The following is a 72,089-nucleotide window of genomic DNA, read 5'->3' on the forward strand; positions in this document are numbered from 1 at the left end:
CATCTGTTAGACCACATGGAAGCCCCACAAGTGGAGCACCACAGAATTAGGTCCCGGCTACAATTTGTGAGAGCAGAAGCAAGGTCTCTGAAGCTGAGAAGCAGCCGTTTTCCATGGCATGCTCCCCAGCTGCTGACCCTGATGTGTACTCTGACATTAGTATTGCTTCAAAGAACATTAACGTTTGCAGACTCCTTTCTGCAGCTGCAACTGTGCAGTGAAGGGAAGGAGCCAGCTAATGGTAGCCCAGCTCCTGTGCAGACTGTGCTGACAGGGGGTTTGCACCAACAGCTATGCAGAGGCACTTGGGCCTTTCCCAAATGTCCCAGTGCCCATGCAGACGTTTTGATCTGGGGGCCTATTCTGCAGGTTTAAAGAAAATTCTCTCTTTCTTCTGATGGAATGGTAGGAGATGAGGAGGAGAGTTTCCTACGTCTGCAGTAAGTACCTAAAACAAAAGGTCATAGTGGCCATCATCTCATACAAATTTTAGCAGTTGAACTGAATTTTATATCACTCAGTGCAATTTAATATGGAAAAATGCAACAGGGAAGCACCAAGGAGAGAGAAATTATTTAAGGGTTGCAGGCAGATAGGAGTAATGGGATGAATTTAGGGAACGTTAGACTCAATAAGAATGGATATTTTCTGGCAGTGTGATCTATAATATTGTGGAATTGTCTCCCAGGGTGAAGCCAATCTTGAAACATTTAAAACAGGACTGGACAAAGAACTAGGAAATACACTGTAGAGAACACTTCTATATTGGTTTTAGAGATTGACTGGATAACCTGTCAACCCTATTGACAACAGAAGCCAAAAAGCCAAGGATGGACATGCATGGAGACTGAATTGCCTTCAAACAGACTTAGAGGTGGCCCTTCCAGAAAAGAATCAAGGCACCAAGAGCCAAACTCTTCGAGGATTTGCATTCTGTGCAACTCCACTGAGTTTGATGGGGTTCTGTGGGTTGCTTAGTAGATCAAACAGAATTTGGTTCATTGGCTAAGTGGCAATGGGAAGCTTTCCTTATTTTGCTCCAAAACATGTCCACCTGCCTCATAGATAAAAGGATTTCCATAATAAACACTGAATCTGTTCTATATAAAACAATACAATTATTACATTATTATTTATTTTTTCTGTTGATTATTAGCAATCTCTTATATACACTTAATAATCTCTTATTTACACTTTTGCATCTCGTGCCTCTATTTGTCAAGTAAAATAAACTGTATGGTGAGATCTGGGGTAAATCACCAAACCTCAATGGAGCTATGCCAGTTTGCAGCAGCTCCAGATTTGGCCCTCCATATTTAATGTAATAGTCTCTACTCTTAAACAACGCATACAACATTTGTTGCTATGACCTGGAAGATTAGCAGCTATTAATTATTTCGAGTAAGATACAATATCCTGTGCAGTGCCTTTGAATTCTATAATAAAAAGCAGGAAAGTCTTTGGAGCCTTTGAAATATTTTGGGCTAGTTCTGCTGGAGTTTGGTCCACTCACTATCAGGCCAATTACTAAGACTGGTGAAGTGTGGATATCAGGATGTAAGGGGATAATTATTTGCTAGCATCATCAGTGTGATTATTATAATTATAAATTATTATTTTAAATAGAAGCAAATTACAATCAAAGATCTAGCACAGCTTTTATTTTGATTATTTTATGGGGACTGCAAAACCTGGGATCAAATCTGGACCTATCAAATCTGCCTACCTGAATCATGGAAGGAGATGAAAAATTAGGAGTTTATGTAGGCTTATAAAATTATGTTGTTGGGGGAAGGGAGGGATAAATGGTCTGATTCTGATCTTACTCTGGCTTTCCATTGCTTTAGCTCCACTGACTTCAGTGGAGTTCTTCCTATTTTATACCACTGTGAGATAAGAATCTGCTCCAATTTTTTTCTTTTTCTAGTCCTGGTTTAGACAGAAAATAGTTATGGACCTTATTTTCGCAGGGCAATCCGTTAGCACAGACCACTTCACCCATTCGGAAACCTGGGAGAAATCCAGGTCCTATTTATGTAATGGTAAAATGCCCATTGACTTCAGTGGGATCAGGATTTCTCCCACTGACATCAGTTGAACTCCTGAGCAGCACAGGGGGTTCAGTCTGACAGACTGTATTGGAGGTTTGGGAGAGTACACTTTATAATGCATTCACAAATATTTTCAGAGCTGGACCCTGCATGTTGAACAAAACCAAAATGGCTAACCGAGTTGTGTTCATCCATTTAAATATATCAATAAATAAAGAAATTTTAAAAGGCAGTGTCTGTGATACAATTATTGGAGTCATTTGGAAAACTAATTCGTCACTGCTTGGACAAAAAGGTGTGGTAGGGAAACTGCCTGTAAGTAATTAGTTGCTTATGTCAGTTCAATATCATTTGATCAACAACTTGTCTGTTTACAAGACCTGCAGGTTCTCCCAGCTTCCAATGTTTTAATCAGATACTAACTTACTCTATAAACTTTTTGCACATTGATATCCACAACATTGTAGAAAATCCCAAAGCTTCACAATCCAGAGAAAAATGAAGCTTGAACTGTTTTTTGTTGTTGTTGTTGTTGTTGTTTTGTTTTTGTTTTGTTTTGTTGGGTTTTTTTTAATTGCAAAGTGGTAAATTGGCAGTATTTGCATTTGTTGGTGGTGGTGGTGATGGTCAGGACATATCTGGTGCCCTCCACCAAAAGTCAGCTTTAATGAGATTCCTTTGAATACCTAACAATATTGTACCATTCCATTGGATGATTCCATCAGTTTAGTTATTAACACTTTGACGTAACCCCCAGGATGCCACCTGGAACCGGGGTACCACTGAGCCCCCCTGATCCACCAGCCTGGGCTCCCTTTTATGCTGTATTGCTGTGACAAGCTTCCAAGTCCTGCAGGGTTTAGCTTGCATTTTCACCAGGATACGTACAGGTAGGGATGGGGACACAGCCAGCTGGAGTTACATGCAGGCAGGCTCTCTGACCAGCCCCTGCATAGGAAGGTGACAGCTAGAGTAACAACCAGATTCTCAGGCATGCACCTCCTCTGGAGTATAATCCAAAATTATACCATCTTGCACTGCACAGGGAACAGTACAGCATAAGATCCTATAATTAGCTCCCTCCCTTAATGTGGAGAGAAATATGCAACAACCTTCTGCCACTGAGTTAGGATTCCCACACACTGGTTTAGATAATGCAAAAACAAATTAATTAACAACAAAAATAGATTTTAAGTGATTATAAGGGATAGCAAACAGATCAAAGCAGATTACCTAGCAAATAAAAAAAATGCAATCTAAGCTTAATATACAAAAGAGATCGGATATGAATAGAAGATCCTCACCCTAAGTGATGATGCAAGCAGGCTGCAGATTCTTCAGGGGCAACCTGCACTTGCTTGCAGCTTGGAATCCCCAGCTATTCTATTCACAGCCTAGAAATCCCGTTAGCCTGGGTCCAGCATTTCCCCCAGTTCAGTCTTTGTTCCTCAGGTGTTTCTAGGAGTCTTCTTGTGTGGGGAGTGCAGAACCACTGACAATGTCACTCCCTGCCTTATGTAGCTTTTGTATATGGCAGCAACCCTTTGTTTCAATGCTTAATTCCCAGACTGGTCTGTGGAAAAACTAACATCCCAAGATGGAGTCTGGAGACATATGATCTCATCACATGTCCTTGTAGAGTCATAGCAGTCATCACTCACAGGCTGTCTGTGGCATCCTCAGAAAGGCTCCCCAGCTGGGAGATAAACAACTTCTGAGGCCTATTGTTTTCCTAATGGACCATTCCCCACCCACTGTCTAGAATGAAAACATCTTGTCTAGTGGGCATTACACAGGTGTGACTACATGTGAAATGCAGATACATAGTCAATATTCATAACTTCAGATACCAAAATGATACATGTATACAAATAGGATAGTCATATTCAGCAAATCATAGCCTTTCCAATGATATCTCACATGACTTATTTTGCATAAAATACATCATAACTGTCAGAATAATATCATAATAATATCATTATGAAGAATATGTGGTGCAGTGTCACAGTGGTAATCAGGCCATATCTGGTGCCTTCCACCAAAGGTCTATTTTGATGAGATTCTTTTGAATACCTAACAATATTATATCATTATGATTACATCAGTTTAGGTATTAACAGTTTCATAAATTTGATGGTGTCCTTGCTTCCCTGACTTGCTGTTGAACCCAGAATTCTGAGGCTGCTCAGAGTTATACTAGAGGCTTTGATACTAGTGGCTTTGAGCTTTGATTTATATCTTATGTGATTGTGGCTTTCTAATGAACCTTTCTGACTACTTATCAGGGATGAAAGTTCACTCACTTCTGAGGGGCAGCACCAGGCCTATTTATGCAGTGTTGCAGAGGCCTTGGGATGGCCCTCTGCACAGCGAGTAAGACAGTACCCTTCAGATAATGATACTAAAACCCTCTTCCCTTACCCCTCCTCATCCCCACTAGTTTTAATATATGGAATGCACCCACAGATATATGGAATGCAAAGCAATCATGCCTCATGCCATACACATTTACACATACTGGAATGGAATTAGATAGAGCTCCATGAGCAACACGCCCATGCTCACAGAGCCTACTCCACACACACCTGCTCATTAAATCAGAAATTCCACTCAATTTTCTCACACATAGACAAGGCCAATGGAATATTGGGAGATCACAGACAGAATGGGAAATTCCTTGCAGAGCACATACAGAAAAATGCATGTGCTTCCTTAATGGAATGTTGGGAGATCATTAGTTAAAAAAAATAGTAACCATTATCATGTGTTAAAAATGAATGCATGTGCACAACATCTGATTTTTAAACTCTTGCAATTTTGCTAAACCTAAAATAGATTTTAGCCAAATCATATAGGCACATCTCTGACTTAAGTCAGAGATGGTTTCCATCTCAGTGCCAAAATGCAAATGTCTACCCCAAGCTGCTGAGACAATAGAACTGGTAAATAAAGGTCATAACAATATTTTTATTTAATGACAAAATTTTAATTCTCTTCATACAATACTTGATACTATTTAAAATATTTTGCTCAAAACTTTAAAGAAAAAAGATCACCCAGCTGCAGCCAAACTTTAGCCCCAAAAATACAAGTCTGAGAAAGTTATAGCAACTGAAAAAGATCCTTTATAATGGAAACACATAAGTAACGTAGATTAGCTACAGGTGTTGTCATGTGATCCACCTATAATAAAAATAAGCCAGATTCTCCAAGCAATTCAAGATTCCATGGTGAATGGGTATTAAAGAGATACATTGCTCCTCTAGCTCCCATTATAATGGTCTCTCTGCCAAACCCAAAAGATCATCTCTGATGGAAAAGCTAGGGCTACTTTTGGCTTTTGAAGTGTGAAAGGAGAGTTTTCAAGGCTCTCTGTGGATTTGTAACTTTATTTTCATTTTTTGTTGTTGTTCTTTCCCAAGCTTGCTACCAGCTTATAATTGCTCATTCCTCACTATTATGTCTCCCAATTGCATTTATTTTAGAAATGCTGAACTGTTTTCTTTCTTATAAGCATTTATGTATTTGTTCCCCCAAAATAGCTACTCTTTTTCTCTGATGTGTTCAACATGTGAAAATGTTTGGCTTTCTGCCACCTGTGGCTTTCTATCCAAGGGTCTTGTGTAATTGTGATTTGACTATGAGGGATGTAGCAGCAAGACACTCTCTGCACATTTATTCAAGGCACACATGGTCATGGATAGGTACCATCAGTGAAATAGACATATTGCTCATTACTGGAGCACTAATAGCTGGAAATGATCTTTTCCTCTTTACCTGCTGTAATGAGAAATGCAAATTAGCACAGCACAGTTTTAGATTAGGCACATTTTTCAGTGCAACAGTTGTTGCCTTGCTGGGGCAAATCAAGGACTATTCAAGAAATTACACAATCAAGCCAGCTTCCTACTAGAATAGCACATGAACGCTGTGTATTTTAAGGACATAATTTCTTATTATCAGTTGATTTTTTTCCCCCAAAACGACATCTGTTCCCACCCACCAAAAAATCAAAACCAAACCCCAAAACCAAACACGACCACCAACAAAAACTACACCCAAAAAAATAGCAGCTATGGAGCTGGTCAAAAGTTTTCAACAACTGAAAAAAATTAAATGTATACATTTTTGGAAGTTTAAAAAGGTAAGAATTTTTCTTAAAAACACCACCTGTAATTATCATTCTGTGGATAGTTGCCTGATACCAAATTTCTATGGCTCAAAATAACGCTGTGTTTTTGATAGCTTAGCATTTTAGTTGGTTTGTTAAATACTTTGCATAATGAGGATTTATTCTGATGTCCTTTTGGAATCAATGGGCTGAAGCCTCAGCCTGTAAATCATGAAGAGGACATTCTGTGCCATGGAACTTGGTAGGGTTCCTTTTATATTAAGCAGATGTTTGTGGTAGACTCCTGTTTTCCAAAGGTGTATAAACCCTGGTTTCTGTGGCACTAATACATTCTTCCTAAGCACTGAAGTTGCACAGGACAGCAGCTGGTATCTCCTTATTCTCGTCCTGCAATTCTCTTTGTGTATACAGAGCTAAAGCTATAGTGTGGCTAATACATTTCCACAGCCATAAACTGATCATTAAACAAAGCCTCTTTGAAACTAGCTATAGAGAGAACAGACATTAATTTTAAATGCCTGTGTCCTTGAAATGAGCTATAGTTTTAGATTTTTATTTTTTTTTATAAAAAAACCATGCAGCTTAGGGTCACAACATTTATCAACCTACTACATGGCTATTAATTTGTAATATGATAGTGACTAAAGGTCCAAACTGAGATCAGGACCCTATCATGCTAGGTTCTGTACAATTATATAATCAGAGATGGTCTCTGTTCTGAGTCACTCACAGTCTAAATCTGTCATGTAAGGTTTGCTGATGTCTATAGCTGGATATATTTCCCAAGTGTTTGCTTTAAATGTGTTTACGAAAATAGAATCACTGTAATTCCACTTCAAGCTAGTGCCCTGTTGTGTACCGGTCATGATAGTCAGACCTCCAGAAATATCCTGTTTTATGCCTTACAGTCTAGATATCATTCGTAAGTGTGAAATTAATCCAGATTTGAGATGCCCCCCCCCAACCAAGTGGCATTGTGACCTGGCACACTGGATTATAGCATCATTTAGGTTTGGCCCAGTGCCCCCCCTCCAAAATGATACAGACCAACACCATTCTCTGAAATTTGACCCAGCTGTCTTTCCATCACGGAAGCTTCTCCTTAATAACACAGGAAGTCTGTGGCAGACACAGGATTAGAACACATTTATACTAAACCTCAGACCTGTGCCTTAAAATAAAGGACCATCCTTCCTTTATGCATTAAAAATGTGCTGCACTCTTAAGATATCAGTTCAAACCACAACAAGTAAAAATAATCTTTTCTCAGGTAGCATTTGAATACACAAAGGAAATGTGTTGTCTTCAGCCATAGACCATTAGGAGCAAGATGGAAAACTCGACTGTCCCCTACAAGACACTCTAGCAGCTGTACTCTCAGTCTCTTTCTCTCTGGATATTTAAGGGCAATTACACCATTTATGAAGAAGGGAGTTAGTTGCTTTGCTTCCTGGAAATGATGATGATCCACATCAATAAACTGCAAGTAGCCAAGTGGCTCCATTCCATTGCAATTCTGGCTTCTTTAACAGGAGTGTCTGGTTGTTCAGAAAGGGAGAGGAACAGAGTTTTATGCCATTAGTGCCAGATCTTGTATAGGAGTCTGTTCACACCACTGTCACTCTGGTGCCCTATCAGAAAGCTGGATTTGTTGCTCTTTGCAAGACTGACATCAATGGAAATATTCAAAAATGTGCCATAGGTGATGCTCAAACTGCAGTACATATCACACACACTCTGCATATAGGATGACATTGTAATGTCTCCAGAATCCATTGTGAGCAAGAAGTTGGAGAACTCTGCTATATGTAAATATGATAAAGGGACTTGACCCTGTATGGGGATATGTGATTTAAGGTGTGTTCAGGGTGAATGCCCTGTCATTATTCTCTGGAAAAAGTGGGTGGAGGTGGCCCTCCTTTCAAGGGGAGGTGAAATGACAGTGAGAAGAGGGGGATGGAAGAGGAGGGACAGAGGCAGCAACAGAGAGTCAGGATTAACTGGAAAGAAAAAGGGTGACAGAGCAAAGGGCAACAAGAGGGACGGGGAGAAACCAGAACTGAAAGAAACCAAGAGTGAGTGAAGAGGCTGAGATTTAGCACAACAGATAGATGTTCAGGAGAGGGTCCTGTCGGTTTAAAGCTGGTTGGTCAGGTCAGTCCATGTCTGATGGCATGTTCCCGAGCATCAGATCTGATCATCCTTCAGATCTAGTGGGTCTGGTCTAATGTGCACCCCCACAGGCTGGAGTTAAATCAATCTCTACAGAAAGTCATGAGAGACGCTTGCCGCTCAAAGACTGACTTGGGCATTAGACAACACCCAGTGAGATATCTGGGGAAAGGGGAACTTTGAACTAGTAAATTATAAATAAAATAATTATAATAATATAACAACCTAAGATAATAGCCTTTGCATATAGAAATAGATATAGATTTTTTTTTATTTAGAGCGTTGTATTTAGTTAAGTACACTTAGTAGTAAGTTATAATGTGTGTGAGTGTGTGTGTCCAAATTGCTATTTTTTATAACATGTATTCTTCATGTATTTAATGTTACTATAGATAGGTGGAATCCAGTTCCATTTCTTCTGGTTTAAATAAAATCCCTGTGATTTTTTTTCCCCACAACCAGTTATATTATCTCGTCTACCATGAAATAACCTTCTATCACAATGTAATTCTGACCCCAGCTCTCACCTGACGAATAAATTATACCACCACTGTGATGGACCATTACTACAGCTTAGTCAGTGGCTTTTGGATGAGGTGACCCTCAGATGTATTTCAAATTATAACACAATAACCCAACTCTGATAGGTCAATTTACATATATGGAATCAGGTTGCCAATAAGTTATTAAGTCTCTTTTCCATTTATTTGTAAATAATCAGTAACGTTCTTGTCACGTTTGAAGCTAATGTTGGCTAGTGTGTCACAGCCCAAAAACTTTATAATCAAATTCAGGGGTAATAATCACTATCACAAAGTCTAATAAATAAGTCAATTTGCACACTGGAAACAATTATTAACAAAAAAGTAAGTGTCAGGTTTCAGACTATTTGGCAGTTTTACAATAATTGATCATCCTTGTGGTTTTGTAAACTTTTCAAATGTGCTGAATTACCTGACAAAAGCCAATACACAACAACTTCCTGATAATTGGCTTCATTATACCAAATGGCTGTTCCTAACTATCTGATAACTGACAAAACCAGTTTTTGGAACTGCTGGCTCAACAGCTCTGGAATTTACATGTCAGCTGCCACTAACTGAACTTTCCTCCTGCATGACAGAAACAGATGGCAACTTTCTTGTTTTGAAATAAGATAGCGTCAGAAATTCCTTACACACCTGCTAAGGCTTTGAAAATTCATGAATAGATGCTAATAGGCCAATGGTAAGAATTCCATGTTGGATTGTCAGCATAGAATGATTGGACATGCAGGAAACTGCCTTGTTTAAAAGAAGAGCTTTATACTTAAGGGATTTAGGTAATGGTGGTAACACACATTCATGGAAGCATTATTAGCTGGTAACTTACCAACCATATGGGGTATCACTGAAAATTAACTTTGGCCTGCCAGCATTTTTTCTATTTAGTGGCAACATGATCTGAAATAAATCACATGAAATAAATTCAGATCTCTGACTATGGTGTGATAGTGAAGCCTCTTTGAAATTGGGTGTGAACAAATCCTTCACTTCAGATCCTTGTCAAGAACACTTAAGAAGCCATGCCTAAAACAAGGCCTAGTAGGTATGTCCACACTTCAATAAGAAGAAAACAAAAAGAAGAAAGAAAGAAAGAAAGAAAGAAAGAAGAGGGTGAGGTAGCTCTAGTGGTTTGAGCATTGGCCTGCTAAACCCAGGGTTGTAAGTTCAATCCTTAAAGGGGCCATTTAGGTGTCTGGGGATTGGCCCTGCTTTGAGCAGGGGGTTGGACTAGATGACCTCCTGAGGTCCCTTCCAACCCTGACATTCTATGAAAGAAAGAAACTGAGTCTCAGAGCCCAGGTAAATGGACTTGGGTTGACTGGGCTTGGACTCTGGGGCTAAAAATCAGTCAGGCCTTGGCTACACTTGCAAATTTGCAGTGCTGCAGCAGGGTGTGAAAACACACCCTCTCCAGCGCTGCAAATTGCAGCACTGCAAAGCGCCAGTGTGGTCAAAGCCCCAGCACTGGGAGCACAGCTCCCAGCGCTGTACGTTATTCCCCACAGGGAGGTGGAGTACAGACAGCGCTGGGAGAGCTCTCTCCCAGCACTGGCGCTTTGACTACACTTAGCGCTTCAAAGCGCTGCCGCGGCAGCGCTTTGAAGTGCAAGTGTAGCCAAAGCCTCAGTGTAGACATTCGTGCTTTGGCTGCTGCCCAGGCATATGAAACTCACCCCCCTTTGTTGTTGTTTTTGTTTGTGGGCAAAAGAAGCTGTTTCCTGCTATTTGATTCCTTCTGTGTCCAGAGACACAGAACTTTGTACATTCTTTGTACATAAACAAAACTACACCAAAGAAATACCTGACTCTCACCACTTTTTCCTCCCAACTGTCACCTTCCCAAGGTCCTGAACTTTGACTAGCTGCTCGGCTTATAAAGGGGTAATATATATATATATATATACACTATATATAGCCCATTAACCACAATTTTCTGAAACATCTTTGAGTATGGCTTCACTACTGCTCCACCCCTCACAAAATATGGTGTTCTTAGACCCCCCACAAAAGCATATTTCAAAAACTGCAGTAAATTTCACCACATTGACATCAAATGTCAAAGTCAAGATCAGACCTGGAACCACAAGTGCTTGTTAGCATCACTGGACATGGGACACAGATGGAGTAAAAAATTGGGTTTTTATTTAAAGGGTCATCAAAGACAATATGATGTGGAAAAAGAATATGTGTGGACTGAACCACCCAATATTAACTTTAATTGCTTTCACTTCTTGAGCCTGAGAAAAACAGAGAGACTCCGGTGGCTTTAATTAATGTTTCCATATAATCAACAAATTGACAAGCTTTTCTTTAAAATGTAACATTTCTTGTCATGCAGCTTTTCACAGACATAATAGCTCTAGTTTTGATGCAACTCAAGCTGGCAGTTGACTAGTTATGGGGACATAAGAAGAAGCCCTGCTAAAAACACACAAAAATAACATATTGAGGTAATATAGCCTTAAAAGAAAGGTGGTTTTAATAAGGAATTCTTTTTATACTAGAGGCATTTGTTTAGATTTATATCCTGTAGACTCTGATGACAACTCAATAATGATTGCTCCAGACCCCTATATTATTAAGATTTAATATAGCAAAGTTTCCAGAAATGTGTTTTTTGAAATATTATGGGTCAGGAAACATTCTTCTGAAGCTGAATCTCATCAACAGTTTTTATGAGTTTGAATTCAAAGAATTATATGTAATATTTATTTTAAAAAAAAAACCAAGAGAGCAAATTAGTTAACTAGTCCTTATATATGGCAGATATGTATTTTCATATGTTATACATCTTTTTCTAAATCTTTTGAAGTTCCCATTTTTGGAGTTAAGATTAGAACAGAATCCATTCTGTTTGCAGATGTATTGCATTGTAATTGCCAGACGTTTTCCATTGAAGTACTAGTTATGTTAAAAAGCACTTCAGAGCTAGAAAGCTCTAAATACATCACTCCAAAGAGGTGAACAGATATGGATTCCCAATATAAAGAATTTAGCAATTCATCAATAATTTAATACATGTAACTTGTATATATTCCAGCATCAATAAATTAACCGCATGGTATTAGGATAGTTTCTTAAATACATTTTAATGTTCATTTGAGAATATTGGTCCAAGAAAGAGCATCCACAATACAATTTTATTAAACAAATATTAATTAACTGCATCCTTCATATAGATAAGCTCATTGGAGGGAGAACTCTGGAGTCAGATATTTTTATTTCTTCAATTTTTTTTAATAATGGATGTATGCATCTGACTGGTCTTTTAAAATTGATTTCCAACTCCCATTTTTCTCATAATAGTACATGCATTAAGCTCAATTCCAACCTTTAGAATCAACTAAAGTTGCAAGTGGATATACAACTTTAAAGTTCAGATGAGGGCACAATCTGGACCTTAGATTTTAAGGTAAGTTCCATGCATTTACTTATTTAAGGCCAAATCCTAGACTCCAGTTCAGCAAATATTCTACTGTTTTGCCAGAGAGGGCTGGGCCTTTAAATCTGGAAAGCACACACACACACACACACACACACTTTTCTGCAGTATTCTTATTTTGCAGCATGTGTGTGTTCTATAGCAGTGGTTCTCAAAGCTGGTTCACCACTTGTTCAGGGAAAGCTGCTGGCAGACTGGGCTGTTTATCTGCTGTGTCCGCAGGTTTGGCCAATCACGGCTCCCACTGGCTGCGGTTTGCTTCTCCAGGCCAATGCGGCTGCAGGAAGGGCAGGCAGCACATCCCTCGGCCCAAGCCGCTTCCCATAGCCCCCATTAGCCTGGAGCAGTGAACCGTGGCCAGTGGGAGCCGTGATCGGCCGAACCTGTGGATGTGGCAGGTAAACAAACTGGCCCAGCCCGTCAGGGGCTTTCCCTGAACAAGTGGTGGACCAGCTTTGAGAACCACTGTTTTGTAACTTTCATGTATATCCTGTATAGATCATTTAGAATGTTTTAGGGACAGTCCACTATGTCAGCGTGAGCAGCCACAAACCATGACACACATTGTTGAGGACTGCAGAATGACTCAACTTCCTGGAGGTTTTTGTGCCTTGACCATTCTTGATAAGAACGCTGTGGTTTGGCTTGACCAGATTGCATACACCAAATAAATACATTTACTTTTTAGAAACAACAACAACAACAACAAAAGTTTGGTCACAAAAAGGGTATAATGAAGTATGATTTTCTGATATGTTATTTGGCAAATAATTAATTATAATGGATTTTAAAAGATCTAAAGGTACGAAGAATGTGCAAGGCAAACTAACATAGTAACAAGTGTATAGCTCAATCTCCAAGTAAAAACACTTTTTATTTGGGAGCTAGTTTCTCATATATAATGATATTTACTTAAGGCTAGCAGATTGCTCAGAGCTATTCAGCCACATGAAGGAATATGAGGGACTAAAATTCCCCTGCCTCCAGGGCCGGATTGATCCATAGGTTAATAATGCTATAAACTTAGGCCCTGCTATTTTTAGGCCCTACTGTAGGCTGTCCATTCCATACTGAAGTAACAACTGAGCGACAGTAGCGGGGCCATCGGAAAAGTTTTGTCTCATTAGATATTGCTTTGTACAAATGAATCCATCAAGATTGTGAATTTATGGTGGTTGTAATTTTGTCTTTGTGGGCTAAGTGTTTGTGGCCCCAAGCAATACTGAACTTTGTACACAGTAGGCCTACACTGGACAATAGAAACCATGTTGAAGAAAGGAGGATGACAGAAATTGAAGGAGGCCAAAGAAAGATGGCAAAGACAAGATGTAGTGCTGAAAGGTACTCCTCCTCTCCTAACATTTGTTCCTCCTACTAAGTCTGGTGATGAGGAAGTCCAGGCGAATACCAGCCCAAGTGAACCAGCTGTGCCTGATGAAAAGGAGCAGCCTCCTGTGACTTCTCTAGCTGCAGTGTCACCCCACTCCTCTGAAGACTTTCCCAGTTATAGTAATACAAAAATATCCTTCTCTAATGATCAAGGCGAGTGGGACATGACTTCTCAAGAGCTCATTGCATGTTGGACTGAGAAGGGCCCACAGAAATGCCAGAATCTAGATGCTGACTTTTCATTGACAAAGCGAGAGTATACCTATCAGAATAGTTATCTATGTTTGAATATATGCAGTCTAACAAACAGATTGGCAAATGAGAATGGCTCATCTATTTGCCTTCTAAGAAGAAAGTGTACTATTTTTATTGCTGCTTGTTTTCTGATATAAAAAAGTGGGGAATGTTCTGTGAAGGCTTCAATGATTGGAAGAATACTGCATACATTACCAATTATACAATGAGTGAGCAGCATACATTGTCAGTTAGCAGTTACTGTGCCCAAAAGAAAATGAGTAGCAGAACTGATACCCAAATGGAAAACCAGTTTCTGGAAGCTCGTGCTTATTGGAAGAACGTTCTCCAATGTGTAGTTGAAACCATAGCTTTTCTTGCTGAGTGTGGTCTGCCATTCCATGGCTCAGATGAGACTGTGGGATTGAAACACAATGGCAATTACCTTGGCGTTCCAGAGCTAATCGCTAAGTTGACCCTTTCTTAGCTCAGCACATCAGTGAACGCACAAATTGTAGAAAAGGCCATACATCATATCTATCAAAGACTATTTGTGATTAATTCATTGCACTGCTAGAAAAGAAGACACTATCAGTCATTGTAGATGAGATCAAAGATATGGGATATTTTTCAGTGTCCATCAACTTAACATTGAATATGTCACATGTAAATCAGCTTGTGTTATGTGCTACCCAGAGGCCAAGCTGAGCATTTCCTGACCTTCCTAAACATCCCCAGCCACTGGGGAGAAACTTGTCTCGTAGCTACTTGATTTCCTCACCGAAAATGGGATTGGCATCCGTCTTTGTCATGGCCAAAGCTATGACAATCCAAATAATAATATGATTGTCTGCATCCCTGAATATTTGCCAAAGATAAAAGAGCACAATGCTTTGGTTGATTACATACCATGTGCTGCACACTCACTCAACCTTGTTGGCCTGTCTACTGTGGATAGTTGTGTTGAAGCACTTTCTTTTTCTGGATTTGTCCAAGAATCGTACAGTTTTTTCTCTGCATCAAACAAGTAATTGAATGATTCTTAGTGATTCACTACCAAAGGGATGCCCAGTGCCCAAATCACTATCAGGGGGACGGTGGAGTGTCAATGCTGAAGTTGTGAATGCAGTTGTTCTGGGATACCCCCAACATCCTTGAAGCACCAGAGAGCATCAAGGATCATGAATCTCAAAAAATCAGCAACAAGAAAAGATGCGAAGATCCTGAGTGATGTAATGCACACTTTGGAAACTGGTATTTTATGTGAGGTTTGGAATGATATACTTCAGCCATATATCAGGTGCAGTTTAAGCTTGCAAAGTCCTCAAATTGACCTTTCTACTGCTGTAAACCTGATGAGGAGTCTTGGAACTGTTCTTCAACAAATGCGGGATAGTTTTGATGAGTATGAAATTCAGGGGACTGCAAGGACTGCTAACCACGAAGATAAGTCAGCCAAACGCCACAAAAGACAGAAGACATGTGAAGATGCAACTGCCCACTCATTCAGTGACAAGGAAGCCTTCAGAGTTAATACTCATCAACAAACTGAAGAGTTCATTAGAACATCGGATCAAGGCTTAGAAAAATATTGACAAAACATTTAGTGTACTGACAAATTTTTCGCCTAACATTTCAAGTTCTGAAGTCAGTGAAGGTATCAAACATCTGTGTCAGAGGTACTCAGATGATCTCCCAATAGCTTTTACTTAAGAATGTGTTCAATTTGTTGAATTCACATCACTCAGATATAGAGAGAAAAGATGATGAAAACAAATCTATTTGGATGTACCAAGTTATCACTGAATCCAATGTGATAGAACGTTTCCCAAATGTTGACAATGCATTACAGCTGCATTTGTCACTAATGATTACTAACTGTAGTTGAGAACATTCCTTCTCTCTTCTAAACAGAGTCAAAAATGTCCTCCGATCCACTCTGACTCAAGAGCATCTCAGTGTTTTGTCCCTCTTGAACATTGAGAATGAAATTGTCAGGTCTTTGAAATACAATGACATCATTCATGACTTTGCCACAGATAAAGCTAGGGAAAAAAATGTTTGTTTGAAGAATTGAGTGTAGTGACAGTAGAATAAATTTGTTAATTTTACATAGGTAATATGTAAATATAATGTAAATAAAAGTTGGACTTCATATTTTTTTTCTGCAATATATAATTCATATTTAGGACTCTCATAACCTTAATCCGGCCCTGCCTGCCTCCTTCCACCATTTTGTGTCAAGTGTGGGATCAAGTGTGAGCATCCAGGTATAACGGGAGACTAAGGGTGGGGTGGGGGAGTACAGAGGTGAGGAAGCTCCATGCAACTGCTATTTCCCTGGGCATTAGGAAGTAACTAGAGAAACACCTGCAGCAGTGAGTCTCAGAGCCCAGGTTTACTGACTCAGGCTCGCGCAACAGCACAAAAACTAGCCAGGTAGACATTTCTGCTCAGGCTGGAGCTTGGTCTCTGAAACCCACCCCCTTTCCAGGTTTCAGAGCCCAAAATGTCTACACAGCTATGAGGGCTTGAAACTTTCACACTGCAAATCCAGATTTTAGAAAGTGTCTATTCCTGTCAATGCTCTGCTATGAGGCAATAGGAGTTTAGCACCAAGGAAGACAGCCCCAGGCCTTCTGGAACATTTTTTGCTCATCTTGGGGATGGGGGCATAGAGTCGAATCACATGGCTACTTTTTCAAAAATCATTGGCCCTCTCACTCTCTTATTCTCTCTTGCCTCCCTTACAACACACAAAGCCAGCATGAGCTAGGCGAGTTCTTCCTGCTTACACTCATTCACAAATAAATAAGTTTCTTCAAGCATACATATCTGTATTGACATGAATAAGATGTCCTTCCTTAGGCATTCATGCAAATAACAATAAACAACAACTGTACAAACGTTTGTGGAAAAGCTAACCAAAAGGTTGCATTGCATTGCACTGCGATTCAAAATTCTCAAACGCATCCAGGAATACTTGTTTCCACAAATTTCCCAGCTCTAATAATTACCCCCAAAGGAGTGGCAATTCCTCCTGAATATTAGCAGCAATAGCTGGACTGTAATGTGTGCTAGAATTTCTCAGCATATTTGACATATTTCTTACCAAGAAAACAAAACCAAGAACTATTCATGGTTATTAGTGTTTGTCACACTTTAAAAATAAATTTTGTTAAGATCTTATTTTAAACTGTTCATATTTACCTATGCTACTTCCATTTTTATTTGGTCTTTATTTTTTAAACATGTGGTTTATTAACATGAAGCATATTTCTTCTATGTGCCTTCTGCTCCTTATTTGTCTCCCCTCACTCATCCCATGATTTCACACAAACTAAGTAGCTCAGACATCACGTTGTCTTGGACAAGATTGCCACATGATAAATAAAAGCTTGTACACTCACAAATTGTATCAAAGTTTTCAAAGCAAGCTCAAGAAACTTAATTCAGTTCTCAGAAGCACTTGGGTTACTTTATAGAATGAGTTTTACAGAGAGCTGTTGGAGCGGGGAAAAAACCTGCCTAGTGAGAAGATGCCTTTAAAAAAAATAGCTCTCTTGTGAGTGCAGGGAGGGTTTTATTAAAAGAGTTGGCTGTTAATAATTTAAACTGTGCTACTAGCAATGTTGGGTCTATAAAAGCATTCTCCATCTGTCCTCTCCTTCTCAAGCTTAAAATCCCAATATTATCCCTGATATACATACTGGTATTGATTTATTCAAGCTAAACACAGTGAATTTCCTTTGTCTTTGCTTTCCCTAATGCAGCTCATCACCCTGATTCTCATTATTTTCTACAGTACACAGAAATATTTTATTTGGAAAGCCTGCAAACTGCCATTTCTATGCATAAATATCACCTGATGCCTGAATCAGATCAGGGAATTTGAGAGGACTTTAGTGGTGTAATTTTATTTGTCTTCCAGGTGAAGTTGGAAAATACTATGGAGTTTGCAAGTTAAGAGGTGTGGGAGAAATGAGACAACCTTTTTGCCATAATTCGAATATCTGGTAAACAACTCTCCTGAACCTTCAGCGTTCTACTAAATGCTTTATCATTTCAGACAAAGAATACATTTGGTATCGTTTTCAAATTCAGCTTTTCAAAAGCCCTTAAGAATTCTGCTCTGTGGATGCTTGTGATCGTATATCGGGAATCACTGGCAGAGGGGACAGGAGAAAGAGAAGGCCAAAGCCCAGCCTTCCTCTCCTCATTAGCCAATAGAGCTGGATGAGCACAGATGGAAGCACAGATTGCACCTGTTGCAAGTTTGGTGAAGCTGTATCTGTAGCACAGACTGTGTAGGAGCCTCTCTCTAGGAAGAATTTCAGCCAAATCAGTCAGAATTCTCTGAGGGAGCTCAGGCTGTAATATAGCTTCTCTATTCACATACCAGAGAGCACTGCAATTTAGACACAATCTGACATTACATATTATTAATTACTTAATTAATGTTTGTAAATGCATTGAAGATGTCGTGCATTATCTAATGCTAAGCACAATTTTTTTTTATAGTTGATGCTAAAGCCAGTGCTATTGTGAAGCAGATCTTAACAGCTGCCGCTACACTTCACCAAAATTAGAGCAGTCTACTTTGAACTTCATATACTTTCGATCTTATGCAGAGGTACTTTTTATTTCTAGAAATTCTGATGCAAATTGATCATTCTATTTGGGAATAAATGCAGTTTATGCAAAATGTGAGATTATTTTTGAAAATTACTCATTTTTTTAATTTGTCATCATTCCTAAATGACTTGATCTAGAAACTTCAGATTTATATTAATCTGTTATTTTCAGTGAGGATTATTCCATTTGACACTCTCTCTCTCCATGTAAAGGGCTGGATCAGAAATAGATAGTTTATATACTGGTAAAGTAGGTTGGTGGGAAAATCACACTTTTGTATCATAGACAAATATTTACAAAACCAAAATAATTTACTCTAGAGCTCTCAATCCCACTGCCAAACTATGTAAATGAAGTAGATTTAATGGATTTCATATCCATAGCCACAGACTGAACACTCCCTAAGCTTACGAGACATTTTAGTTAAAGAGATTTTAACTATGTGACAAAGTGAGTGATTGATGGGGAAAAGTTAAGGTTATTAGGGTGACCTTAGTGGTGCATTCTGATATTTTCCAATATTTGGCTTTTTTTTTAATGTAAGCTTAATTTTAATTATGAATAGCTAGGCTTTCTAACACAGATTTTCTCCAGTAAATTACAAAATTCTCTTATGGATTTTTAATGCTTAATAAATAAATATTTACAGTTTTAGCAGCTTAAAGTATTTTTAACTAGGAAATGTTAAATATCAACAAGAAATATATACTGACAGCAAATCTAGCAATGCTGAGTTCTGCATCATGTTGTCTTTTTTTCCTTATGAGACAGCACTTCAAAGCGAAGTTCACATTTTGACAGTGGAGTTACATTTACAAATATTAACTTGCATAAACTGTTTAGAAATCTGATTCTGTATTTTACGAAATCTGAATGGTGAATGTCCACCATTTTCTGATGTCCATATACTTTCATGAAGTCATTTGCACAACAGCACGAAATAATTGTTTCTTTTTATAGCAGACTTTGTTGCTGAGGTCATTGACGTGACTATGTCCTTGTGTATACTTTCCCATGGATGGGAACTAGCTGAAGTGCCTCAGAATTAGAGAACCCCATTTTACTAAATGTTCCTTCTTCCTACCAAAAAATTAGGCTGTAAAAGACTCAATTTCTGCATCACCATCCTGCATTGCTTTTGTTTGTTTAATACATTAAGAGATCAATTTGCAATCTATTTAAATCTGTCCCTCTGCACACAGCTGTGCATCATCACACCTAATCTTGTTTATATTGCCTCTGTCAACACTGTAGCTCTTATAAAGTTTAAATCCTTTTGATGCTTTTGTGCTCCCTACACTGTGCAAGCCTAAGCAATATTAGATTTTAAAATTTGTGCAATTCAGATTAGCAAAAATAGTATTATTTTTCCCTGCTCCACAGATGTGATCTTAATACAACAATTTACAAATGTTTATTTGTTCTTGGCTATAGAGAAAAAAATAACTTAAACAAGTTGCCCAGTTAATAAGATCATCAGAATAAACAATACACAATCATGCTGCTTCCTAAAGTATTAAAATAATAGACCAGCAAACAACCGTTTTTCCTCTGCATTTCAATTTCCTACACTAATTTTTACAGCATTTTATGATAATACTATTAAAAAAGTCAATTTCAGACTGATTGTTTTGATAGAAGCCCTACTGTGTCACGAGGAATTATATTTTTCTCCAAGATACAGAGTCAGACTTTAGAAGAGGGTGTCATGATTAGTAGCCTAATGAAGGGAGCTACATATGGGCTCTTTTTCTTTTACTGAGATTCAGTTACAGTTTAGATCCCAGGTGACAAATCCCCAGGATTAGTCATGAATGAGAATGTCTTGCACTGAAACTATTCAGTAAACAAGATCATCTGTAACAAGATTATCCTGCGATGAGATAAACCACTGAGGAATTCGAGTTATGATAATATGGTCCAGCAGTGCTATTACATGTGAGAAGAGCTAGTGGTAAAATTATTACATTGTCTATTTGGGCATGTATATTGCAACATGCATGCATACAGGTGATGAAAATATTGGATTAGGTCCCCTGAAGAACAGAGGTACTGTGCGATCTAAATTATTTATAGGTGCAAAGCACTTTGAGGTGCACAGACGGAAGGTGCTTCAGATGCAAAGTATTATCATTATTTCATATGCAGAAGACTATTACTCAATCTGACTGCATACATATTGGATCAGTCTAGCGATTTGGTAATCAAACTGTTTTTGAACTGGAAAGATTTGCAGTGCATCTGTTAACATAATACAAACTCCTGAGTTTGTTAGTTGTACACAAACATGCATTATTCAGAGCTCTTTAATAAAATTGCTAGGCAACACAAGTGTTTATGTCAAGTGTAAACTTTATAAAATATGGATAACAAGGTAGGGACAAATACTGCTCTCCTTACTTACTTCTCCGTAGCAATAATACTCTGCACTTTATTTTCATTAGGGTTACTTGCATGCAGAAGGTGAACAGGATTTGGCCTGTAAATGGTGCTAGGGTTGAAACTAGATTGGGAGCCTTGAGACAATAGGTGATTGAGTTTTATTTCCTTGGCAACTCTAGTCTACATACCACGCCCTCTCCCCTCCAAAAAAAAAATCCCCCAAAACTCTACATATTTTGACAATGTTGGCGGTTAATATCCAGGATAAGGATAGGGTCAAAGCAGTCTGAGTTTTGTAGGACATAAAGGTGGACTGGCAAATGCATCAGGTATTAGCATAGTATTAATGGAGGCTTGCATAGTGGTATTATTCCACTTTACCCTAATAACTAGTGCTTTAAATATTTTCAACAAATATTTCATTTATTTAAAAAAAATACAGATTAAGCAAAAAATACAGCATAAAGAAATGGAAACTGAATACGCAATCCATGCAAATGAAGTACCCCACATTTTGAATTTTCTGTTTGCACGTATATAAAATTGTATTCAATTAAATTATGGTGTTTGCATCATGTGAAGGTATGTTGGCTCTTTCTTTAAAACTGTGGCAAGAAGGTGGTTGGGAAAGCTCTAAGAGAAGCTGTAAAATGAAGTACATATAGACACACACAGAGATTAGCTTTAGGGATAGCACCACTTCTCTTATTTAAATCAAGTTCCATGTTCAGTGTTAGAAGAAAGTGACTCTGAAATTCTTTGCCATTGTCACATGAGAGGTTTCAATGGTAGCCGTGTTAGTCTGGATCAGCAAAAAAATAATTGTTAGTCTCTAAGGTGCCACAAGGACTCCTTGCTTTTGGGGTTTTTTTTGTCACATGACAATGTGTCTTCAATTGCCTCATTCCTAAGCCAGCATAAATAAGTGGCAAGAAAAAAAATAGTTCAAACTTCAGCTCTTTATCAGACTTTCAATTTAATGAGTCCATTAAGTAGACTGACCAGACGGAATGCTTTACCAGATTCCAAACCTCAGATGAAGCTTAATGCAAAGAGGAGCCAACAATAAATCAGATTATTAATGTATGCAGTAGGGAGTAAAGCTGAAATAGTACTTATAAATGAGGAAGGCAATAAAAGTAACTAACATTTGATCTTAAAAATATTGATGAGTATTAATTTTTTTTTAAAAGTAACACATAAATATGCATGCTTTTGTCACAAGCAGAGGCTCAGAGAAATCATGGAAGCTATTATCAGACCTTTATATGAATAAGCAGAGCATTATAACCTTTGGATCAGTAAAGAAAACCATGAGAGGTCATTCAGTAGTTAGGATTTTAAACAAGGCGCTCCATTAGAATAAGGAAGACAAAATGCCCAAAGCTGTCCTGTCTGCTTTACTGCAGAGCTTCCAACAGAATCTCCCTTGGCCCTCCTCTCCCTTTTGGCTTGGCTTCTTGCACATTTTTCCTTTTTAAAGGAACAGTACACAGGCTCACATCTTCCCCTGCACCCTTTACAACAGGGTTCCTTAGAGATAGATCTCCACTGGCTTCTCTCCTGAACATCTAACACCTACAGTTTACGATAAGAAGACAGATTTTGAATACAAATAGAAAGCAGAGATGCAGCCCCCTAGGACATCTGAAGAAAATTGGCTGGTGAGTTAGGAAGGATAAACAGCTTTATTTGTGACTGTTTATTTCATGTTTCTTTTGTCTATTTTGTTTACTTGACAAAATACATGAAATTCATTATGAAAGTTTAAGAAAATGTAAGCTACTACCATCTTGTCCTCACACACATGCACCCTCACTCTCTGTTAAAGGACTTTAGCTTTGAATAGATAAGTTATGGCTCCTACATTCTCCTCCTGATGTACACAAAACCCCCAAAAATACAGATGGTAGGAAAAATTGGAAAAAACAAAACAGCCACTTGAAATTGTTTTGCAAGTTTCACTTCAGACTTGTGCATGTTCTTCCCTTCCAGGGGAGCGGTATATACCCTCACAGGTTGGGCATGGCCAGCAAAACTGTCAATCAACAGAATCCCCAAAGGAAAGGAAAGGAAAGCATCACACTTCCTGGGCCATATCTGCTTTTTGCACACTACCACAGGGGTGGGCAAACTTTTTGGCCTGAGGGCCACATAAGGATTCGGAAATTTTGTGGAGGGCCAGTTAGGGGAGGTTGTGCCTCTCCAAACAGACAGGAATGGCCTGGTCCCCGCCCCCTATCCCCTCCCCCTGCTTCTCACTCCCTGATGCCCCTCCCAGGACTCCTGCCCCATCCAATGCCCCCGTTCCCTCATAGTCCCCCGGGACCTCTGTTCCATCTACACACCCCTGCTCCCTGTCCCCTGACTGTCCTCAGGGCCAAACCCCCACCTCTGCCTGCCCCCGCCACCCCATCCAACCCCTCCTCTGATTCCTGCCTGCCCCTGCCCAGTACCCCTGCCCCTTCCAAACTTCTCCCTTACCGCCCCTGGCACCCCTTCCCCTGACTGCCCCGACTGCCCCCCACTGCCCCATCCACCCCCCTCCTTCCTGACTTCCCCCCAAGACCCCTGCACACATTCAACCCTCCTGTTCCCCGCCCTCTGACTGCCCTGCCCCCTATCCACACCTCCACCCCCTGACCACCACCCAAAATTCCCCTGCCCTCCCCTTCCCCCCACCCCCGTATCGTGCAGCACAGAGCACCGGGTCAGGCCATGGATCTGCAGCTGTACTGCCGGTCGCAGAGAGCATTGCGCTGGTGGCATGTCACACTGAGACTGCAGGGGAGGGGGACCAACAGGGGAGGGCTCCAGGGGCTAGCCTCTCAGGCCAGGAGCTCAGGGGCTGGGCAGGAGGGTCCCAGGGGCTGGATGTGGCCCATGGGCCATAGTTTGCCCACCTCTGCTCTACCATGTCAACAAGAGTCTCTTAGGAACTTTTCTGCCAAAAGCAAAACCTACAAACACACACATACACACACACACCACTCCCGACTCTAAAGAGATCATGAACTATGGCGAGAGTGTAATGTGATTCTCTAGTTGTCACATGAATTCCTGAGGAAAATACTGACTCCCCTTAGGGAAGCATGTGTAAAAAATAGCTGGTTCCATCCTTACTCTCAACCATCAGTTAATTTCAGTTTACATGTTTGCCAAATTATTATGTATAAAGGTTAAAATAAGTTCTGTAAATCAAAAGGCCCTTTTGTTTTGGTAAAAGAACAAGGAGACCTCCATTTTGGGTCAGGTTCTTGTTCCTCAGTACCTAGCAAAGGCAGGAAAATGGAAAGAGCAGGAATCTGACCTTGTCCAGCAACAGCTCCCTATAAAGACCAATGAGGGGAGGGGCCAGGGATACTGGCTCTTGAGCTTTTGAGCTGTCAGAGGTTCAGGTGTCTAGCTCTCTCTCGTAGTGTGGTACAATGTTGGCACTGGCTATTGGCCTGCAATAGTTACTTACTAATTAAGTTGGGGTTGTTTGTTGTTTTGGGAAAGCAAACTTGCATACACGGACATGGTCCGATTAGTTAGATCAATTGTGCACTCAGGACGACGCAAAGTGGGTTAGGGTGGGCGTTAAGATAGGGATATGTACCTGTCTATTTAATCTGTCATCCATGGTCGGTGTTCATTGCTGGCTTCTGTTATCTGGATCCTGCAGTCCCTTCATCGCTTATGTCTGTAAAGGTAGAAGAACATCTTGAATTATAAGTGCCTGTGTGTTATTCCGAATCTCCAGAATCATTAATCCATTCCCCTTTCCCTTCCTTCCTCTCCACTTAGCAAATAAAGTGTTGTTGGTTGTTTTACATTTGTGCGTGTGTTATTCATCTGGGGTCAGCTCTGATAGATAGGCTTAAAAGGGAGACTCAGCAGGAGGTAAACTGTAAGGCTCCCCGAGGTCTTCTGATCAGATCAGCCTAGAGAGATAAAAATCCTTACACAGCCTCCCTAGCTGCATGCTACCACCTTTTGGACTATCTGTTATCTCTCCAGAGCCTTATGGGAGTGAGGGAACTTACCGAGTCATTATTTTTCCTTCTCCCTTCTGCATTCCCTACCTCAGTTCTACTCACATTTGCTTCTCTCAAGTCATCACAGTAGGAGAAGATTTCTTCATAACAAAGGAAAGGAGCTTCAGAACTTGTTTTGGGTACAATCTGTAGGTTTGGTTGCTCATGATTAAATGACTGGATTGGGATGCTATTTTGGTTAGGGATTCCATTAAGGGCGGAAGTATTTCTAGGCTGTGACCAGTGACTTTAATGATACAATGCTGTCTTCTTCACTGAAACCAAAACCATTTGGTAGCAAAAATGCAGGAGGCGAGTTCAGGAGCAAGTCCAGGATCTTTGCACTTTCATGCAAAGGAAGGAGGTGTGAAGGGGAAGGAGTGCATAACCACAGAATCAGTGGGCAGGTAGAGGATTGCATTGCTCTTGAGAACTAGTGTGGCCATTAAATTGGACCTATGGGAGTGACATACAGAAGCTACATACAGCACAACACTGGCATGGGTAGGCAGTATATGCTTCGGTTGTCAGGGTGGGTCAATGGAAGAAGAAAAAAATAACAGTCTAGAACAGGGGTCGGCAACCTATGGCATGCGTGCCAAAGACAGCACGCAAGCCGATTTTTAATGGCACACTGGGGCCTGCTGGGACTCCAGTGTGCCATTAAAAATCCTGCCGGCACGGCAAGCCGCAGGGTCCATGCTCCCGGGCCAGAGCGTCTGGCTGAGCGCAGCAAGCCATCGGCCCTCCCCCGCCTTCCTCCCGTTCCCCTGGAGCCCTGCCGCCGCACGCGCAGCGTTCTGGGGGCTGGGGCTGCGCACTCCCACGGGGCAGTGTTTGGCTCCATGGGGAGGGAAAGATGCTCCCCGCTCACCTCGAGCCCTGCTGCTGCGTGCGCAGCATTCTGAGGGGCAGAGCTGCATGCGTGGCGGCAGGGCTCCGGATGAGTGGGGAGCCTCATGGTAAGACGTCCGAGGCTGGGGGAGGGGAGTGTTGAATAAGGGGTGGGGGCAGTCAGGGGACAGGGAGCAGGGTGGGTGAGATCCCAGGGGCGTGGGGGTCTCTGGAGGAGGCAGTCAGGGGGGGTTGGATGGGGCATGGGAGTCCCGGGGCCTGTTAGGAGGTGGATAGGGGACAGGGCAATCAGAGGACAGGGAGCAAGGAGGGATCTGGGGGGGCAGTTAGGGTGGGGGGTCTCTGGAGGCGGTGATCAGGGGACAAGGAGCTGGGTAGGTTGCATGAGTCGGGAGTTCGGGGGGGCTGTCAGGAGGTAGGGGTGTGGAGAGGGGTTGGAGCAGGCAGGGAGTGGGCGGTGGGTTGTATGGGTCGGGACTTCTGGGGGTCCTGTCAGGGGGTGGGGAGCGGTTGGATAGGCATGGGAGTCCAGGGGGCTCTGTCTGGATGCGGGGGTGTGGATAAGGGTTGGGGCAATCAGGGGACAAGTAGGGGGTAGGGTCCTAGGGGGGCAGTCAGGGGACAAGGAGCAGGGAGGCTTAGATAGGAGGTGGGGTCCTGCGGGGCAGTTAGGGGTAGGGGTCCCAGGAGGGGGTAGTTGGGACAAGGAGCAGGGGGGTTGGAGGTTTGAGGGGGGCAGTCACCCAGCCCTGACCCCCCCATACACACACACCCCCCTCTGCCCTGAGCCCTGCATCCCCAGACACACCCCAGGCCCCTGCCCTGAGCCCTGTACCACCCAGTCCTCTGTTGACTCCTTCACCCCCTCCATGACCCCAGCCCTGACTCTGGTACCCCCACACACACCCAGCCCCCCTACCCTGACATCTGCACCCCCCTCACATGCCTGTAGCCCTCTGCCCTGACTCTTGCACTCCCCACATCCCATGCACCCCGCACATCCCCATCCCCACCCACACCCTGAGCACAAAAAGGGAGCTCTTGTATCCCCCACTCACATTCCCACCTGTACCCCTCACACCAAATGGGAGCTGCCCAGGTAAGTACCCAGGTAAGTGCCCCCCCCGAACCCCCTTCCTCATTCTAGCTCCTAGCCAGACCCTTCACTCCCAGCCCTGTACTCAGTGCACTCCCACCCTCAGCTCAGTGCAGAGAGAGGAGGAGAATGGGACAGAACCAGGGAGAAGGTAGGTACCCACGGTATGTGGGCAGGGCCAGGACCCCAGACCGGCAGCGGAGTGAGCGGGTCCAGCAGCCAAGATCCCAGCTGGCAGGAGCCAGCGGATGGAACCCCTGAGCAGCAGTGGGCTGAACCGCTCAGCCCACTGCTGGTCTGTGGTCCTGGCTGCCAGACCCTTCCCAGCTAGGGTCCCGGCCGCAGGCCCCGCTCAGCCCACTGCCGGCCTAGGTGAACAGAACCCCAGATCAGCAGTGGGCTGAGCGGACCGGTGGCGTAAGATCAACATTTTAATTTAATTTTAAATGAAGCTTCTTAAACATTTTGAAAACCTTGTTTAATTTTACAATACAACAGTAGTTTAGTTATATAATATATAGACTTGTAGCGAGAGACCTTCTAAAAAACATTAAAATGTATGACCAGCACGTGAAACCTTAAATTAGAGTGAATAAATGAAGACTTGGCACACCACTTCTGAAAGGTTGCCGACCCCTGGTATAGAATGAAAGCATAAGTTTAAATCCCATTGGGACAGACCTAACACACACAATAACTCACTGACTTGGGTGAAAGTTTCTGATATTTAAAGTGGAATATATATAAAAACAAACATTGCAGTCTTAAATATGGTTTTTGGTAGCACTGTTTTGAAAATTTTCTGATTCCTACTACTTACCAGGCTAGCTTTTATGACATTTCAGCAGTTTCACCATTGGCAGTACACCTTTAGGTTAAGGAAACTACTACAGAAGTACCTGAAGAAAAAATCTTTGCCACTGAAAGATCAATTTTACATATTCTGAGCTTGATTCTCTTCTTATTTACACTAGTGTAAAATCAGGAGTAACCCCATTGAACTCAAAGGAGTTACACTAGTGTAAGTGAAAGCGAATCCTGTAAAGTCACTTATTGCAAGAACAATAAATCTCATGCTAGCGTAAGGATCTTTTTAACTGTACTGAATGGAACAGTGTTATTAAGGCTGAGTAAAGCTTCAAGCTATTGTGAAAGTGTACAACTACCCGATGATGAGTCAGAAGGCTAAAGAAACCATTGAGTTACTAAGAAAGATACCATCTATAAGCCAACTTTAAATAAAACTTGCTGTTCTAAACCTGAGCCACCTGCTATAAACTCTTTATTCAGAGCACATTTAAAATTTAATCTAGGAGGCATTGTTAGTAACACCAGCTCTTCTATACCTGGTTTTGAAAACTGCTGAGTGCCCTATTTTTCTACAGTGAATTTTAAAATCTCCCTTGATATTCATTGTTTTAACATTCCATTTAGGAGATGAGATGAAAGTAGGCAGCAGTGACAAAGATTTAAAGGATTTAAAATGTAGTTTGTGAATTCCACTGGGGATCCCAAATCTCTGTGTATGTAAACAACAAAATTCATCATCTAATCCCCTTCACTGTGTGGGTTGGTGAACTCACTTGTCTGTATAACAGCTATTTAACATGGGGTGGAGATCTGGCATTCTATTCACATGTCATTTATAAGTATCCATTTTTATTTTTGTTGGCCTTCTTATTTATTCATTCCAGCCTATAAAGCAAAAAAAAACAACGTTTCAAAGAAACAGGCATTTATCTCTTTAGAAAAGATTTATATGAGTGCTTAGGTTTGCTAAAAAAAATAGCTCTGGCAATAGTCTGACTAATACCTGGGTGTGCTATGAACTTGAGTGCATGCACAGTGTAGAGCCTTTGTATGTCTGAATAGCTGCATCTCAGAGTAGCACTTTTTTGCAACTATTAATATTATTAATATTGATGCTAGGAACTTTATAAAACAAAGAAATGTTGGCCACAGCCTGATTATTTTTACAATCTAAGTCCCAAATCCTGGAAGCACTTACACATATAACTTTACACAGGTAAGTGGCTCCTACTTGGAAGAACAGGACTACGATCAGACAAAACAGAACAAGGAAGACAACAAGAGAAGGGTGGGGGTGATACTAAAAGGAAGGCTGAGGTTCAAACAAAAAGGGCCTGTAGTTATTTGGTTTAATCTGGCATGTTTCTTAAAGATTCTATTTCCTCAACAACCACAAAAATCCCTCAGACACTAAGTATTACCCAGTGATTTCAGAGTGTTTGGAGGCAGCAGGCTAGAGATAGTGGAAGGAAAACTGGGCAAGTGAGAAAGAAGCAGTGTTCATGGGAGAAAAGCTGTCAAGAGTAAGGAGAGAAGGTGAGATGGAGACAAAGTGAAGGGGAAGGAGGAAAGAGAGAGGATGATGAGATAGAAGTAGCAAGAGGAATGAGACAGGTGAGATGCATGGTGGGCGGGTGTGAATGAAGCTGAGCAGTGAAGAGGCAGGCAAGCCAGGCAGTGGCAGGATGTTAAGAACAAAAAGTGAAGCTATTCAGGGTGAAAAGAAGTCAGTGACTATTGTCTGGGTGATTTCGCAATGTGATTGGAAATCTAGGTATTGTCCTAGGTTCCAGCTTGTCGCTGATGATGATTCTGGATGTTTATTTCTTTTTATGTGTTATTTAATTTGCAGCTTATCTCAGATATTTTCCTCAAAGGATCAGAGCCCTTGGCATCAGTGCATTCAGGACTCCTGCACAACTCTTCTTCTTACTTCTTGGTTTTATCAGAGTTGAACCTAGCAAAATCACACTCATCAGTCAAGGGTGTCTCTCCCAGCCCCCACATTCATGGCAATGGTGTAAAGTGCAGAATAGTCCAGGAATATCATATATTGGCCCTCTCAGGTCTTTATAAGGGTTTCTTACCTGACTAGTCAAGACATCTGAACAGAATCTTGAGGACACCATAAACTAACTAGTTCAATCTCTCTTCCTCTCTTTCCCTCTCTCTGTCTCTCTCTCATATCCGGTGGTCCTTAAAAGCTGAGATGAATTTCTCTTCTGCAAGAGTATGGGGATGATGTACTGACAACATAAACCAGAAGTGAAGAGGGAAGCACCTGTCTCCCGTAAAGGAAATTTTAACATAATAAGCCATTAGAGAATTGTATAAATGAGTAAGTACAATGTTGTATCAATACTTACCTAGTAACTATCTTCCCTGGATCATGATGCCCTTATCACGCTGTCTGGAGTGGCTCATGACCATGAGTGCCTACCTTAGGGCAGACTATCAAAAACAAGGCAGATACCCCAAATTATTAGTATGTTCTATAATTAGATTTCACCATCTAACTAGCAAATGTGAACTCTTGGATCAATATATCAGTTTTACCATGGAGTTACAGACAGTCTCCTTAGGTTTTCCAGTCTATTTTGCCATCGAGGCAAGTTGGACTTAGTGGTAAATGGTCACTTACTTTAAAAATCACATAACTGTGCCACTATGCCAACTTAATTACTGCATCTCCCCGAGAGGCGTACAGTCACTGTCGATGTAGTTAGGTCAACCGTGGTGTCAATGTAGACACTGCACTGCTTATGAAGCCATTCCACAATGCCCCACACTGACACTACAGTCGGTACAAGCGCTTCTAGAGAGGATGCACACCGCTGACACAAGGAGCTTAGTGTGGACACACAAGAAGCGGTTTGGTTACTGTGGTGGCTATATGCTGACATAACTTAGGTCAATATAATTCTGTACTGTAACCATGACCTTACATTTCCAGTCTATGAAGTGACCTCTCTTGTACTTAGCATTTCCAAGATGGGATAGGGCCACTCGCCAATCTTTTGTGTCCCAGTGTTTCTTAATGGCCTCTTTAATCTTGATAGGCTTCCTGAATGGGCAGAAGGGGGATGATTCCCATGCCTGGATTCACAAATTCAGAGCAAAATATTTCAAAATTATAAAGCAAAACTTACATATTTCCTAATAGCATGGAGTACAGACATTGCAAGTGAGATTAATGCATGCAGCAACTTACAAGTGTCTAAACACTTGATACATTCTTATAAGACTAGTACCTATTGTGAATAGAACTAACATACAGGTGAGCTGATTTGGTTTCCAGCTATGAGTTTGTCAGTTCTTGGCTAACACGTATGGCCTTCGCCAGAACTGGCGCTTGGTTTACCAGCATCACAGCCCTCAGCTTGGTGAGCTGCAGTTCCTTAGAAGGAAGGAATCCTGACAAGACCCCTGAGTAGTGTCACTACCAGTAAAGTTCTTCTTGGAGCTGCAAACAGCCAACCCATTCATGCAACACATAGATTGTGTTTGTTTGTATGGAATATGTCTGCTATGTATGTATATAGGCTTCAGGAAGTGTGGGGTTCAGTCCACTAAAACAGTCCATATGCACCCTCTTATCTTTTGTCATGCATATGCTGTGCAAGCATCCAGACAACCCCTCTGAAAATCATTTACACCCCTGTTTCCTATTTGCACCACATAAAGGGATTTGTGCCTATACAAGTTTTTGAAAATTCATACATAAATGGTTTTGTACTCAGGTGATGTTTGCCAGTGACAAGCTCCTGCCAAATAAAGTTTTCTGGTCTATAAAGGAATGTGGGCTTGCAGAACTGACTCCTGTTTTGATTATTTCCAGGTTCTCAGCTGTATAAGATTGACCTACCTTAAAAAAAGCAGAGAGTTTGTTAGCAGTCACCTATAATGAACATGTCATTATGACAACGCAATATGCATTTCTACTGGCCAGCCCTGCCGTCTAAGTATAATCAGGCTAAACTCTGCTATGATTCTGGTACTCCCTGTGCCCTGATGAAATGAAAAGTTGCTAACAGATATGAGTGAGCAGATTTAGTAGAAAAGAATGTCTGTAAGCCAGCTGGCCCAATTCCTGTGCACTGTAAAAGGTCAAAGGCCTTGTATGGTCTTAATAAATGGAATCAACTGACTTCATATGTATTTTGGCACTAATATGTGCCCTATGACATCATTTCCTGAGGTTTAGTATAATATTAATAAAAAAGGCTATTCCAGATTAGGTCCAAATCAATGTTATAGCGGAGAACAGTTTTTCTCTTTGCTCAGACAGAAAAATACGAAATGACATGGAGTACGGTACAGCTGCTTATGGCATGACTTTGAAATACCCATCCAAATATAATACCTCAGTTTAAGTTGAGACTTGCTTCATTTTTATTTATTTCTCATTAGCTTACTTTAAAGCAGGGAATTTTCTGGGTGAAAAAAAAGAAAAGAAAAAAGCCCCGCATAGGCTAGAAAGCTTAATAAAGCACATGCCAATGATAAATCCAGGTTTAGCCTTTGGCTTTGAAACACCCTGAATTCATTACAATTGTTTGTGCAGCCATTCTTAATCCCATGTGACAACAAATTAGACTCTGATTTAAATTAAAGCAAATCACAAAATAATTAGAAGTTTCTTTTCTCCCCGGCCACCCCTCCTCCCACAGTTACTGGCCCAGGTTATGGACTCACCACCTGCCAATCTGATGCTTCAGATTTCCTGGATAGGTTCTCCCTTCACATTCACTGAAGGCTCCATTTTCAGTGTAGCATGGGGGAGAGGGGAGCTTGCACATTAACCACTTCCTGTACCTCTTTGCATCAAAGGCTCTTGCTGCAAATCTCAGCTCAAAACACACCTCCTCACCCATACGCCTCCTCACCCTTTGCTTAGCGCTACTAAACTCTGTCTCTTTTCCCCTGCTCTAGTTCACTATCTGACTCTGTAAATAATTCTGTACTATAGGTTTTATGAAAGATGTTCTACAAAATAAAGTTGTTTTGCGTTATGACTAGGACTGTCAAGTGATTAAAAAAATTAATCGTGATTAATCACGCGATTAATTGCACTGTTAAACAATAACACAATACCATTTATTTCAATATTCTGAATGTTTGACATTTTCAAATATATTGATTTCAATTACAAAATAGAATTCAAAGTGTACAGTGCTCACTTGATATTTATTTTTTATTATAAGTACTTGCACTGTAAAAAACAAGAAATAGTATTTTTTCAATTCACGTAATACAAGTACTGTAATGTAATCTCTTTATTATGAAAGTTGAATGTACAAATGTAGAATTATGTACAACAATTAAAAATAATACTGTAAAATTTTAGAGCCTGTAAGTCTTCTCAGTCCTACTTCTTGTTCAGCCAATCGCTCAGACAAGCAAGTTTATTCACTGTTACCTAGCAGCTCTGTGTTCTTGGGGAATCAGGGTGCAGTACCCAGCCTGTCTGACTCACGAAAGACCTTCTCCTGGGCTCAAGCCTCTGCTTGAACCAAAACCAATCAGAAGAAAGACTTACAAAAAGTAGTGAAAAGGCAGTGGAAGACATACCTAACCCCTTGGGACAAGGGTGACAGGATTAAGGAAATTCCCCTAGCCTCATTTGAATCAAAGATGAGACAGAGATGCATCTCCATTAGCATACAGCATGTAGAATAGAGATTCAAAGGCAAGAACTGCACTGAACTCTGGGACCAGAAAAGCAGGGAAGCACTGCATGATGGGGGATCTCTGCTCCAGATTTAATGAACCCACCTGCACACACCCAGCTCAGCAGTTATCAGACCAATTCTAGTAATAAATCCTTTATTGGTATCCAAAATAGTGAAGCTCCCTAATTGCATTGTGAGCTCCTGCCAAGGAACACCACCCATAGCCAGGAATGATCAGTTCCTATTGCCTACCCTGAACAAAACAACTTTGGTATACTCCATTGAACCATCAGTTTACCCATAAACAAATCTAGTGTTCTTCCTTGAACCATTGTTGTTTCCCTACAAAACCCCCTACCCATGCTTAAGTAAGTGCTCTGACGCCTGGATCCAAAATCTGCATCAGTTCCATTGGGTGGTCTTCTTCTCTTGACTGATTGTGCTGGAGGCTCTTTCTGTCTCCAACACTCTGGACCATCAGCTACCACCACCACCTGGGAACCCTGATCGATTCAAGCTTCACGGAGTGATGAGAACCCAGCTCTCTCTCTCACCCTAGGTGTAGCCTTCAGACCCTGACTTGTGTGATCAGTTATAGTTTTCTAAAACTGTAAAACTTTTATAATATTAAATCTTACTTAAATTTGATTATAACTGTTTTGTTTGTTTGGCTCCCCTATGGTTATTACCTGGCAAAAAATAACTTTCATAGATAAGCTGGTTGCTTCTTTCTCTCTCTCTCTCTCTCTCTCTCCCTCCCTCCCCTGGTGAGTGTTTTTTGTCTCTCTCATTCACTCTGCAGCAAGGATCCTTGTACCTAAGCTAAGAGATTCCTGCAGTGCCCAAAAATCCTGTGGGGTTTGCTCATCAAGTGAGTTACTACCAGAACAATTGGAACAAATGAAAGTGGTGATAGGGATGTGCTGAACCTGGGACATATGAGGGTGACAGCTTAGAAGCGCTGCTCGACCCAGCCTGCTGAGTCCAGGTGCATATAAGGGTGGCAGATTGAAAGTGCTGCTTGATCTAGCGTGCTCAGGCGTACTCTATTCCAATGCAATGCCCCTTGCATATGAGGGTGACAACTTGGAGGTGCTGTTCGACCAAGCCCATTGAATCCAAGGGCCTATGAGGGTGACAGCTTAGAAATGATGTTCAACCCAGCCTACTGAGTCCAAGGACATATAACGGGTCAGCTTGGAGTGCGGATTAACCCAGTCCTCTCAGATGCGCTTTCTTAATATATGTGTGTGTGTGTGCGCGCGCGCTCATCTGATTCTGGGGCTGGAAGAACCCAGCCCCGGGGAACCTAGATCCTGCAGGAGGGAATTTGCAGCAGGAAGAAGTAGAGCTCTGTATGACACAAGCAGTACATTGATAGAATTACAGAATCCCCTCCTCCCCCAGAAGAGTAACCCTAATAAAAGAGCATACCCCAAAGTAATGAGCAAATCTGGTAACATTACATTTCATAGAATATCAGGGTTGGAAGGGACCTCAGGAGGTCATCTAGTCCAACCCCCTGCTCAAAGCAGAACCAATTCCCAACTAAATCATCCCAGCCAGGACTTTGTCAAGCCTGACCTTAAAAACCTCTAAGGAAGCAGATTCCACCATCTCCCTAGGTAACCCATTCCAGTGCTTCACCACTCTCTGAGTGAAAAAGTTTTTCCTAATATCCAACCTAAACCTCCCCCACTGCAACTTGAGACCATTACTCCTTGTTCTATCATCAGGTACCACTGAGACAGTCTAGATCCATCATCTTTGGAACCCCCTTTCAGGTACTTGAAAGCAGCTATCAAATCCCCCCTCATTCTTCTCTTCTGCAGACTAAACAATCCCAGTTCCCTCAGCTGCTCCTCATAAGTCATGTGCTCCAGCCCCCTAATCATTTTTGTTGTCCTCTGCTGGACCCTTTCCAAGTTTTCCACATCCTTCTTGTAGTGTGGGGCCCACAACTGGAGATAGCACTCCAGATGAGACCTCACCAATATCAAATAGAGGGGAATGATCACATCCCTCAATCTGCTGGCAACGCCCCTACTTATACAGCCCAAAATGCCATTAGCCTTCTTGGTAACAAGGGCACACTGTTGACTCATATCCAGCTTCTCGTCCATTGTAACCCCTAGGTCCTTTTCTGCAGAACTGCTTCCTAGCCATTCGGTCCCTAGTCTGTAACAGTGAATGGGATTTTTCCGTCCTAAGTGCAGGATTCTGCACTTGTCCTTGTTGAACCTCATCAGGTTTCTTTTGGCCCAATCCTCTAATTTGTCTAGGTCCCTCTGTATTCTATCCCTACCCTCCAGCATATCTACCACTCCTCCAAGTTTAGAGTCATCTGCAAATTTGCTGAGAGTACAGTCCACGCCATCCTCCAGATCATTAATGAAGATATTGAACAAAACCGGCCCCAGGACCGACCCTTGGGGCACTCCACTTTAAACCAGCTGCCAACTAGACATGGAGCTGTTGATCACTACCCGTTGAGCCCAACAGTCTAGCCAGGTTTCTATCCACCGTATAGTCCAATCATCCAGCCCATAGTTCTTTAACTTGCTGGCAACAATACTGTGGGAGACCGTATCAAAAGCTTTGCTAAAGTCAAGGAATAACACATTCACTGCTTTCCCCTCATCCACAGACCCAGTTATCTCCTCATAGAAGGCAATTAGGTTAGTCAGGCATGACTTGCCCTTGGTGAATCCATGCTGACTGTTCCTGATCACTTTCCTCTCCTCTAAGTGCTTCAGAATTGATTCCTTTGCAGGAGATAATGCTGCCCACTTCTTGTTTACAATGTCTCCAGAAAGTGAGAACTGGCATTTGCATGGCACTGTTGTAGCCAGTGTTGCAAGATATTTATGTGCCAGATGCGCTAAAGATTCATCTGTCCCTTCATGCTTCAGCTACCATTCTAGGGGACATGCATCCATGCTGATGACAGGCTCTGGTCGATTACAATCCAAAGCAGTGTGGACTGATGCATGTTCATTTTTATTATCTGAGTCAGATGCCACCAGCAGAAGGTTGATTTTCTTTTTTGGTGGTTTGGGTTTTGTAGTTTCCACATCAGAGTGAAAAAAAAAATGGAGATATGCCTATCTCATAGAACTGGAAGGGACCCTGTAAAGTCATTGAGTCCAGCCCCCTGCCTTCACTAGCAGGACCAAGTACTGATTTTGCTCAAGATTCCTAAGTGGCCCCCTCAAGGATTGAATTCACAACCCTTGGTTTAATAGGCTAATGCTCAAACCACTGAGCTATCCCTCCCCCTCTTTTAACACCCCTGAAAGCATGCTCCACACTTTGTACCTCTCAGATTTTGGAAGGCACTTCAGATTCTTAAACCTTGGGCCCTCGGCCCACACCACTTTCTGCAGCCCGCATTGACCTGGAGCCACAAACCACAGCCAGGAACCTGCAGAGGCGGCAGGTAAACAAACCAGCCCAGCCCACCAGAGGCTTTCCCTGAACAAGCAGTGGCCCTAGTTTGAGAACCACTGCTGTAGCTATCTTTAGAAATCTCACATTAGTGCCTTCTTTGTGTTTTGTCAAATCTGCAGTGACAGTGTTCTTAAAATGAACAACACGTGCTGGGTCATCATCCGAGATTGCTATAACATGTGATATATTGCAGAATGCGGGTAAAACAGAGCAGGGGACATACAATTCTCTCCCAAGGAGTTCAGTCACAAATTTAATTAATGCATTATTTTTTTAAATGAGTGTCATCAGCATGGAAGCATATCGTCTGGAAAGGTGGCCGAATCATGAAAGGGCATAAGAATGTTTAGCATATCTGGCATGTAAATACCTTACAATGTTGGCTACAAAAGTGCCATGCAAATGCCTGTTCTCAATTACTGGTGACACTGTAAATAAGAAGGGGGAAGCATTATTTCCTGTAAAAGTAAACAAACTTGTTTGTCTTAGCGATTGGCTGAACAAGAAGTAGGACTGAGTGGACATGTAGGCTCTGACGTTTTTCATAACTGCACTCAAAAAACAAAACAAAAAATGCATGAAATTGCACCTTACAAATGGATCCAGGTGATGGTGGATGGGCTCAGCGGGGGCTCTTGGAGGTGGGGAGATGGGGCTTGGTTGGGGGGTCTGGGTGTGGGGGTTCATGGGGGGGGTTGTATGCTGGGGGAATGGGGCTTGATGGGGTGGAACTCCAGGTGTAGATTGTTGGGGCTCAGTGGGATGGGGGTCTGGGTGTGGGGGGCTTGTTGGAGGGGCCCTATGCCCCTTCACCTGGACTTGTCAGGATGAGGGTTCGATGGGCCTGTTTAACGGTGGAGCTCCAGCTGCTGCTGAGGGGTCATCGCATGCTGGGCTCCCACTTCCCCCTGTGATTCCCCTATCCCCTTCCCATCCCCCTCCCACACCGCCCCATCCCCTTCCCGTCACTCACAGATTTCCCTCTCCCGGCCCTATTCCACCACACACTTCACCCCTGTGCAAAAAAACCTATTCACTTAAGCACTGTTTTCAGGATTTAAGTGGAGCTTAAGTCTTGTGCAAGGCCATTGCACAGGGATGAATATCACTTTGTGGGTGAGTAGTGTTAGGTGACTAGAACTAGTGTGCACAATCTTCAGGCAGTGTCTGAAGAGGCCTGTATCTCTGCATGGGCAAGAGTATGTTATTTGTGTTGCAGTAGCACTAATGGCCCAAATGGATCAGTGTTCCATTGTGCTAGGAAACTTGCAAAGTACTAGGCAGACCACATCTGAAGTACATGGCCTGATCTTCAGAGGTGTTCAATGCCTGAAGCACCCATCTCTCTGAACCCCTAGTGACAAACAAGTTTATAGCATCCTTGCCCATCTTCACTCATGGAAGCCAGTGCTAAGTCAATATCCTATATGATTAATTTCATAATCAATGTCACTGTCAGAGAAGAAAGAATATCAGAAGAAATTTGCTTTATTTATTTATTTGAGGAGAAGGGTATATGTGGTTAGTAGTAAGGTTTTGTTGCTGTTATTTTTTTAATTGCACATTTCTGCCTGGTGGGAATTACGTATTTATGTATTATCATTACATACACCACTTCTAGGATCTGTTTTGGGCCATACTGCCTTCCAAGAATTATTGTCTTTAGTTTTATTTTGATAAGGCATGACTTGGTTAAGCATGAGCAAGCCAGAGGGAGTTCAAAGCATGTAGCAGTGGTGGGGAAACAGCACTCTGCCAGATGCTTTTAAAACTTGAATACATGTGAACATAGGTACAGGATATGCCAGGAAAAGAAATGTCTACTTCTGGAGTCCTGAGAATTTCTCCTTATTTACAGTCCCTGACCATCACCCCCAAGGTCCTATGTAATTGTGATATAACTACTGGCCTAGGAGAGTTGGAGATTCTCTTTGGATATCTTCAGCTCGGCTTCTTAGCAAAAGATATTATGACAAATGCCACATCTCTCCTCTGTTTTCCTCTTGATTTGCCGATGTGCTCATGCATATCCCCAATCATGTTAATGGAATTTACAATTAGGGGATGATTGACAGATGCCAAAGAATGCATTATGGAAATAATTGATTCTTCTTCGAGTGATGTCCCTATGGATGCTTCACTTCAGGTGATTGTGCATTCCTGAGCCTTTAGTTGGAGAATTTTGACAGCAGTACCTGGCTGGGCCATACATGCCTGTCCCCATCTCACATCTGTAGTGGTGGTTAACTAGCACTGTGTGACCAATCCCACCTCAGTTCCTTTTCAACTGCTCTTGGTCTGAGTCAGAGCTCTACATGATTTACCTCAGATCTAGATTTAGGATTAACTGTATAGTAGTAGTAGTAGAAAAAGAGCTAGAACTTGTTTTCATATCTCCTTTCTTTCCCCTACCAAATTTATATATATGTACACACACACTCACCTTTTTGTTATCACTTTCAGGGATAATTTCACCTGAGAATGCCCAGGTTCTAAACATTGCCTGTCCTGCCGAGAACCAATTCCAGTTTTGGACAGACATTTCCAGTGTGTCCATTATTTGGGGGACATGCACCTTCCCCAGAAGTGCACCCATTGCCAGAACCTTAAGGCCTGTGACAGGAAAGTGAGGGACCTTAAACTTCAAACTTATCCTTATGAAGAAATCTCTCCACCCAGCCTCAGACCTGGAACTGCAAACTCCTGCTGGTCATTGGTCACCTACCTCAGCTTTTGACAGACCTCCCTTGCCAACTCTGCATGGGAGGGGGACCTGTCTCCTAAAAGAAGAGTGAAGACAAGAGCTACCACTTTTCCTTTAAAGACAGCCTTAAACAAGGAACGTTCTTCAACTCACTCCACATCATCAGTACTGACCACTCCATAGCTAAGTACCTATAAGTCAGCAGGATTTTCTGCTACTGCTGGTACCAGTAAAGCCAAAGACCCTAAGTGGGCAGGCTCTCAGAGGGACAGTAGAGACAAGACTGCCTCTTCTATCACAGTACCGAGCACCTCAACTTACAGCACCATCTTCTGGTCCTGTGACACATAGTGCAGAGACACCAGCACTGAAGACTAATTTACCTCCTTCGGTAAAGACACCATGGACACCGACTCTTCCAGCACCACAACAATTCCCAGTACTGCAACAACTACAGATGCCACCATCAGTACCAAGCCCTGTTAGAAAGCAACAATTCCTCTGGCATAAGGATTTAATAGTTGCTGTGGCACCAGAGCCATCCCTTCTCTGCATTGATGCTATATAGGTACCATCATTTCATGCACCAGCAAACAGATCTTCCCCTCCTTTTTCTAGGGAGGAGGAAGACGATGAGGACTGAGAGGTTTTTCATCCCAACACTCTTCACCCATGCAGGGAAGCATCAGATCAGAGCTACAGGAACAGCCTGGATACTGTTCCAGAACTGACATCAGGGGTGGTATGGACATCCATGGATGCCACTATCAATGCTATTCCTGCAACAATGGCCATACTGGGACCTATGGGCAGTATATAGGCAACATTACTCCAAGCGCTCCAGTACCTTCAGGGAAAGACAGAGACATTCCCCATCAATGTCAGAGGTGGGACCTCGCAAGCCCACTGAAGAGACTTTTGAGGAAATAGAAGAGGCTCTAGATCAGGAAGCCATTCCTCCAACTAACACCTCATCCTCTCCAGACAAGACCATTATGCCTCCGCTGCCTGCAACAAGAGACCATTTTAAGCAATTTCAGGAGCTATTTAAAAGAATCAGACATGCTCCAAATCCCCCTGGAGGAGGTTGCTGAGTCCAACACACATTGTTGGACATAATGCACATGTCAGCCTCATCCAAAATCTTCCCATAAATGAAGCACTCATGGAACCTGTCAAGACCATCTTGCAGACCCCCCGTTTTAATTGTAGGAGGAATTGTAAGGGCAGATAAATAGTATTATGTCTCATCAAAGGGACTAGAGTCTTTATTTTCCTACCCCCAGCCAAACTCATTAGTGATAGAGGCAGACAACAAACAAGGCAGGGCAACACTGTTTGAGGACTACCCTCTATGATAAAGAGTGGGAAAGTTTGAACATTACAGTTCAGAATCACCAACTATGAGGCCTTGATGGCAAAATACAACCACATCAATTACTCTAAATGGTCTGAATTTATTAACTTTATACTGGAAGTCAAGCAGCAGCAATTTAGGTCAGTCATCTCTGAAGACCACTTCCTAGCACAAACAACTTTCCAGGCATTCTTAAACTCAGACACGGCAGCAAGACCCATTGTGACTGCCATAGTGCCAGAGATGTGTTTTTTGAGGCAATTGAGTGTGTTAGTTTTGTTCAACAGAACCTTTGAGGGTTGGAGGTCGTTTGTAGAAACATCTTCACAGGTGGGATGTGTAAGAAGTGTCCTACAACAGCTAAAGAAGAAAGTGAATACTAACCAAAGATAGGTATGACAAATAGAATTCCCTTTCAGCATACCACAGTTTTTAAAACACTGGTATCACTTTTGTAAGTTGTTACATTGCATGCAACAAAGATATTTTTGTTTCCTTGCCTTTTTTTTTTTAATTAAAAAAGAAATAAACCAGGAAAGGGCTAATTAGATTCATTCAATCTGTCAACATGTAGCTATAAAATAACTAAAATGTTTATAAAGTTTCAACTTGGTGTGTGCTAAGGTGATGATGCCTACATGAAAAATAGTTTATAAATATGAAAGTTAAATAAAAGTGAAGTATTTCACTGAGCTAAACAACTACCTCCTGAAATTAGTAAAAACATGCTTAGGGGAACTTTAAAAAAACCACCATCTATTCTATTATCTATTTGTGACAAAACCAATCTTTCAGCATTAGCTTTCTTCCTCACTTATCTCTTTGATTACCTCATCTGTAAGGCAGAGTTTGGAATTCTTTGCTTTTTGTTTTATGAATGCCAATTATACCATATTTGTGGTACTGTAGATAAGCAATGCTTCCATCTGCAGCAATGCCTCTATCAATATTATGCACAGTCTCAAAATATACAATTGTATACAAATATACAAATATACAATTGTATATACAAATATACAATTAAGGACATGTGAGATAATTGTACATTTCTATAATGCCTTCTCCTGAAGGATCCCAGAACATTTTACAAACTGGAATAGAACGATCACTTCACCTATTCCTGAAATGCACCCACAGCTGAGGGGGAATGTGCCTTCTCTTTAATGGGACAGAGCAACAGAACATCTATAGTTGTGAAAAAGAAGCCCTAGAGAACACTTATAATGAGAAGTAAAGAATACCATATCCAAGAGAAACTGCAGGGAGATCCTCAGAAATATATTTTCCCCAAAATGGAATTCATCAAGGATGTTGGTGCTAATCCTCCATCTCTGACAGAAAGTCTCTTCTTTTTAAAGAAAAAAAACTCACAGGTAATCAAGACCTGAACTTATGTTTGTTCTCATACAAAAGATGGCATTTAAAGTTCTCTCTGATGCTGGAGAAAGAGAGGGAAAAAATGTGCTTCATACTATGACAGTGATTAACAGAAGAAAACTAATTGAAAACATTTGCCAAATACCATTCAAACATCTACAGTGCTAGTTGAATAAAAAACTACATTCCAGAAATAATTAATTTAAAGAAAAATGCTAAATTCAACAAATAAACTCTTAGCAACTGTAGCAAGGTAGAAGACTCACCAGTGCAGTGCCTCCTGCTGGTCATCTTGGGAATTAGCTCTCCAGCATATGGAGTATCTCCTACAGGAGGGTATCTTGCCTGTTTCAGGCCCCCCATGTCCCTCACCTCAGGGTTCTGCCCACTGCAGTACCCCGACACACTGGGTCTCCCATCCCAGGGGAACCCCCAACCCTCTCACCCACTTTACCTCAGTGGCTACTGCCAGTCATCATCTAGCCCCTGCTCACTGGGGCAGACTGCAGTCTGTAATGGGCACTCATCATTGGCAAGACCTACGACCTTTGCTTATTCCCAGGCTGTATCTCTGCAGCCCCAGAACCTCTGTAGGCCTTCAACAAGGCCTGCAGCCTGAGGTTTTACCAGGCTGGAGCTCCCCAGCTCCCTTGCCCTATTCCCCAGCACTGCTCCAGTTTAGGTACCTTCCTCTCAGGCAGCTAGCCCTTCTCCCTCCAGGGCTGGAGTGAGACTCCTCTGGCTCCTGGCCCCCAGCCCTCTTATCAGGGCCAGCTGGGCCCTAATTGAGCTCCCCTAATCAGCTTAGCTTGGCAGCTTTTAACCCCTGTTCTCCAGGAGTGGGGCAGATGCCCCACTACAGCAACAAATAATTTGGGTAGCTGTAACAGCACACCAGGTGTTGTTGTTGTTTGTTTTTCTGGGAGGATAGAAAAGTGGTGGCTGAGTCAAATCGCACAGACCCATGTGTGAGGTGATAAGATTTCAGGGGTAGGCAGTATAAGCGCAAGTGACCTAAGAATGCTTAATATATGGTCAGAGTTTGTGAAAAATGGGGCCATTAAATTGGCCCACTTAATCCATATTTAGCTCCTAATTAAATGGATCAATTTTTGAAAATGCTGAAGTCCTTCTGAAGTAAATGGGAGCTTTTGGGTGCTCCACACTTTCAAAAATCAGTCCATTTAATTTGACTGATTTTTAGAATCCTAATTTCATGTCTCCATTTAAAAAAAAATGTTGTCTTTGGGGCCTATCAACCTTCTACAAGATGGTTTCCATCAGAAATTCAAGGACAGCTAGTCAGATAACGGCAATCACCTTTATCCAGCCCACAGTGAATCCCACAGTTCTGCAAGAAGTTCTCCTGATCCAAGGCTTATTTCACTGCTTGTTTAGACTTGCTGCCTAAGTTTCACATTTCCTTTTTGAGATGTAGTTGGCATGGTAGTATGGAACTTGGATGTAAGACAGTAACAAGGATTAGTGCTCTCCTTTGACCCTCTGAGTTATTGTGGGAAGTGCACTTTTAAAATCCAATTCTTTGCAGAAGCCTCAATCAATCAGACACTTTCAAGTGTTCTTGTTTAAAAGCCACATTTATTTTCTTCCTGTAGGCAAATAAAAGAAAATATGGCTGAGACTAAGGAGGTTTATGAACCTGAACCTTGTACAGTGCTATTAAGGACTCTGTTCTAAAGTTATTTATGTTGTCCCTCCTTCTCTCTCCAACATGAAGAAGGGTCTCTTTTCCTTTCTCTCCAGGCACCTTCTTAGCTTTTCTTCATTAAGGAGGCCATAACAGGTCTAGTAGGGCAATGTCTTTCTGACAGTCATTACTAACTCATGCATTCAATTCAGTTGTATTGCTGAGGCTTCTATCATCTGTAGTGCTCCACATTGTACTGGGTTCCTGATAACAGCACCTCAGAAGCTCACAAGATTAAGACAGATCAGTTTCTCATTCTGTTGGATCTTCTCACAGCTGGTACTCTAAAAATAACTAAATAATTAAAATTATTAGTTGAATTATACTGGTCACAGAGGAGCTTACATTTCACATTACTGTAATCTATTTCTTGCTTTATGGTCTTAAAGTTCTTTAGGGAGTTTCAAATATCTAAACAATGTCCCCAAACAATATATTTTGCATTTCCAGTTCTGATTTAGCTCAGAAATATGTTAGAACTCATGTGGCCAGATGATACTGTTTCCCCTTTTTGTTAAATATTGAAACAACATTTGTCCTAAACTGAATGTCTGAGACTTTCAGGCTCACGCAGAGTATGAACAACTTCTTCTACTCACAAGCAGAACTCTGCTGTCTTGACAGTGTCACATTCTGCCGCAGGAGTGGGGGGAGGGGGGGAGGAAGGTTACTAGTTAAAGGAAGCTGACTCATGCCTGAGATCAATCATTCAAAGTACCCAAATAAATAATACTTTGCTTTAAGAAGGCTGTCTGGTCATTGAGTACTACTGTCACAGCTCCTGGAGAGACGAGAACTACAGGTACTGATCCTAGATCAGAAATTGCTGAGGTAATCATGGCTAGTACCTGGGGACAGTAGCCCAGGACCTGGTAGCAGAGTGGGAAAATCACATGACTCCACCCCAAGAAAAGTAACAGCTCAAGGCCTAAAACCAGAGATGGGGGCTGCATTCAAAGAGACCAGGAGGGATCAGAATTGCAGATAGGCAGCTAACTTTGATAGTCAAGTGACCCCTTTATGACTACAGATGGCATCAGTCCCTGCTAAGAAAATACACTTTCTTCTCTTTCCTTATAGGGCCAAGTGGTTTGAGACATACACAGAAGCTCCAAAGAACAGCATGCTGTTACAGTGCCCCAAACTAGTGTGCATGTATGGTATGTAATACAGCTTTGAAAGGCCTGGATTTTTTCCTTCCTGCACTTCTCAATCTCTTTCTTGAATCAAGCGTGTTGATTCTGATTTCCTCCTACTGCAAGGAGTCTGAATCTCAGCTGACTAATTTAGTAAAAAATTCATATACGTAAGCTATGGGAAGCTACACATTTGCTGATAATCCATTTACAGAGCATAGTAGATGTCAATTAATTGATATATGGTGAAATGAGATGCATAGCAAAAAAACTAGCAAATCAGACTCATTGATAGCTCAGTGGTTTGAGTATTGGCCTACTAAACCCACGGTTGTGAATTCAATCCTTGAAGAAGACCACTTAGGGATCTGGGGCAAAAATCAGAACTTGGTCCTGCTAGTGAAGGCAGGGGGCTAGACTCAATGACCTTTTGAGGTCCCTTCCAGTTCTATGAGATAGGTATATCTTTGTCTCACTATTCTCCTTCCATTCATATGTCCATGTTTGTATGCCTTGTTGTGTCAGTGATCCTGAATGTTAACGGATGATATTTGGTCTAACACCACGGCTAGTTGCATTAGGATGACCATGTGTGGCTTGCTTCACTAAGAAACTTAGGCAGTGTGATGCTGAGCAACACAATGCCTACCTTTTAGGTAAAACATCACAGGAACAATGCTGTGATTCACAAAGCCTGAGTTAGGGCTCTATGCTCCCTATACAATGAATAGCAAGAGCAAGGCCTTTAGAGAGTTATACCTGCATTCAAATCCAATAGTCGCAATTCAGGACATATAAAATGACCATGTTTTATCCCTTATCTGTTAAAAATATTGGGCTATATTCTCTTCTCAGTTACAGCAGTTTAAATGAGAAGCAATTCCACTGAAATTACCCTGTTATAAAACCAGTGAGAACAGAACCAGGCACTTTTCCTATTCCTTGGAAATATTCATCCATTACGGTGAGAAAAATCTGAGTCTACCTAGAACTGCCTAACCCAGTAACTTTATAAATATATTCCACACGTCCGAGTTAGAATGAAAAATACATGCTGTTTTGCTTTCTTTTTTTTTTATACCAGAAACTCTCAATTTACTTGTCAAGAATGAACAAACCAGGAGATTGCTTAGAAAAGTGAAATAATAATCAATAGAATAATACTTGAGGTAGACTGGCATCCTGACACAGAAGATGAAATTAAATGAGAAGCTCAGAGGATATTATGTTCACCTATTTGTTAACTGCAGTTTAACTTTCTTATATGTTATTTAATGGTTAAGTAAGCTCAGGCTAGCATAAACTGGTATGACAAACTTTGGAATATGAATTGCTGATTTTCTTTAATGGGTTGGATTGAAAAGATCATAGCTAGCCACTTCCCCACCCATTCATGTTTGAATAATAACAATTCCATTCCATTCTCCAGCCCACCTCCTTCTCCAAATTCCCAGAAGAAAATATGGGTCTTTAACCTAGACACTGGCAGGGCAATTTTTCATTTTTTTCTGTGTTATAATCTTTAATAAATATATATGGAAAGAGAGGAAGTGTATTCTTTTCTTACAAAAAGCTTTCTTGAACTTTGTCTAGCATATGCAGAGTAGTACACAAAAAATTGCGTACATTCATCTAAACTGATTTTTCCGGTTCAGTGGCCAAATGGAAAAATTGAAGGACAAATAAAGTTTTGAATACAACAAAACATTTTGTTTGAGCCAAAAGGAAATGTTTTGTCACATTTTCCAGTATTTTTTTAATTAAGTGAAAGTAAAATTTAAAAAAGTCAGTTTGAATTGAAAAAATAAAATGTTTAGATGTTTTCTATTTTTTTTTAAATAATTCAGCAAATTAGACACAAATACACAAAATATTTCTGTTGACCCAAATATGCATTTTTCAGCACCAAAAGATTTAGGTTGAAAAATGTCTTTCATCTCTAATGATATTTTATTGTGTTACTTGAAAAATAGCATGTGATCATATAGTTAAAGACTGTGGGGACAATTCCAGACTATGCAATGGTCCCAAGCGGCAAAGGATTTTACATGAATAGGGAAATCCTGAGAGGTGTCAAGCCAGCATAGATGGCTGTTTGCCACCCCTTTTCAGCCTCCTCAATGTTTGACTATCCGGGGGGTGTAGGCACAATGTGCTGTATTCTGGCAATTACCAGGTGGTGGAATGTCTGGAGTCTGGAGTCTGTTTTAAATTATGTTGTGGGGCAAACTGGCCTCAGGAGCCTTGGAAATCAGGGGAGCACAAATGTTTAGGGACAAACCAGCACTGCTTCAGATAGTGCTGGCTGGAGGACAACAATTCTGTTTTCACACCTTTCAAGGTTTCAAAACGTGTCTGTTTTCAAAATTAAAAGGGCGGGTTTTTGATTCGGGTCGGTCTCTCATCAGAAGTGACCAGAGAGCCCTGGAACCCAGGGCAGGTGTACACTTAAATAGCTGCACCAGTGCTGCTGTAGCACTTTAGTGAACATGCTACTCTGCTGCCAGGAAAGCTCCCATCAGTGTAGTGAAGCCACCTACATGAGAGATGGTAGCTATGTCAATGGGAGAAGCTCTAACATTGATATAGCACTTTCTACATTGGGGGTTAAGTCAGTATAACTATGTTGCTCCGGGGAGTGGATTTTTCACACTCCCTGAGTGACATAGTTATACCAACGTACGTTTGTAGTGTAGACCTGGCCTCAGAAACCTTCCCATTCAAAATGCTGAAACCAATATGTCCACATGAAACGTTTCATTTTCAACGAAACACCGTATTTAATCAACAACGTTCCAACCAGCTACATTACTACAGTGAATCTCCTCTGTGTGTGTCAGCAAAATAGTGGATAAAGGAGAAATGGTTGATATAATTTCTTTAGACTTTCATCTTCAACAAGCTCTATCCCAAGAATCTGTTAAGAAAACTTTGCCCTCCATACTGCAGTCAGATCCCTTCAGTTCATGTGGAGCCCCAGTGAAGTCAGGACACAAAGTCAGTGAGATGCAGAGATCAGCTTGCCTAGATCTGACTGGAAGACTGGGGTCTTGGTATCCATGCAATGCAATTTCTGTTTGTAGCTAAATTGCAGAGCTACATTTGTAGTACAAGGAATGTGTCATGTAAGGAGGGCACATGATATCTGAGGTTTGTGCCTGGAGAATGCTGATGTCTTTAGGGTTTACATCCTTGTTTTATAAAGTTAGTATTGGTGGGGTTAGGGGACTTTACTATCTTATAAAGTAATGGTCTGAACGAGTATTAATGATTTGGAAAATGAAATGAGCACTAAGATGGCAACATTTGCAAATGACACAAAATTAATTTAGGTTAGTTAGGATTAGAGAAGACTGGGAGGAGCCTTGGAAGGACTTAACTAAATTATGTGATTGAACTGCACCATACAGATGAAGTTTAATGCTGACAGTGTGACCTATTCATGCACATTGCTAGGTTTTAAATTAACTGTGATCAGCCAGAAAAAGGCTCAAGCATCATTGTGACTAACTCTCAGGGGAAAAAACAAAACAAAAAACCCCCACAATCAAACAAAATTAGGATGCATCAAGAATGTAAAAGAACAGAATAATGAAAATATTATAATACCATTATATACATCAATAATATGCCCTTAATTTGAATAGTGAGTTCAGTTCTGATTGCCCTATTTCAAAACAGATCTCACAAAATTAGCAGTTCAGAGAGAGATGACAAAAAGATAGAGGCAAAGGAAAACTTCAGTACAAGGAGAGATTGAAAACACTAGTATTACTTTGGAGAGGAGAGTAATAAGAGGGGACATGAAAGAGATATACAAAGTAGTGAAGGGCATAGGATTTAGAGAAGGTAAATCAGTATCTCCTTCTTACCTTTTCTTATAATATAGGAACTAATGGAAAGTCATTGGTATTGAAAGGTAAAACAATTATAACTGATAAGAGGATATAATGTTTGACAGAATACATGCAGAACTCATTCACTCAAGATCTTTGAGCCCAAGAGATTAGTAACAGGTAAATAAAGGAAGACAGACAAACATATGAGAACATTCACAATTACATCAAGTGGGATAAATTCTATACTCCTTCTCGGAAGTCCCCTGTTTATGGATCCAAGGATTGCATTAGTCCTTTTGGGCACAGCGTCACACTGGGAGCTCATGTTGAGCTGATTATTTGCGCGCGCGCACACACACACACACACACACACACACACACCCACCCCTTTATCAGTCACTGCTTCCCAGGATAGAGTTCCCCATCCTGTAAGTATGGCCTAAAGTCTTTGTTCCTAGATGTACACCAGGGGTCGGCAACCTCTGGCACGCAGCTTGCCAGGGTAAGCACTCTGCCCAGGGCCAGCTCCAGGGTTTTTGCCGCTACAAGGGGCCAAAAAAAAAAAAAGCCTCAATTGCAATCGGTGGCATTTCGGCAGCAGCTCCACCGCACCGCTTTCTTCTTCGGAGTCAATTCTGTGGCAGATCCTTCCCTCCGAGAGGGACCGGGGTACCCGCCACCGAAATGCCGCTGAAGAGCCCGACGTGCTGCCCTTCCCCTTGGCCGCCCCAAGCACCTGCTTGCTGAGTTGGTGCCTGGAGCTGGCCCTGACCGTGGCGGGCCGGCCAGTTTGTTTACCTGCCATGTCTGCAGGTTTGGCTGATCGCGGCTCCCACTGGCCGCGGTTTGCCACTCCAGGCCAACGGGGCTGTGGGAAGTGGCGCGGGCTGAAAGTGCAGGGGTGCAGGGGTGCTGGAACAATGTGTATAGTGCGGGTGCTGAGACCCAGTGAATCAAGCTGTAAACCCTGAATATAATAGAAACCACTTCAAGCCAGGGGGTGCAGCCAGAGGCGGCTCTAGCAATTTCGCCGCCCCAAGCAAAGGCACGCTGCGGGGGGCGCTCTGGCGGTCGCCAGTCCCGCGGCTCCAGTGGACCTCCTGCAGACGTGCCTGCGGAGTTCACGTGCCTGCTGTATGAGTTCAGTCTCAAATTTTGCATATGAAATATTGACAAATGCAGTCTCCAGATCAAGAATTAGGGCTAGTCTACACTTACGAGCTGGGTCGACGCGGTGAGTTCGACTTCTCGGAGTTCGAACTATCGCGTCTAATCTGGATGCGATAGTTCGAACTCCGGAAGCGCCGCGGTTGACTCCGGTACTCCACCACTGCAAAAGGCGGTGGCGGAGTCGACCTTGGAGCCGTGGACTTCGATTCTGCGGCGTCTGGACGGGTGAGTAGTTCGAACTAGGGTACTTCGAATTCAGCTACGCTATTCATGTAACTGAATTTGCGTACCCTAGTTCGACCCCGCTTCTTAGTGTGGACCAGCCCTTATTTACAGACATTGTTCAGCAAATAATCTGAATGATGAATAAATGAGGGGAAACTGTGATCTGTTCATGAACAACTCACAAAACAGAAAAAAAGACACAAAATTAATTGCATAAATAATTAGATGCACATTATTTATTCAGCTCTGCTAATGACAAAGCAGTCTAAGCTGTCTCCTCCAATGGCCTCACAAATATCTTGGACTGAAGGGGTGACAGAATAGATGTTTGCAGACCTCCCTCCACATAAGATAAACCTTTGGCAGATGAGCCCATTGCCAGAATAGAATAGTCCTTGGTGACCAGATAATGGTATCCACTGAATTTGCATAAATCTGCAGCTAGTCTCTTCCAAGGTCTATCTCGTAGGGGTGTTTGTACCCGGTATGGTTCAGCATTGTCTCTGGATTTGTACCAGAGGAGAGCCCGGCAATTACAGACTGATAAGCCTGACTTCAGTACCAGGCAAACTGGTTGAAACTTTAGCAAAGAACAAAATTGTTAGACGCATAGATTAACATAATTTGTTGGGAAATAGTCAACATCGTTTTTGTAAAAGGAAATCATGCCTTGCCAATCTACTAGAATTATTTGAGGGTGTGGACAAGAAGGATACAGTGGATATACTGTACTTAGATTTTCAGAAAGCCTTTGACAAGGTCCTTCATCAAAGGCTCTTAAGCAAAGTAAGCAGTCATGGGATAAGAGGGAAAGTCATCTCATGGATCAGTAACTGGCTAAAAGATAGGAAACAAAGGGTAGGAATGCATGGTCAGTTTTCAGAATGGAGAGAAGTAAATAGTGGTGTTCCCCTGGGGTCTGTACTGGGCCCAGTCCTATTCAATATATTCATAAATGATCTGGAAAAAGGGTAAACAGTGAGGTGGCAAAATTTGAAGATGATACAAAACTTCTCAAGACAGTTAAGTCCCAGTCAGACTGAGAAGAGCTACAAAAGGATCTCTCAAAACTGGGTGACTGGGCAACAAAATGGCAGATGAAATTCAATCTTGATAAATGCAAAGTAATGCACATTGGAAAACATAACCAACTATGCATATAAAATGATGGGGTCTAAATTATCTGTTACCACTCAAGATAGAGATCTTGGAGTCATTGTGGATAGTTTTCTGAAAACATCCACTCAATGTGCAGCGGCAGTCAAAAAAGCTAACAGATGTTGGGAATCCTTAAGAAGGGGATAAATAATAAGACACAAAATATCATATTGTCTCTATATAAATCCATGGTATGCCCACATCTTGAACTCTGTGAAAAGGTTGGAAAAAGGCACCAAAATTATAAGGGGTATGGAATGGCCACCATATGAGAAGAGATTAATAAAACTCTGACTTTTCAGTTTGGAAAAAAGATGACTAAGGGGGGATATGATACAAGTCTATAAAATCATGACTGGTGTTGAGAAAGTAAATAAGGAAGTGTTATTTACTCCTTCTCATGACACAAGAACTAGGGGCCACCAAATTAAATTAATAGGTAGCAGGTTTAAAACAAAAGGAACTATTTTTTTCACACAATGCACAGTCAACCTGTGGAACTCCTTGCCAGAGGATGTTGTGAAGGCCAAGACTATAACAGTCCCAAAAAAAACCCTAGATAAATTCATGGAGGATAGGTCCATAAAAGGCTATTAGCCAGGATTGGCAGGGATGGTGTCCCTAGCCTGTGTTTGCCAGAAGCTGGGAATGAGTGATAGGGGATGTATCAGTTGATTACCTGTTCTGTTCACTCCCTCTGGGCACCTGGCATTGGCCACTGTTGGAAGGCAGGATACTGGGCTAGATGGACCTTTGGTCTGACCCAGTATGGCTGTTCTTATGTTCTCATGTTCTCTAGATCCTGTCTGAGAGAAGAAAAGTGAAACCAATCAAGGATGACTCCACTGATCTCTGTTAGGGTCTATTAACGTGTCAACCACACCTCATTGTCATCAATATCAATGAATGCTTACATCTAACAAAATCAATATGGAATCCTCAGCTTTGTAAATATCCCAGAAGTTGTCATTGGCTATTGAGACCTATGCAGGCTCCAAATCATGTCAGGTTAAAAACAAAATCTGGTTAAAAACAAAATAATCATCAAGGAAATCTGAGGACTCTGGATATTGTGAGTGCTAAAGGACCACACTTTTCTTATAATCTAATAGAGATTCAACATAGGTGGTAAATGGTGAGCAAAATCAAGAGATGGCTTCTTGAGCTGGGACTAACGAATGCTCTTCCAAGAGCCAGTGACTTCCTGCCTTCTCAAAGTCAGGCACTGAAGATCTCTACCAAGATGTACCCAATAATTGAGACATTCACTGTGATGTTTTGAATGTATTGAAATTGTAAACTGTCAGTTTAAATGTCCTGGTTCTGTTTGCAGGCTCTTTAGGGAAACATGCAATCTGGGCCTACCAACAATCAGTTCAGCAGCAAGCCAGCTTAGAGTAAGGTAGGGTGAGTTGTATCTCTCTGTTTTAGGAAGCCGACAGCTCTGTCTCTGTGTTATGGGCTTCTTATTGTGGTGGTGTTCTGAATTATAACATACAGTGGTGTTACGCTGCAACCTTCCTGAAAGAGTATTTATGCTTTTATGCTAACTCCTTTGTTTGCATGCTGTGAAACGTAGCACTCTTCTCCCCCTCCCCCCACTCCTGTCCCTTTACATTAGGCAGAAGGGCCAGAGTGGTGTAAAGGGGCCTTAGAAGCAGAATGATTCTCCAGACACAGGATCTGAGGAAGACAGTTAGAGGGGGCATGCTGGAGGGGTGTGTCTGAGATGGGGGGGGGCGGCAATGTCAGACCTGTAATTATTTCAGCAGGACTGTGACCTATAGATCAACACTAAGTGTTAATATTTAGACAGGAACCCAGTGCTAAGTTAGGCCAGGGGCTTCTCCAGCTCCAGGACTAGCCCAAGATCTAGAGAATGAAAAAGTGACTTAAAGCCACCTTAGTCTTCCTCCCATAGGCTTTTAGAGGCATGCACATAATCTCACCTGGTGTGTGTCTGCAAGATTTCACTAGGCATGGGGGATATGGTTCCAGTTCTCAGTTCCCTAAACACCAAACCTCTTTAGTATTTGCATTATCACAGGTCGTTTTTATGGAAATTATTGTGATGTTACAAATCCAGCGTTTTGATTTTTATGCATGATCAAGGAGGAGGAACAGTTGGGTTGAGAGAGAAATTTGTATTTAAACAACAATCTTCAATAATTAGCAAAAAATGGCAAGGGAAATTATCTTAAACTTGATATATTTGAGTATACTCCCCAGTGTGAAAGCCTCTTTTTAATGTGGCATTGTTGATCTCACTTGCTCTTTGCATTCTTTTCCCATGCATTTCTTGAACAGCAGTTATTACAGAAGGACAAGACGTGTATCTTTACCCAGGGAGTCATATCTTCAGTGGCATGGAGCTATCAGTGAGAAACAGGTGCTTTCCTCTTGCTTATTGCCATTTGGAAGGCTTTCAATTGATAAAGCCTTTTTAAAAAAATATTGAAACTGCTTGCCAGTTTCATATCAAAACTGGTATAGTTAGTCATATTTTTATTGCCAAGAATATTTAGTTTTTTGAAAGCATTTGTTGGACCTTCCCATCACTGCTGCCAGTCTGGCTCTTTCCAGCTGTACAATCGACACCTCTTGCCAATCACTATGGAGAGTGAACTGGTGCTATTTAGTTTCTTCCCTTGGAAAAACTTCTGACTGTGTATGCTTTGTCTGAAAGACATAAACTATCATTTATGAAGGACTCTATCTTACTTTTCCCACAAAGCTAGCATTCCTCTTTCACTTAACTAGAGTATTTTGCCAGCCGATCTGCCTTTACTTGCTGCTTACCTTCAATACCTGTGATTGTTCTCTCAGAAAGGAAAAATGGTCTTGTGTTCAGATGCTGGACTAGCATTCAGGCACTCTGGATTCAGACAGACTTTGTGTGTGAACTTTGGTGAGTGTCTTAAGCTCAACTGTAAAATGGGCATAATAACAATTACTTTGTCTAACTTGTGTTATTTATCCTTCAGGGAATAAACAGTTTCTTGTTATGAGCATGTAGCAAATGAGGCTTCCAAGTGTTACTGTAATATAAAATAGTAATAATATCCCCCATATCTAAGAACATTTCAGGCAACAATTGTCTAACATCAGGTACAAATCGTTAAGGAAATAAATAGAATTGCACCTTGGTTAAAAACAAATCAGGAAAAAAGGGGTACATTGGTGTCAGAGCTAAAGTAGTGTAGCTTACATTGATTTGGCATTTAATGTATGCAAACAAGTGTAACTTACAAGAGAAGAGGTGTTGTAAAAGGAAAAGCAGTGAGGAGTGAAAACAAATAGGGGAAGATGTTTTACCCTATACCTTCTTTTGGCTGCTTTTCCCAATACAGCAGCAGCATGTAAATTACATTCCTGCTATATCTACAGAATGCCAAATTGATGCAAGTTTCACCTTGCACCTATTTTCTAGCTCCTTTCCATCCAAGGTGGAATTTACTCCATCATTGACATGACTATTGAATTTGTCCTTTTAGTGTGTCTTTGAAGGAAAAAAAATCACATAAAATCTGTGCTATGTGAAGTATATGAAAATATATAATGAAGACCCACAATAATTAAGCTCAAAGCAGTTTAATTGAATTGTATTGACATTCTAATGTTCATATTCTAATGAGGTAATTGGTAGCAGCTATTATAGTTTAATTAGCCAAATATAGATGTCTTATATGTAAAGATTTCTTTAAAATACTTCAAGTGGTTATTCAGGAATATTTTGATATTTTAGGATCCACAGAATTGTTTAATTGCAGGGATTTTTTTTCATTTGAAGCTCTACTTTTAAGTGCAAGCCCTAGTATTGATCAAAAAAGCTATAATGGAAGATAGGTCTCTCAATGGCTAGTAGCCAAGCTGGTTAGGGATACAACTATATTTTCTGTGTGTCCCTAAACCTCTGTCTGCCAGAAGCTTGGACTGGACAACAGAGGATGGATTACTCAATACTTGCCTAGTTCTGTTCATTCCTTCTGAAGTATCTGGTTCTGGCCACTGTTAGACAGGATACTGGACTAGATGGACCATTGGTTTGACCTAGTATGGTCATTCTTATGAGACTCATCTGGTCGTCTTTGACTTTTGATTTGCCTGGAAATTAGACTGTAATTGTATATTAACTAATTTAAAATTAATCTACATATTAGGAAGGGATTTATATTCCAAATGAAACCAAACTTGGCACAATTTACAATGCATCTTTTCCATCTATCTTACTGTATAGTCACTCAATATTTCCTAATGTAAATTACAATATAGACGTATTTAGGTCTTTTAATAAGGTTCTCCTTCAGACTTCTCACTTATAGAAGATATTACACTCATTAGTAACCTTTGAGGCACCAAGATTGGGTTTCCTTTTCTTGTCATCTTAAAACCCATCCCTCTATCGAGAAGAAATAGGCAGGAGAAAAAGCCAAAGAAGGAGTGGTTTTGTTTCTTGGTTTGCAAAATCAAATCCAAATCCAGGTTTTTCTGTCTCCCTTTTCCAATGATAGCCAAATCAAAATGAGAGCCAGTGGTGCAGATCTGCACTCCATTATGTGAACTCCCCAAATGTGAGGAGGGTTGGATAAATGGGTTCAGTTTTTTTGCCAATATATAGTACTGCTCCCTCAATCTGCATACTCAACACCCATTGATATCAATTGGTGTTATTGCACATGCAGACTGACAGCATGTCATGATATTTACTGTATATCTTGTCAGTGGACCTCTGCCAAATATTTGTGATGAACCCTCCAAATAACAGAAAGTTGCCTGATTGTGGGTCCACCAATGAAAGTGACAAAATGTTTTCATCATATTTGCTGTCATCATTTTCCAGACATAGTAAAAAAGATTTGCTCCAAACCTATGAATTTCAGTCAAAGAGTTTAAATATAAAACTAATGAAATTCACTGATTTGTATGACAAAAATTGCTGATTTTGTCTTAGTTTTCCATAAATCCCAGAACTGAAAGTGAAACTGATGGAAAAGGAAATGCAGTACTGTGCAAACTGAATCTGTTGGAAAGGTTTGACAAAACACATCCATACTAAAACTGGTCGGTGATTATGGTTAATGGTGCTTGGATCTATCAAAATGTCAGGCTGTGCCAAAAACATTTCCCCCAAACAGAATCTCTCCCCTGTCCATGTCACCTTCCCTACGATAAACTCTTTCCCATGACTCCCAGGAAGATTCTTGTCTGCCTTCTGCTCTCAAGTTCTTGATTTTTCTTCCAGGTTAGACAGCTTGGCTCACCCAAGCAGGCAGCTGGCCAACATCAATCAGCTGTACCTCATGCAACCACCTGCTACTCTACCACAGACTCAGTACTCCATCTGGGCCCCCTGTGACTATGTGGCACAAAGCCCAATTATCTTGATTTGATCTGCCCCGGAAGAGTCTGCTTGTCACCCAAGAGTATACAGAAGAAGTGACAGGAGAGGATAAGGATATAGAAGAACTTCAGGAATCAGAAATGCTTTAATACTTACTTGTCAAAACATCAGTACATAGAGTATAAAACAAAATGTGCCTTCTGTGTTAGGACTTGCATAGATACATGAGATGATCAATAAAAGAGGCTTTTTGTTACTAATAAGAATTTTCACTGAGACATGACCCAAAGATGTTCTTTATGCTGACCTCCCCAGAGCCAGCAACCATCATACTGCACAGAAAATCAGCTAAAATAGAAAGCAAAAATGAATCAGAAATTGAATTAGCACAGCTATACTTCCTACCTCACTGTATTTTTAAGTTCATATTTTTATCAACTTTGATACAAGCAATCTTGATACCACAAATTCACAAACAAAATTTTACATAAGGCTCCATTTTCAGGTTAACTGAAGATTTGAAATAATGGCACTGCACTTTTAGCTGAAAATACGCCCATTAACACATTAGAGCTCTTTACAAGGACTATGCAGCCAGTGGCTCTTGAACAAATAGTATGCGGCTGGCTCAGTTTAATACTTGAAAAATCTTTGAGTCTTGTTCACGAAAAGAGAATCCTATTGTGTACTGCAAATATGAATCATGTTGGTGGGGTTCAGCAGCTGTGTGCAAATTATTATCTAGCTAGCAATAGCCATAGAGAAACATTGTCAACATCTGGAGTTTTTATTAAACAAATACCAACAGCTACCATTTGATTGCTCTTTCCCAAAGCAAAGATTAAAAAATAGTCCATCAGACACCTGCTGCATGAGGTCCCCTCCACAGACATAATAGTATTTTTTTTAACTTTTTCTTTTAAAAAAGTGTTTTAAATAATATTTTAAAATTCTAAAAACTTCTTAGAACTTCACAAATCCATTTGTGATAAAATTTTGGAAAAACATGATTGTTACATCAAACTTTTCTCTTAAAGTAGCTCAAAAAACCTTACGCTAAAATCCTATCTGTCTTCTCAGTGTTTTCATACATAGCATAAGTAACATGATGTAACAGTTGCTACATTTTTTTGTTTGTTTTTTTCATGAACAGTAGATTAAATGAACAGAGATGTGAAACTCCAGATAAAATGAGGAGCACATAAATTATTACTGGTCCAGGATTTTTTGTGTGTGTAACAGGCTCAATCCTTTCCTATGGTCTGGACAATTTAGGAAACTTTTACAGCACTATGTATTTTATTTGGTGCTCCTCCTTAATGATTTCAGTTGGGAACAGAAGTGGAAATGCATCAAGAGGAGCTATTCTGGTGACATTTCAAACCCCACCAAAATCAGGAAGTAATAAACAATATTTTATGAGAGTCTGTGTTTTTATATAGCAAGTCTATTCCATTACATGTTGTAGACTGAAGCTATCCATTTCTTTAAATGTTTATTTCCTTTGTTATTTTATCTGAGATCACATAATTCTTAAAATAAAACCAGCAAAGAAATAGCTACTTCTGATCCAAATACTGTCGAATTCCTCCCAATTTTGTGGTTATATAGTCAAAACTCCTGGATTGACCCTAAATGAAAATAGAACTCTTTCGTATATGGACCAGGAGCATCCTCATTTTAATCTTGATTTTGATGGCATGCCATAATCATACTTAGAACACCATCTTGCAGCCTTCCCTTGCTCCTACTGAATTCCCACTGAAGTAATTTAAAGTTCATCTGAGGGAGTTCTAGGGTTGGGTCTTCATGCATAATACAACACCCACTGAAATCAATGGCAGTTTTTCCATTGACTTTAATGGGTATTGGATTGGATCCTTAGTGAGTCCAGGTACCTGGTAGAGGATTCTACTAATGCATCATGTCTGTTCCCTTGTCTGGCCACAAGTTGGTACAAGAGGGCATCAGAGTCAAAACCAAACTCATCTAAACCTTACTGCTTCTCTTTCTGAATGATTTGCCAGCAATTTTGATCAACTTAATTTAGCATTTATTTTTTCAGTTACCAGGTAAAATTTGAAATTAAAGATGACACCAATTTACAGGATGCACTTCTGAGACTATTCGGCCAAATTCTGATCTTCCCTTTATTGGTGTTAACACAGAGTTACTCCTCTGAAGTCAATGGAATTATTACAGCTTTATATCAATGTATCTAAGGGCAGAATCTGGTCCATTGTTTTCTTGATCTAAGTGCTTCCACAGTAACTACATATAAGTATAGGAAGCCTGATTTTCCCCCTCACACTGGTGTAAATCAAATCAGGAATAATTCCATTGAAGCCAATAGAGTTTGGTGCAGAACCAGTGTAAAATGAATGGTTATCTAATATTTGTACCTAATGTGAAATTGTCTACAGAATCGGAGCTAGATTGTAGCCCACACTCTAGCAATGACACAACACCCCAGCAATGTATGGGATAAATAAGGGCCACAGTTCTCTAGGGGAGAATTCTTGACAAAGAAGAAGTATGTGGCTGATATAAGGGGCTTTACACTGCCCTGAACTCCAGGCCCCAACCTGAGCAGATGAATCAGGGTAGGAAATGGATGTTCTCATAGTATTCAGCTTTTCAGGGATTCTTGGCTGCAGAACAGTCCATTGGCAGCTGGAGACTGCTCCAGGTTGCACCAGGGGCAGGGCTGGCTCCAGGCACCAGCATTCCAAGCAGGTGCTTGGGGCGGCAATCTGCAAGGGGCGGCAGTCCATGTGTTTTTGCCCCCAAGCAGCGCAGATGGTGGGGGCAGTTCATGTGCCATTAGGGCGGCACGCGCGTTTCCGCGGCGGCGGCAATTCGGCGGCAGCTTCTATGTTCAGCTGTCTGCGGCGGCGCAGCTTCTGTCTTCCAGCTGAAGACAGAAGCTGCCACCCAATTGCCGCCGCTGCAGAAATGCGCATGCTGCCCTAACGGCACACGGACTGCCCCTACTGTCAGCGGCGGCAATTCGGCGCACTGCTTGGGGCAGCAAAAACAGTAGAGCTGGCTCTGACCAGGGGCCATTATAGTGATCACCCAGAAGCAGGAGATGCAGAATAGAAACTAGCCATCTACATTTTGAATAATGTTCTATTCCTGAAATGGAAACAACAGAGCTGCAGCTATAACAAATAACTTCTAAAATAATGCACTGATGTGTTAAACATTAAAATGAGTGAGCTTGGGTTCCAATTCTACACATGTAACAAGAGACATATTATTGTAGACTCCACATAACTGCATTATTTAAAACAGAAAATCACAGTTAAAATTTTCTGCTGAGGAAATTCCCAGGGCTGGACCAGCCATGGCTTTGCAAGTGACCGGTGCTTTGGCATGTGGCAGAAGCTTGAATAGTGCCTCAGAAACTGATAGCATGGAACAGCTCAATTAGACATGTATTAGTTGAGAAGTTCGCTAAGAGAATGAAAAGCAAATTAAAATCATGTAACGCTAAATGCAAATGTGATGTCCTACGTGAAGTTTGATAAGAATGCAGAAATCATAGCTTTGCACAAGAAAACAACAAAACATGGTATGCTAATCTGAACACTATTTTCAGCCGTAGCAACTCACTAGGGCAAATTCTACCATGCTTTAAAATTTGTTGAGGCTGAGCAATTCCATGCACCTGGGGACCACACTACCAAGGATTAGAATAATTAAACATGTAGCTTCCTGGGGCACCATCATAGGGTGCACAAAACCCACTTTTCATTTTATGTCAATAAGTTAGGTCTATAGATCTCAACTTCTGTTAGCAGGAGCGCTGCCAGCTTTTTTGGCACCCTAGGTGGCGGAAGGTCCCGCCCCCAAAATGGCGCCCCCGACAGAGGCGGTGGAAAGTCGCGCTCCCAAAATACCACCGACGACCACAGCGGCTGAAGATCCGGCTGCCGCAGACACCTCCCCCCAAATGTTAGCACCTTAGCCGACTGCCTAGGTTGCCTAATGGGTTGCGCCAGCCCTGTCTGTTAGTTTTATATAGAGGTGATTGTGGGAGCTATGCTTTGGCACTTTTACTTACATTTCACTTCATAGAACATTAGGTTTGGGGGTTTATTTTAATGCTGGACATCTGCATTATTTACCTGACATGGAACTAAAATGATCAGTATTGCCAGATTTTATCATGATTCTCATGATATTTCATGTTCTTCTTAAAGCTCCAACTCCTGGAGTTATATAATTATGTGAGAATCTCAGCTATTTTTTAAAAACAACAACAAATTTTCTAACCCTTACGATTGTGGAGAAAATCTTGAAAATATGATTCATAAAGGCAGCCATACCAGAAGGCAAATAAAAAGAACACACTTTATTGTTTTTTTTATTTATGATTTTTAAGCCCATCTCATGATATTTGGAGGGCCTGACTCATGATATCCGAACACTTGGGACTGGCAATATTGAATTATTATATTGTAATGGCTTGCTTTTTCAGACACCTTCCTGCCATTGTGCACTTGTACCCATAGGCCTATGACCTACCTTTACAGATGCTTAATACATCTGAGATGTTCACATGATTTGGCTGAGGAAAATTGGGTTACTATTCTAAGGCTGCCTCCAGGCATTTTGATCCCATGAGTGGCATTACTCAGTTACAGCTGTCATAGCAATATTTCCATGGTTCTGATTTCACAGCAATAAATTGCTCATGAACATTTTTTGTCATATTGTAGAGCCATGAAGACTTATATCTTTGTAGATAGGTAATTCTGCTAGTGATCACATTTACTGTGACGTGGCACAAGCTCTAGAAGTGGGGTGTGATAGTTCTTGGCCTACCGGTGGGCCTGCAAATGCACATGGGTTCTAATGTTCTCAGAGCTGAATTTCTACTTCAACATAGGCATCACAGAAACCTGGTGGACTGAGAGCAATCAATGGGACACAATCATTCCGGGGTACAAAATATATCGGAAGGACAGAACAGGCCGTGCAGGGGGAGGAGTGGCACTATATGTTAATGAAAGTGTAGATTCAAATGAAGTAAAAATCTTAAGCGAATCCACAGGTTCCACAGAGTCTCTATGGATAGAAATTTCATGCTCTAGTAAAAATATAACAGTAGGGATCTATTATCGACCACCTGACCAGGACAGTAATAGTGATGATGAAATGCTAAGGGAAATTAGAGAGGCTATCAAAATTAAGAACCCAATAATAGTGGGGGATTTCAATTATCCCCATATTGACTGGGAACATTTCACTTCAGGACGAAATGCAGAGATAAAATTTCTCGATACTTTAAATGACTGCTTCATGGAGCAGCTGGTACGGGAACCCACAAGGGGAGAGGCGACTCTAGATTTAATCCTGAGTGGAGCGCAGGAGCTGGTCCAAGAGGTAACTTTAGCAGGACCACTTGGAAATAGTGACCATAATACAATAGCATTCAACATCCCTGTGGTGGGAAGAACATCTCAACTGCCCAACACTGTGGCCTTTAATTTCAAAAGGGGGAACTATACAAAAATGAGGGGGTTAGTTAGACAAAAGTTAAAAGGTACAGTGACTAAAGTGAAATCCCTGCAAGTTGCGTGGGCCCTTTTAAAGACACCATAATAGAGGCCCAACTTCAATGTATACCCCAAATTAAGAAAAACAGTAAAGAACTAAAAAGAGCCACTGTGGCTTAACAACCATGTAAAAGAAGCAGTGAGAGATAAAAACACTTCCTTTAAAAAGTGGAAGTCAAATCCTAGTGAGGCAAATAGAAAGGAGCACAAACACTGCCAACTTAAGTGCAAGAGTGTAATAAGAAAAGCCAAAGAGGAGTTTGAAGAACGGCTAGCCAAAAACTCCAAAGGTAATAACAAAATGTTTTTTAAGTACATCAGAAGCAGGAAGCCTGCTAAACAACCAGTGGGGCCCCTTGACGATGAAAATACAAAAGGAGCGCTTAAAGATGATAAAGTCATTGGAGAAACTAAATGGATTCTTTGCTTCAGTCTTCACGGCTGAGGATGTTAGGGAGATTCCCAAACCTGAGCTGGCTTTTGTAGGTGACAAATCTGAGGAACTGTCACAGATTGAAGTATCACTAGAGGAGGCTTTGGAATTAATTGATAAACTCAACATTAACAAGTCACCGGGACCAGATGGCATTCACCCAAGAGTTCTGAAAGAACTCAAATGTGAAGTTGCGGAACTATTAACTAAGGTTTGTAACCTGTCCTTTAAATCAGCTTCGTACCCAATGACTGGAAGTTAGCTAATGTAACGCCAATATTTAAAAAGGGCTCTAGGGGTGATCCCGGCAATTACAGACCAGTAAGTCTAACGTCGGTACCGGGCAAATGAGTTGAAACAATAGTAAAGAATAAAATTGTCAGACACATAGAAAAACATAAACTCTTGAGCAATAGTCAACATGGTTTCTGTAAAGGGAAATCGTGTCTTTCTAATCTATTAGAGTTCTTTGAAGGGGTCAACAAACATGTGGACAAGGGGGATCCGGTGGACATAGGGTACTTAGATTTCCAGAAAGCCTTTGACAAGGTCCCTCACCAAAGGCTCTTACGTAAATTAAGCTGTCATGGGATAAAAGGAAAGGTCCTTTCATGGATTGAGAACTGGTTAAAGGACAGGGAACAAAGGGTAGGAATTAATGGTAAATTCTCAGAATGGAGAGGGGTAACTAGTGGTGTTCCCCAAGGGTCAGTCCTAGGACCAATCCTATTCAATTTATTCATAAATGATCTGGAGAAAGGGGTAAACAATGAGGTGGCAAAGTTTGCAGATGATACTAAATGGCTAACTCAAGATAGTTAAGACCAAAGCAGATTGTGAAGAACTTCAAAAAGATCTCACAAAACTAAGTGATTGGGCAACAAAATGGCAAATGAAATTTAATGTGGATAAATGTAAAGTAATGCACATTGGAAAAAATAACCCCAACTATACATACAACATGATGGGGGCTAATTTAGCTACAACGAGTCAGGAAAAAGATATTGGAGTTATCGTGGATAGTTCTCTGAAGATGTCCACGCAGTGTGCAGAGGCGGTCAAAAAAGCAAACAGGATGTTAGGAATCATTAAAAAGGGGATAGAGAATAAGACTGAGAATATATTATTGCCCTTATATAAATCCATGGTACGCCCACATCTCGTATACTGTGTACAGATGTGGTCTCCTCACCTCAAAAAAGGTATTCTAGCACTAGAAAAGGTTCAGAAAAGAGCAACTAAAATGATTAGGGGTTTAGAGAGGGTCCCATATGAGGAAAGATTAAAGAGGCTAGGACTCTTCAGTTTGGAAAAGAGAAGACTAAGGGGGGACATGATAGAGGTATATAAAATCATGAGTGATGTTGAGAAAGTGGATAAGGAAAAGTTATTTACTTATTCCCATAATACAAGAACTAGGGGTCACCAAATGAAATTAATAGGCAGCAGGTTTAAAACAAATAAAAGGAAGTTCTTCTTCACGCAGCGCACAGTCAACTTGTGGAACTCCTTACCTGAGGAGGTTCTGAAGGCTAGGACTATAACAGCTTTTAAAAGAGAACTGGATAAATTCATGGTGGCTAAGTCCATAAATGGCTATTAGCCAGGATGGGTAAGAATGGTGTCCCTAGCCTCTGTTCGTCAGAGGATGGAGATGGATGGCAGGAGAGAGATCACTTGATCATTGCCTGTTAGGTTCACTCCCTCAGGGGCACCTGACATTGGCCACTGTCGGTAGACAGATACTGGGCTAGATGGACCTTTGGTCTGACCCGGTACGGCCTTTCTTATGTTCTTATGTTCTTATGTTAACAACTGTAGCCTTCCCTTCATCCAAATAATTACTTCTGAAAGTTCTCTTTTCGGGGAAGGTGTTGAAATTGGTTTTTTTTAAGGCTTTGTTGTGCTCTGGAGAAGTCTCTAAATATGAACAGAATCTAATTTATATTTAGCTCCCTTCAATAATTAGAATTTCAGTATGACTTTGTAAAACACATAACATTATATAAATATTAACAACTAATATTTATTTAATGTGTGTGTAGGAGGAGGATATTCCAATACTGATAACCTACCCTCCATATTTAACAGATATGCTCACTCTCTCTAGGTGAGAAAGTTCTACAGTAGAGACAGTCTAAGAATGTGAAGAAGACCTTAGGGTTACTACAACAACAGAAGCCTTTCTATCCATTTCTCTTTCTCCCGCATGCTTCCTCTTTTGAAATGACCTTCTGTATGTCAATACCAGTTTTAGGTTCTGTTAACTAAGTCTCAGTGATCTTATGTATTGTTTATGTATTTCGTTCAGGACTCTTTGTTTTGATACTGATACAGATCCTCTACTGATGTATAGTGGAACAGATACATTGTCATCCATGAAACGACATCAGTGTACACAGGCTGAGGATTTGTACACGGTTATGCTCTTGTGTGAACTGTCCCCCTAAACCAGGGGTGGGCAAACTAGGGTCTGGGGACCACATCTGGCCCTTCAGACATTTTGAACCGGCCCTTGAGCTCCCACTGGGGAGTAGAGTCCAGCGCTCGCCCCGCTCCGGCGTTCCAGCCAGGGAGCGGGGTCAAGGGTTGGTCCCACTCCATGTGTGCTGTGGCTCTGCATGTCTCCCATGTGTAGGGGCATCCAGGAGACTCCGCATGCTGCTCCCGCCCCAAGTGTGGCCCCCACAGTGTAGGAGCTGGAGAGGGGACATGCCGCTGTTTCCAGGAGCTGCTTGAGGTAAGCGCTACCCAGAGCCTGCCCCCCTCCTGGGCCCCAACCCCCTGCTCCAGCCCTGATCCCTCTCCTGCACTTCAAAATCCTTGGTCCCAGACCAGAGCATCCTCCTGCACCCCCAACCCCTCATCCCTAGCCCCACTCCAGAGCCTGCACCCCCAGCCAGAGCCCTCACCCCCCCAGCCCCAATCCCCTGCCCCACCTTGAAGCCCCCTCCTGTACCCTGAACTCCTTATTTCTGGCCCCACCCCAGAGCCCGCACCCCCAGCCCTCACCTCCTCCCACACCCCAACCCCAAATTTCATGAGCATTCATGGCTCACCATACAATTTCCATACCCTCAGGCCAAAAAGTTTGCCCACCTCTGCCCTAAACTATTGGACTAAACAAAATAAAACATTTTTTGAATTAAGAAACATTCTAGAAAAAATAGGGTGGCTGATGTGTCTACTCATAACATTTAGCTAGTACAGCGCAGCTACAAAAAAATCCACATTGCTTAATCAGCCCCACACCCAGGTACAGACAAGAAGCTACAATTCAAATGTCCCTGTGCTTTACCACAAATCAGTTAGCTATATTTGGAACTCCTATTAAATTATGTATTACAAGTTATATTGGAAATGGCCACAATATCAGCACTAGTAGCAATAGGTAATTCAGTCTCCATGGCAGCTTATTCCAGTGTTGAGGCTTCCATTTCTAAAGGACTATGCCGAATTATAATGCAATGCTGTTTTAACATCAAGTGTTGTCCACTCAAGAGTAAGCTCAGGCCATCAAACTCATTTCAGAAAATTGGAGATTGAACTAAAAACACATTTCCTTGAAATTGTATGGTTTGGATGCCAAACCAGTAATGGAAAATTAAGTTAGAAGTTAATTTCAAGATGATAAAAAAGCTGCTGTGAACATAGAATGAAAAAAATTAATAATACTGTTTAGTTTTCATGCCAAGTGAATCTAAAGAAACAGCCAGAAAACAGTCTTTAGGGAAAGGAATTGCATTACTTAATTCTCTAGTTTGAGGCCTCAGTTACAGTAGCTCCCACTAGCCATAATTCTTTCTTAAGCAAGCCTGATTCACTGAGAAAAAATAGGCTTTTTTTTCCAAAAAACATAATAAAAGTTTTATATCAGAAGCATATATAGAAAGATATAACAAGAATCTTTGTAGGAACAGTTAAGTATGCTAGTGTGCAATGACACTATGTAATCTATCTAAAGCTCTGTGTTTATTATTACATTAAATAAAACTATGTTAAAAGAACATTAATATTCCAAAGTACATACTCAAAAGTTAAGAAATGCCAGAAAGGTTGTCCATGTAATCTTAATTTCGCCCCCTTGTGCATATGCATTATGATACAGTCTTTAATTACATGATAACATGCTATTTTTTTCACAGGGCCATTGTCTCATTCAGTGCACAGGACAGTACTCACTGAATGGGTAAATGGATATTCCTTTTTATCTGTTTTTATTCTCATCTTTCAGTATATGGCCCCAAGAATTATTAAATTATATATAATTATATAACCCTTCGCTGCGTATGGAATTATTCATTTCCTTAGGGGGTTTTCTGTGAGGCTCACATCATAGTATCTTAGTTCTGTACAAACATTAATGAGTTTATCTTCACAACATCCATGTTCTATGCATGGGGGAATGAGGTAACAAATTAAAGGATTTGGGATGCCCAAATTGAGAAGCATAAAATCTGATTTTTCAGAGTATTTAGCAATATATCATATTTTATATATTTGAGTACAGCTCCCATTGATCTCAGTTGCAGCTTAGTCCTCAGCACTTCTGCAAATTAGATTCTAGATGTCTCAAGCTGAGGTACTTAGAAAATGAAGAGCACACAATTAGTGACCACCTGTGAAAAGTTTAGTTCATAGAACTTGCCCGGCATCCCACAGAAACTTTCAGACAGAGGCAGAGATAGAATCCAATTCTCAGGTGGCATTCAATTGCCTTAATTCTGAGACTATTCCTTCCCTTCCTACAGTTCCCTGACTTGTTCATTACATACCTTCCTGTGCTGCAATAAAGGAAGCAGGAATGGTATAGACCACAGCTTCATTCACTACACAGCCCTAATTCAACTCCAGAGCAAGTTGGTTCTGTGCACAGAATGAGGCAGCAGTCCTATGGAAAAATAGCATATAACCATGTAGTTAAAGACTGTATCATAATGTACATGCCCAAGGTGGGAAAAATGAGGTTACATGTGTAATTTTAATTTTGGAATTTCCTAACTTTTGAGTGCTTGATTTTTGCAATGGTAACATTCTTTTAATGTATTATTTTGTATGCCTATTGAGGTATATAAATGCACAAATGCACTTTAGACACACATATGTAATCTTCCATCAAAAGCTTCCATCAAAATCAATGAAGCTACATGGAGTACATGACGATGTGGTATAAAGTTTTTACTGACCCTCTTTTGAAATGATATGCAGAACTCACTCATAGCTTTGACACAGGAGAGTAAGGCAGACATCCCATGTTCATACAAATAAATCCTTCATATGTTACCCGTACAGCTATGTTTGGTGGCCGATCTGAAAGGAGGAAGAGGGCTGAATGAACAGCACTGACTGTATGATCTTTCCAGACCTGGGCCTGTGTGTTTACCAATCAACTGACAGATACTGACACACTGAAGAAGGGAAACTGAGGCACAGCTCCATCTAGATGCCAGGATGAGGTAAGCGCTGCTGTCATACATTTGCATAATTTTAAGATGCTCAGTCCAAACATTTGACTGTATTGTATTCTGGTTAAAATAAATGGCTAGTTACCATAAGCATGATACTCCACCAGACATTCTTCCTGGTACTTGTATGAGAATTGATTTTTGTAGCAGTTGTATCTTTGATTTAAATAATCTTACCAATTTTGCTTTTGTCATTAAATGACTTTCCAACCTAGAATGGTGTTGCGGAGCAAGGAGATCTTGGAGTCATCGTGGATAGTTCTCTGAAGACATCCACGCAGTGTGAAGCGGCAGTCAAAAAAGCAAACAGGATGTTAGGAATCATTAAAAAAGGGATAGAGAATAAGACAGAGAATACCTTATTGCCTTTATATAAATCCATGGTATGCCCACATCTTGAATACTGTGTACAGATGTGGTCTCTTCATCTCAAAAAAGATATCCTGGCATTAGAAAAGATTCAGAGAAGGGCAACTAAAATGATTAGGGGTTTGGAACAGGTCCCATATGAGGAGAAATTAAAGAGGCTAGGACTTTTCAGTTTGGAAAAGAGGAGACTAAGGGGGGATATGATAGAGGTATATAAAATCATGAGTGGTGTGGAGAAAGTGAATAAGGAAAAGTTATTTACTTATTCCCATAATACAAGAACTAGGGGCCACCAAATGAAATTAATGGGCAGCAGGTTTAAAACAAAGAAAAGGAAGTTCTTCACACAGCGCACAGTCAACTTGTGGAACTCTGTGCCTGAGTTGGTTCTGAAGGCTAGGACTATAACAGCTTTTAAAAGAGAACTGGATAAATTCATGGAGGTTAAGTCCATTAATGGCTATTAGCCAGGATGGATAAGGAATGGTGTCCCTAGCCTCTGTTTGTCAGAGTGTGGAGATGGATGGCAGGATTACCTGTTAGGTTCACTCCCTCTGGGGCACCTGGCATTGGCCACTGTCGGCAGACAGGATACTGGGCTGGATGGACCTTTGGTCTGACCCAGTATGGCCATTCTTATGTATGTTCTTATGTCCTAGGATGATTTTTGTTACAGAATTGAGGCCCCAGTCCTGCCAGCACCTATGCATATGCTTAACATCATGAAGTCAACAAGACTACTCATGTGCATGAAGTTAGGCATTTGGGCAATTGTATACAAGATTCAGACCTTCATCTCTCTCTCTCTCTCTCTCTCTCTCTCTCTCTTTTTTTTTTTGGTATCATTGTGCAGGTATATTTCTACTTGAAATGTTATGACATAATATGTTCTATTCTTATGTGTTTTTACTAAGCAATGTTTCAAATGAAAGTATGTATGTCTGTGAGCATAGCAAGCAGAACAGCAGAATTGTGTCATGGAATAGAGGAGTATGGCCCAGATGTGCATTCTTTAACCTCCTGAATAATCAGATGAGTCAATGGAATGATGTGTGAGTAAATGATCATGATCATTACCAATTAATGATTATAAATGCATTTCTGTGAGGCATGTAGCTTGAGATTTACTGTACCTTTAATGCTGACTATCTGCAGAGATGTTCTCCTTGCTACTGCAGACTGTTACAGAGAAGAAACATAAACCCTGTTTATTTTTGTTTTCCTTCATCTGAAATCAATGTCATTATAGAAGGTATAAGAGTACAAAATATTCTGGGTTATGACCAAGGGATTCCTATATTTGTATCATACATAATTAAAATTAGAATCCACACCTTATGTTTGATAGGTATGTATTTAGTATAACACTACCCTCAGTTAGCACTGATATTAAGGACCACCCAGAGAAACAAAGAATTTCTAGGTAAAGGCAAGCATATTAACTTCATCTGAACCCAGCTGTTCCCTGGAATAGGAGTACGTATGGTTCTCTTTCTGAGAGTACCACAACATAAGATGGTACTACAAATCCTCAGGGATCATTTGCGAGTATGTTATAATGCTATAGTACAAAAATGCACATTTATTATGTCTAAGTCCATACTAGAGAAATAATTTCTCCCGTGGTATATTGGTAACTAATGGCTAGAGTTGGACAAATGTGAAAAGGAGGTCAGACTAGATGATCACAGTGGTCCCTTCTGGCTTTATAATCTATATGTGCTCCAATCCCTAGGCACAAAGAACAGGGCAAAATTTGATATGGTCCCCTGCTTCCAATACCTTTTGTATCTGGGGAGACCAGTTTTAGCCTAATGTCTTCACTCCCATATAGAAAAGTAAGGAAATCCCCTATAGGAGCACTGGAACAAAAATAATAAACAAAATGAAGGTTTGTACATAAAACATTTCATTACACAGTTTAAAAAAGAATGAAAGGTTTAAAATGGTTAAATTATTATTCTTGTTACCATGAATTTAAACAAGCCAAGTGAGCCAAATCAGGGCACTCAGATTTAGCACCTTTCATTGTTTTTTATTTAGAAAGTGATAGATTGGTATTGTTAAATTATGTTAATGGTTTAATGTTATTCCGTGTTATGTATAATTTATAACTCTAGTGCCAAAATTCATTAATGCAGGACTCTTGATTAGATATTTTAAGAGCTAAGGAATCTGCAAACTCTGTTGGTGTTGTTTTATTTAGCTAATGTAATGTTGTTTTAACATGTTAACGTTGGGTACTTCTAGAAGACCATTGGAGACATCAGTAAATTTTTTCATAAGAAGTGTACCTAGATAATCCATGACAGCACTAATTACTCTCATGTATCATGTTAACAAAAACTGAAATAGTCTACTATACTCGATTAAAACATTTCACACTTCCTTCCTTAAAGTGTGTGAATTTCTCTCTGTCACTTTTCTACATGTTTAAGGTTAACAGTGTAATTCTGTAATAATTAGAATTAACAGACTGAATTAAGGATTTAATAACACATAAAACATTTCAAGCAGTTAGAGCTAGGAATAGTAAAATGATGGTCTTGGTTGATCACAGCCAGGAATACTAAGATGGTGGTCTTGAAGTAATTAAGCCTATGGCTAGCATGAAGACTAAGGTTAGACAGAGGTCACTAAAACTGAAGGGAGGGGTCAGTCAGGCATAGTGCAGATTTTCAACTAGCTCTGGCTTTGATTGACAGACAGATCTAATGACTGTGATTGGTTTATAAAAACAGACCAATCAGAGGGGGCTTAAAGATGATTGGAGGATAAGTATGCTAATGATAAGGATTGAGGGAATAACCACTCAAAATAGGCCAAAAACTGTATATAAGGCACACAGCTGGCAGGCTTGAGTCAGTAAAAGGAAGTGATCAGGAATAGAAGGCGAAGCAGGAGATAAAGAAGGAAGAGCAAAATCACTCATAAGGGAAGAAGAGAGTTAGGTTGTTGCGACAGACTGAAAAATCACCACAAGCTATAGCAGCAGTAGCAGAGAAGTGGCAGCAACAGAGATGCAGCAGCAGCTGAGAAGCATCCCTGGTGCTGAAACAGAACAGAAGAACCCCTTCTGACAGATCAGGGGGGAAAGATGCCTGGGCAAAGTAAGCATCACAAGTATACTATAAAAATAAAATAAAATAGAAATAAAATTCAGGACTGTGTATGCTAGGGATAATAAAGTTGGATGTCTGTGTATGTATATTTGTTACTATGTATAAAGTTTAGTGTTCAATTAAAATTGTTGTCAGTGTCCTACATGTGATTGATCACTGCATGTAGAACATAATCACTTAAGCCACCTCCAACTGTATGACATTACAATATTGGGTACTTTAATATGTATGCTT

The 72,089-nt window shown here is 41.0% G+C and overlaps 5 long non-coding RNA genes across 8 annotated transcripts; 3 read left to right on the forward strand and 2 right to left on the reverse strand.

Annotated features, from left to right (window-relative positions):
- Nucleotides 1-7,487: 7,487 nt before the first annotated feature.
- LOC120376490 lies at nt 7,488-43,029 on the reverse strand. 4 transcript variants are annotated; one of them, XR_005587358.1, is made up of 6 exons: nt 43,009-43,029; nt 30,129-30,213; nt 29,850-30,008; nt 28,536-28,647; nt 24,584-24,667; nt 7,488-7,721 (listed from the first exon to the last, which is right to left on the reverse strand). It is a non-coding gene; the product is annotated as an uncharacterized LOC120376490 (long non-coding RNA). The 4 variants fall into 4 exon arrangements; XR_005587367.1 differs by lacking the exon at nt 43,009-43,029 and adding an exon at nt 30,708-30,817 and having other exon boundaries at nt 29,850-30,047; XR_005587362.1 differs by lacking the exon at nt 7,488-7,721 and adding an exon at nt 21,508-21,625.
- On the forward strand, nt 9,468-18,599 carry LOC120397979. The gene is made up of 3 exons (XR_005594116.1): nt 9,468-9,582; nt 17,897-17,981; nt 18,487-18,599. It is a non-coding gene; the product is annotated as an uncharacterized LOC120397979 (long non-coding RNA).
- An 872-nt stretch (nt 43,030-43,901) lies between the features above and the next one.
- Nucleotides 43,902-44,799, reverse strand: LOC120376479. Its single transcript, XR_005587355.1, has 2 exons — nt 44,630-44,799; nt 43,902-44,324 (listed from the first exon to the last, which is right to left on the reverse strand). It is a non-coding gene; the product is annotated as an uncharacterized LOC120376479 (long non-coding RNA).
- On the forward strand, nt 44,794-46,712 carry LOC120376468. Its single transcript, XR_005587348.1, has 4 exons — nt 44,794-44,832; nt 45,111-45,190; nt 46,022-46,130; nt 46,251-46,712. It is a non-coding gene; the product is annotated as an uncharacterized LOC120376468 (long non-coding RNA).
- An 18,511-nt stretch (nt 46,713-65,223) lies between these two features.
- On the forward strand, nt 65,224-68,718 carry LOC120398190. Its single transcript, XR_005594238.1, has 3 exons — nt 65,224-65,639; nt 68,192-68,355; nt 68,580-68,718. It is a non-coding gene; the product is annotated as an uncharacterized LOC120398190 (long non-coding RNA).
- Nucleotides 68,719-72,089: the final 3,371 nt, after the last annotated feature.

This window comes from Mauremys reevesii, linkage group 1, assembly GCF_016161935.1.
Source record: "Mauremys reevesii isolate NIE-2019 linkage group 1, ASM1616193v1, whole genome shotgun sequence".
NCBI classification, from domain to species: domain Eukaryota; kingdom Metazoa; phylum Chordata; order Testudines; family Geoemydidae; genus Mauremys; species Mauremys reevesii.